At 38.4% G+C, this 72089-nt stretch overlaps 1 protein-coding gene across 1 annotated transcript; it reads left to right on the top strand.

The window, feature by feature from the left end:
* Nucleotides 1-867: 867 nt before the first annotated feature.
* MMP13 (matrix metallopeptidase 13) lies at nucleotides 868-11063 on the top strand. The gene is made up of 10 exons (XM_059929363.1): nucleotides 868-987; nucleotides 1076-1317; nucleotides 1999-2147; nucleotides 2314-2439; nucleotides 4396-4557; nucleotides 5995-6112; nucleotides 7113-7246; nucleotides 8211-8370; nucleotides 10193-10296; nucleotides 10963-11063. Exons 1-10 carry the CDS (start codon nucleotides 868-870, stop codon nucleotides 11061-11063), a joined length of 1416 nt encoding a protein of 471 aa, XP_059785346.1.
* Nucleotides 11064-72089: the final 61026 nt, after the last annotated feature.

The following is a 72089-nucleotide window of genomic DNA, read 5'->3' on the forward strand; positions in this document are numbered from 1 at the left end:
CTGGATTCAAATGCTGGTAGTAGCATTTATTAACCATATCACCTTAAACAAATATTTAACTTCTCTGTGTCTCAGATTAGTCATACGTAAAGTGAAAAACAAGCCTTCCTACAATACCTACTTCATAAGACTATTGTAAGGATTAAATGAGGTAATACCTTTTAAGTCTAGCATGCAATAATCCCTCAATATGTGTTAGCCATTATACTGTATTCCAATATACTGTATTCTAATACATTCTTCTACCTCTGCCTGGACCTGTAGGGAATTCATGCAGGGCTCCATGTTTGTTGAGAGGTCACACCAGTGCTTTTAAATTCGAGCTGCTGCACTCAATCCTGTGATGAGTCTCCAAGCTTGGTTCTGGTCCATTTCTGTGGCCTTCAGGTATATATAATATTTCCCTCTTAGGTTCTCTGGAGAAAATGAAGTTTAAAACTCACCAGGTTATAAACATTCTGGAAACAAGACTAGATTTCTTCTTACAGAAGTAAGTGTACCATCTTGATATTCTTATCTGAAAACGTAGAAGTAGCTACTTTCCTACAAAGGGGAAAACATTTTTGCCAAGTGAAGTGAAAATTTTACTCTTCCCACAATAGCCATAAATATGCTGAGGCCGTTATTTTGCCAGATGGTTTTTGAGACCCTGCTGAAATAAGAGAAGCCCTCATTTTATATTTCCCTCAAATTCTACCACAAACCACACTTCTTGGGAGGAAAAAAAGTCCCCATGTAAACATGTTTACCTTTAACTGACTAGAAAGTTGAAACTTGTCCACAAATGATGACTCACCATCATAGGCCTATAAAAGTAAAGGTACTTGCCTGTGGAAAAGCAGCAGCCTCCAGGCACAACCATTCAAGATGCACCCAGGTGTCCTGGCTGCCTTCCTCTTCTTGACTTGGACTCATTGTTGGTCCCTGCCTCTTCCCAATGATGGAGATTCTGACGATTTGTCCGAGGAAGACTTCCAGTTTGCAGAGGTAGAGTATTTTGCCATTCCCAATGGTGTGATACATTTCATAAATGTCCTTTTCTTTTAAAAGAGGATCATTTTGGTCTCTTTCCTAGAACTACCTGAAATCATACTACTATCCTCTGAATCCTGCTGGAATCCTGAAGAAGAAGGCAACAAGCTCTGTGGTTGACAGGCTTAGAGAAATGCAGTCTTTTTTCAACTTAGAGGTGACTGGCAGACTTGATGATAACATCTTAGACATCATGAAAAAACCAAGATGTGGGGTCCCTGATGTGGGTGAATACAATGTTTTTCCTCGAAATCTCAAATGGCCCAAAATGAACTTAACCTACAGGTAAATCATAGACTATCTTTCTTTAATATTTGTTATATTTTGTAATATCAGATGTCTAATTTTCAGCACAAGCTACAGGTGACAGAACACGTGTGGTCCCATTGTTTTACGTAGGCCTTAGATATTAAACTGGAAGTTAAGTAGGTCCAGGAATAACTTTAATACTGTTGATGAGAATATCTCATAGCATCTATTATTGTTACATAAACCCAGCATTATTTCTCACTGCAAATCTCAATTTATTTCTTTCAGATATGAAATCAAAATAGAGGTAAAAGTAGTTTCAAGAAAATTTGCAGATGCAGTAATCAGGCATATTTATTATAACAGTGCTAAAAATGGAGAGTTTCATTCTCTATGAACTTTACAGAACTATTTCATTTGTTTAGGCTATAGTGATACAGAACTTTTAGCATGCAGTATAAGCTTTATTAAACATCTAAATACTTTAAGATGTCAAATGGTCAAATATTTGGAGATACTCAAATATCTGATTGAATTCTTCATTTTATAGTCTTTCTATGGCATCATAATTAATAAGTTCTTGGAAACAATGGACCTTTAGTAGAACTTTTAGAGAAACCATTGCATTTTGAGTAGAAAAGCAGTATTCCAAGAAAATATATTCTAAAATAGCTTTCACCTTCCAAAATTTTGATTGAAACTTTCTCTGTTGAATAGAATTGTGAATTATACCCCTGACTTGACTCATTCTGAAGTTGAAAAGGCATTCAAAAAAGCCTTCAAAGTTTGGTCTGATGTGACACCTCTGAATTTTACCAGAATTCACAGTGGCACTGCGGATATCATGATCTCTTTTGGAACTAAAGGTAATGATGCAGAATTTTTATATTCTGCTCCTTATTTGGCTCCATTCTTTTATTCTTTCTTTCAGTTATTCATTAATTTTTACAGAATTCAACAAAAATTCACCAAGCACCTGTGCTAGGCGCTACTTCATATAATTAGAGTCTTAACTCTTGTTTTTGTGTATAGAGCATGGTGACTTCTACCCATTTGATGGACCCTCTGGTCTATTGGCTCACGCTTTTCCTCCTGGACCAAATTATGGAGGAGATGCCCATTTTGATGATGATGAAACCTGGACAAGTAGTTCCAAAGGTAGTATTTCTTATAAAGATATAATTCATGATTATCAGATTAGATTAGATTATTAACCCATTAATAAGAAGTTTAAGCATACTGTAAATTATATTTGGTATTTGATTCTATTTTCCAAAAAAGTTTAACAAGTATGATAATCTTCCACTTATTAGTCTCTACAAGTGACATTTCTATAAGCCAATATGAAACATTAAAAATGAGCAAAATCTACTAAGTCTAGTGGCTCAAGGGATACTAGCTAACTTTGAAACAGGATCAGAATGCTTTCTGTCAACCAAAGTATTATTATTGTGGATTACCTTTGACATGTTGAAGAAGTACAGTTTATTACAAATATAAATCTAAAAACTATTAAGGCTAAATATGTAGATCATAAATGAGTTGGATGTGAGTTGGAATTTTTTTTCCTTGTAGAAATATTAATGGCACAAGTGCAGTCAAATTTCTGTTCTCTGTTATATGTTACTTGCTTTAGACTTGTCTATATCACTGATTTTACAAATACCACTCTAACAAATCAATATAGTGTCTTACTTGAGAAAGCATGAGACAAAACAGATTAAATTGTATTTACAAGAGCAAAATGAAACTGACTGTTGAGTGAATTCAGTCAGTAGTTGAATCGTCAAGGCTCAAAAGAATTGGGAATGTTAATTTAGGCAGAAAAGCTAGATTACCCCAACTAGGACTTAATTTTGGAGCTATATGGACTCTTAGTTGTGAAAATTAGAGGGTAGCCTTCAAAAACAGCTACTTTTTATTATTCATTTAAATAAAAAGAATTATTTTTCCAAGAAGTAAAACTGGGCATTGAATAGTCAATGTCTCAATGCTTACATCTCCAATCTGTCTTTGGAAGGAAAGGTGAGAATTTATATATTTAAGGTCTGAATATTTCACAGGTAAGAATGATTTTAGGAGGAAAGAACAACACATAGTATTGTTAAGACATAGTCACAGTAAGCTTCAGTTTTTGGTTCCTGCATAAATTCTGGGTTTGAAATATTTAAGTGAAATGAATGAAAACATCCACAAGTCAGGATTAATTTTTCAGCTGAAGGCCAAGAATGGTACCCACTGCTAGTTATTTCAATGAAGAATTACTTGTCATTCAGATTATCATGAACTTTGATCACTCTTATGGTCTGCACAATTCACTAAATTTGTTATACATTTTCTTCATGCATAGGCTATGATAGCAAAGTGCATTCAAGGTCAAATTGAAACCACTGGCTCCAGCTTTCATGTGTTCTTTTTCTTTTAATATTTTATTATTTTTTTCCAATTTAAATTACCAGTATTAGGAGGCTCAAAAATTGGTGGAAAGAGTGACTAGAGGAAATAATGTAAATACATTGACATAGTAGTCTTCGAGAATAGAGGAAAGTTGGTCAATCACGTCCATAATTTCTGTTTCTTTAAATTCTAGAGTCTAGAGATATTCTGGAAAGGATCATTTGGTTGGAATTTGCTCCCAAGTAGATTCCTGGAGATCCTGTTCAATGCATCCTCTATGCTTGGTCATTATACCTTTGGATGATGCCTCCTATTTAGATGATGTTCTAGGCAGTACCGTAGATATGTATCACCCTATATTTTTTCCCATGAGTTTCCAGTTAAAGTCATCACTGTCTACTTTCCTCATCTGACATGAGAAAACAAAGAGCAAATCAGGATTACTAGTGTCTTCACAATAAATCTTTTTTGATTACTAATCAATGTGTTGGTACTCTGTGTAGGCAGCTATAATCAAAGAGAGCACCAAATTATTTATAATGATTAAATCAATGTTTTAAATCTTCCTTTAAGCCACTGAATATTAACTTTAAAATGTGAGTTAAATAGCCAAGAAAGAGAAATGGTGACATACCAGATAGATGAGGAAAATAATATTTATTCTGTGAATTGGTCATTGGAGGACATTTTTTTCTCAGTTTCTTTGTTTTCTTATAGGCTACAACTTGTTTCTTGTTGCTGCCCATGAGTTTGGCCATTCCTTAGGTCTTGACCACTCCAAAGACCCAGGGGCACTCATGTTTCCCATATATACCTACACTGGCAAAAGCCACTTTATGCTTCCTGATGATGATGCACAAGGGATCCAGTCTCTCTATGGTAACTATTAATTTACCAGTTTAACAGCAGAAGAGATATATACATTTATTTTCTAAATTATTAGTGAATTTACCATTACCAATATTGCTGTCCTGGTTTTGTTATTAAAACCTGGGGAAACACGCTCATTTTTTCTTTCCGAATCAAACTACCTGCTCAAGTAGAAAATATTCCATTCTCCAAAGTTTTTGCAGAATGTAACTCCTCATGTTTGTATTTTATACATTGCAAGGTACATTTGATACCCTCACAATACCTCTGACATCAGAAAGGGAAATATTTTATTCACCATTTAACCAATGAAGAAACTAAGCCTGTAGAGTTTAAATAGTGTATCGATAGCAGCACAGCTGGGTGAAACACAGCTGGATAGCAACACAGCTTTTGGGGTAGCTTTCACCCAGCTTATACAGGGAGAAAGTGAGATTTTAACCAGCTTTTACAAAATCTGGGTATTCTTTCAACTACTCCTGTTTGCCACAGTAGAAACCATTCAAGTGGCCTGTGTTAGTTTTTAACCAACATCTACAGTGGCCATTTGTAAGAATCTGTTCCTTTTTTTTTCTTCCAAATTTTCAATAATATTTACAAAATAATTATACTTCAACCCAAACAAGCAAAAGCACCTACCATAAATGGAAGTAAAACCACAGTACACAGTCATCAGTGTAAACACTTCTAGAACACAGAGCTCAGAAAACTAGTTCAGGCCACCCCAACCTATTATTTTCCCTTCTGGATTTAAATCTACTACAGCAGCTAGTGTAGCCACAGGCAAGAATTTTGCAACTTTTACTATTTCTCCAATATCTTGACTGAGGAACTTAATGATAGAACTAATAGGACCTATTTAGGGAAAAATAAGTTTAGAATTATTTTATGTACTGCACCTCTTCTGCACTCATGTGAGCTGGTGGAACATTTCCCAACATGTGGCCAGTCATACCAGAGTGGCTGAAGACCTAGCTTTTCACTGAGATGCAGTTGTGGTGTGGTCAACTGATAAAGCGACATGAGCTGATGCTGACAGCTGATAAAATAGGCAAGAGAAAGAGCCCAAATGAGGGCTCCCACAGAGATAACATGCCACCAGAAATGACATTGAGAGGAACGTGTCTCTCAATAGAAGTCCGTCAATAGGTTGTGCAAAGCATGGGGAAAATTTCCTCAAAGTCTTTTCTTCCCTCCTACCCCATTTCTATCACCAACCTCAAGAAAGCTAAATTTGTAGCTGAGATGATTCTCAAGGGTCTTGAAAGATGAAAACAGAAGGAGAAGTCCCGTAGGCAAGAACTTGGTAACCATGGAGGAAGAAAGTAGGATTACAGGTTCTTTGGAGCATTATGTAAGGGTGGCAGGACTTACTGACCTTTCTGCTCTCCATTGGCAGAATCAGGTCATCCTCAGTAACTTCTTTCACTCATTTCATGACTGCAGGTCCAGGAGATGAAGACCCCAACCCTAAACATCCCAAAACGCCAGACAAATGTGATCCTTCCTTATCCCTTGATGCCATTACCAGTCTCCGAGGAGAAACAATGATCTTTAAAGACAGGTACTCTTCATATTATTTTATAAAACCTGCATGTAACAAACATTTGTGAAGCCATGTCTTCAAATTGCCAAAACATGTGGTCAAACTTCCAAAGAAAGGTGAAGTTAGTGAAAATAATAGAACTTTGGGTAGTTTATTTACATATATGAGAGGAAATAAATAACTGATGGATAAATGTTTTACTTTTCAATGGATAATCTTGGCATTGTATAGCTTCCTTTTACATCTTTGGTTGTAGTTTTTCTTATAAAGACATATTTACAAAGTAAATATAAAAATACAATTTATTTATTTAAAAACGCAGTTATTGAAATCAATTACCATATTAGTAAGCTGTTACTCATAATTCCACATGAATTCCTTTTGATATGGAAAAACTTTGGTTCTGATAACATATATTGGAACTTAAGAGAGGAAGCACTGTACAACCTAAATCTATAGGTGATGAAAAATGAAATACTAATTTTTAATTTTGATATTGTTTTAATATCCTTACTTGTTCATTTGTTCATCTATTCAATGAATTAATTGTTCCCTCATCTGTGATCCTATAGCATTCCTATCTCCTCTACTATAGCTTTAATTTCATTGTGCTCCAGTATTTTCTCATATATCAGTTTCCCCAGGCCATGAGATCTTGGGAGCATAGTTTGTGTCACTCATGTTTTCTTTACAGAGCCCAGCACAGTGCCTGGCACATTTGCTTGCCACTTGCAAAATATGCAAAATTGAACAAAGCATGGTCCCAGCCCACAAATGACTTGGAGCCTTCACAAAGGCTCTGTGAGATTTTAGACTTCAATACTATAGGATAGAGTTAAGATAGCAACAGCTTGTTTAACTGGCACTTAAGGGAAGTGGAAATCTTTCCCCTTCACGGATGCTAGGGAATGGTTGTGTCTAACTTACCTGTATTGATGTGGAGACAGGTGGCTAGCAGGATAGACATATTGTACTTGAAAAAATGATGGCAAACTCTGCATTTTTACTTTTGTGTTAGATTCTTCTGGCGTCTGCATCCTCAGCAGGTTGACGCAGAGCTGTTTTTAACAAAATCCTTTTGGCCAGAACTTCCCAACCGTATTGATGCTGCATATGAGCACCCTTCCCATGACCTTATCTTCATCTTTAGAGGTAATCTTTCCACCAGTGAGACCTCCCACATGTCCAGAGCAGACAGTGATGAACTTGATGCTACCAGAGACTTAATAAAATGATTGTTGCCAAAAATACACCTAAATTAAGAATCGAGTATAACAAAATGGGAACCAGAAAGCACCTGAAACCTTTCTACCAAGTGTCCCCAAATTTGACAAGTAAAAAGTCTACGTTATTACTTATCATATCCACTCTTTATTTCATACCAATCATGTCAGTTTTTTTCTCTTATTTCCTCTTAAAAATTATTTACTAAGCAAATGTTATAACAATGTACATTTTGAAAAATTGAAAAAAATTATCCGTAATTCCCCTTCTGAAAAGTCAACTTATTTTATTTTCTCACTTTATTTTCTAGTCTTTCACCATATGAAATATGTATTTTAAATATTTATATTCATAATGTATATACATTTTAATATTCTACTTGTTCCCTTGACATAGGTTCTCAAATTGCTATTCCAGTTTCATGATCATAATTTATAATGGCTACATAGCATTTTACTGACATTGTTTCTATTGTTTGACTATTATAATTAATGCTATAATGAAGTCACTTTTTAGAGAAGAAAATAATTTTCTACTGGTATAAAATTTGAGTTTTCAAGTTAATTTCCTATTCCTACTGTGCTGCTTATTCATACAGAAATCTTAACGTATTTTTCACCCAGTTCCAAACTTAATATTCAGAGGTAACAAATTGTCAAACTAATCATGATATTTAGTTGGCTATACTTACAGTTAGGAAACTGGCATCTTAAATCCTTTTTTTTTTGTTTGAAGAATGTGCATATTTCTGTGTTTCATAAACATGGTGACCACAAACACTGACTAATTTATTTCTAAATGTGCAAAATGAGTCTTTCTTTGTTAAATATCTACTTATGTGAGTTTTAATAGATTCCCTTGAATAATAAAACAATTCTTTTACTTATTCTAGGCAGAAAATTTTGGGCTCTTAATGGTTATGATATTCTGGAAGGTTATCCCAGAAAAATATCCGAACTGGGATTTCCAAAAGAGGTTAAAAAGATAAGTGCGGCCGTTCACTTTGAGAATACAGGGGAGACGCTCTTCTTCTCCGGAAACCAAGTCTGGAGGTATGGCAGCCATATTTACTGACCCATCATCTTGTGTCATAGAGGCAAAGTGAGTCTCGAAAATCTCTTGCTACTTAAAATTATCTCATGCAGTATTTTAAACGTCATACCAGTCATTCATTTCTCTTCCATGCCAGCTCCAGCAGGTAGCTCCTAACACAGGTATTTAAAAGTCTCAAGCTCTCTTGAAAATATATAATTCTTGCCCTTTCTGGGCCACTCTTCTCTTTCTTAGGCATTTGTTGTACTTCAACCATGGCACAACTCTCTCTCTTATTTTGACATCTTAATTCCTTGTAATCTTTCTCCTGGATTCTCTTTCTTGTCGTCCTCTCCTAATTTACATGGAGCTTCATCTTCTGTGGCCAGAGAGGACACAAGAATAGGTACAGGAAAAGACTGAGCGAGAGAAGGCTACAATTTCTAGTCTGTTGATTCATTGGAGAGGTTGGCCAGGAAGCTGCTAGGCTTGTAGTTTGTGAAGCCAGCTCCTTTTGAAGAACAAGTAGAACAGGAATATTGAAAACACGTGTAGAGCTCAAGGCAGCATTGACATTGGCAATATTTATGAGCCCAAATCCACGTCTATATTCAGGGATGATTATCTCATAGGTACACAATAGTTGAAATTTTTAAAATGGTAACTTTACTCCCTCTATACACACACACACATATATACACTCACTATATATATATATATATATATATATATATATATACTCATGCATGCATGTGTACACACACACACACTCTTACATATCATTACCCTTTGGTTTCTTTATTTCTGATAATGACACTTACAACTTTAAATATTACTGCCAGGTTCTACCTGCACTAGTGTTCCAGTCCGTTTACCCTATATGAGGTCTATGGCTCCGTCAAGATGGATTGCTTACCATATCTCAAATGCACTGTGCTTTTATCTCCCCATAACCTTCCCTTATGAAATTTTCTTTGCTAAAAGTCTTTCCCTACATCTCTTCTCTTTGGAAATTCTATCCACTGTTTAAAGTTAACTTGAAAGTCTTTCTTGATCACCCCATTCAAAGTTATCTCCCTTCTCATGTAACTCCCATGACATCTCATGTTTACTCTCTCATGATGTTTAGCCGCTATTGCCTAGTGTTGCAGTTTTGTGTGTATACGTCTTAGCTTTCTTGATAGTGCAGTGGTTCTTACTTTTTATCTATTGAAACGTACCTCAAAAATATAAAAAACTTTCATCAGTAACAGTAGGAATATTACATCACAGGAGGCTGTTCTCTTAGGTTAATTTCTGAGTGTGTTTGGTTGGCTAGGGTGTGAGTATGTGCAGAGGAAGAGGAGTATGGAATATAAAGTTATGAGAGGGGAAAGCTGTGCTCCTCTTCCTAGTTTTATTTCCACTGTATGCCTCTATAACTTTTTAGTGCAGAAATTGAACCTTAAATAGTTTGGCATCCGTTACTGCACTTAGCAAGTTGTCTTACACACAGTGGGAGCTCAACAGATAATTGTTCAATGCATAAACATATATTTATTTCACTCTAAGAACAATTTCCTAATAATATACTTTTATAACAGCTATGCAAATTTTGAAATGGAAATGAGCTTATAACTGTCTTTACAAAGATGGTCTTTAGGCAAGTCAAAATACCTCACCAGGTATCCACTATGTACTCAGTATTATAATTCCTAATTTTAAAAAGCTACTGGTTGTTTCAAATGGACTTAAAAATTTGAAACTTCTGTCAATTTTGAAAGCTTCCATTATATCCATTGTATTATTTCTAAAGTAATTTACCTACGACCTACTCAAGAGTTTCTTTTTCTTATTAAATAGCTATGATGAAACTAACCGTATGATGCATAAAGACTACCCCAGACTAATAGAAGAGAACTTCCCAGGAATTGGTGATAAAGTAGATGCTGTCTTCGAGAAAAATGGTAACTAGTTCCATTGCACTGACCTTAATGGAGGGCTTCTGTAGCCCCTTGAAATAATTTCCTTATAAAGGAATTTTACACAGAATTTAGATGTGCTGATAAATGTCTGGCAGTTAAGGGATTACTCATTCTTGTGTGACTACTTACACAGACAGCAAACAAAAATTAATATGCTTATAATAAATGAGAATTTTACTTAATGACTGCTAATTCTATGAATAAAAGATGCCAAATCTTAAACACTACCTTAAATTTAAAGATATTAAGATGCAAAAAGTATAGTTCAAATCAGGGGTGGAGTGGGGAGTAATTTATATATGAAGACCAATAATCATAACTATATAATGATTTTTTGCTTGAATTATGGAAAGGGATGTTATCTCTAACTTACAAAAAATAACCAATATCAATAATTCAAGCATCAAAACTGGAACTCCTGCCAATACAGCAATTAATTCGAGGTGACAGTTTAAGAGAGCTGGAGACATTCATACCTTTCCCCCTCTTTAAATTATAAACAATATATTAAAGCATTAGTAGTATTTATAAAGATAAACACTGGAATGTTAAAAAAAAGTGAATCTAACAGATTGGGCTTTTAAAGGTAGCTAGAGTAAAACATTATTTTCAAACTCTGAAATTTTCTTTTTGGTCTTTTTCTTATAGGTTATATCTATTTTTTCAATGGGCCCATACAGTTTGAATACAGCATCTGTAGTAACCGTATTGTTCGTGTCATGCCAACAAATTCCCTATTGTGGTGTTAAATGTTTTAAAAATATTGTTATTTAAATCCTGGAGACCTTTTGGGATAATGCTTCCAGATGTTTTTGGGGGGGGGTCATGGGGGAGGGAGAGATATCAGGGGAAAGACTAGTTCTGTGAACAAGCTTCAGTAAGTTATCTTTGAATATTTAGTATCTATACAGCTATGCATGGGGGTGGAACCACAATGAATTTTAAAGTCATGAAATTCATTATCTCTAAGGATCACCTAATTCTTGTGTGCTATACAGAAGCAGTAGTTGACAATATTCAACATCAAAAATGGGATATATGGTCTGTCAAAGAGAGTTAACTTAATATATTTATAAGGAAACTTTGCAAAGACATAAAAGTAAATCACATTTATATAATTAATGAATCATCTTTACCAAATAGTATAAAGTCGTATGAAAATGCAATTTTAGGGGAGCGTATGACAGCCATACACAAACAACAATAAACCAAAGGGAAATGTCTGTAATAAATATACTGTAGACAACTTTCCAAAGAAATAACTTGGGCTTTTCACTAAAAATATTTGGATGTATGTGCCCCTCTTCATTCAGAAATATCAGAGTCACTAAAGATATGAGACAAAGACTAATGGTGAGGACAGCAGATGTGGCCTTTGTATTGTGTTTAATTTTCACTATTGACAAGGACTACTCTCAAAGAAGACAAATATTTCTTTTCATATTTATAGAAGACAAAGAGAGATGATCTCTCTTTGTATTAAAATATTTCAGGTCTTTCAAAAATATCAAAGTATATTAAAATTGTTAACAAAATGATCTAAGGCCACAGAATCACTTTTTCATAAATCATCTGATTATTTAAGGCTAAAAGTAGTGTTTTAACCCTATTTTATCTCAACAATTGTTTTAATTGTCCAGTTTACCTTGGGTATATAAGCTATTTTTGAAAGAAATAGACTAAAATATATCATAAATTGGAAGTATATATGTTAAAACAGAGATATCCTAAATAAAGGAAACATTCTACTGGATTATGGTCCTCTTGCAAAATGAAACTATGCCTTTTTTCTCCTTTTTATTTTTTTTTTTCTTTAATCCCCGGGAACTTTTTACAGTGCCTGGCACTTGGTACTTATTGAATATATGAATGGTCATCAAGGGAAGAACCATTGTGTTGAGAGATCATGTTCATAAAAACTCAAGCAAAGAAAAGAAAGTGTATTATATATGCAAAAAGTATTAGGAAATGTTTATATTGTTTATAATAAAAAGTTATTTTCAACAGACATTGTCATACAGTATATTTTTGTCTTTTGGTATAATTTTAAGCTTTTCCTCACACAAAGAATGTCCATTTAAATTATTCCTTTTTCTTGCTAATCTTTTTGTTTGGTTGTTTTTTATAAGAACACTAAATTCAAATTTAGTATTAATTGTACCCTGCTTTGTTAACTCAAGTTCTGGTCGAGTTTGGTCAGCCTCGTGCTGATGAGCCCCCTTTTCTGGGCCAGCTTCCTTAGATCGAGCCCACAGGCGCCTCAGAATCTTCTCTGCTGAGAGTATTACTTGGTAATGAAGTGGAGAAAGCAGTATATCTAGGTTAGGAAGACTGAGTCCTAATGCCGACTCTGCCATGAACTCGGGCATGTTACTTCAGGCAGCTCATTTAATTTGTTTGGGCTTTACTTTGCTGATGTTTAAAATGAAAGGATTAGCAGCTTTGGGGAAATATGAGGAAGCAGGGAACTCTAATGGGGAAGACAAACACTACCTAGGAAACTCAGGGCCACTGAGCTTAAACATTAGGTCTTTTGTGTTTTCTTAAACAGTGTTCATCCCCAAACATTTAATAAGTATCCGTTCTATGTCAGGCACCTAAGACATTGAGATAAACTAGAAAAACTTGATTTCTACCCTTGAAGAGCTTCTATCCTACTATGAAAACAAAGCGATTAAAATTGAGTAAATAAAGTGCTTTTCCAGGGGAGAAATGACCACCTGTTATGGGTGCAGAGAAGACTGCTCTTTCCTTCCTCCCAGTGCACCCCCAAAGTCAGACTATGCGCTTTTCATCTTCCTTGACAATTTAATAGGATTCCTGATTTCTAAGTTTTGCTATTGGTGTAGAACATCATCCATCCATCCATCCATCCATCCATCCAATAAATATATAAAGTATAGTAAGTATTAATTTCTGTCCTGTGTCAGAAACTTAAGTAGATTCTGGGAGTACAGTGAAAAGCAAAACCTCATTACTTTCTTGGAGCTCACAGTGTAGTTGGGGAGACAGACATTAATCAGATAAGTAAAAATTACAACTGTGATAAATGCTACAAGGTAAGGAAACTTGCTCTGAGATCCTCTCATAAGAGGGATTTTACCTACTGTATATATTGGGGGGAGGGACACAGGAGGGTCTTTCAAGAAGGACAACACAAAGGAAGAGATAGATACCCAAACTGACATAAAAAATCAGTACAAACAATGCAGTGAAGGGAATTAGGGAAAGGGTTCCAGGCCCATGCCTTCAGACTAGAATGGGTCTGTTGGAGCCCAGTAGAGAGTTACAGAGAGGTTTTTTTTGGCTGCACCACACTGCTTGCAGGATCTCATTTCCCCGACCAGGGATTGAACGAGACCTCAGCAGTGAAAGCTCAGAATCCTAACCACTAGGCTACCAGGGAACTCCCTTACAGATAATTTTATGATGATGTTGACAGAGTATGGTTAGGTAAACCGTACCAGGAAACCCCCCTAAATCCAACCATGTTCCTCCTATCCTTCACAATACCAAATATAAATCAGAGAATCTCTCTATGATCAAGAAAAAAAAAAAAGTATTGATTTTTAAAGACTGTTAGCACAAAATAACTGTCTATGCTAAAAATAAACATAGGTCATTGTAGGGGTTGGCATGTGAATATCGACTTCTTGGTAATTGAGTCAGTTGATGGAAATATTAACTTTTTTGAGCATATGGGTGTCTACATTATTCTGAAACAAGGTGGGGACCTGTTTCCCTCAGAGCACTGGGGAGGCCCTTCCCCAGTGAAGGCCTTGGTCCTACCTGGCGCCCAGTGAGTCAGTGCATGGTACTGGTGTGGTAAAAGGCCACTCACCATCCCCACCCCTCGTCTTAAGTGGATGACTTAACTCTCAGGGAAACCCCAGGTGGATGGTGTCTAATTCCTCTCTGCATAAGAATGGTTGCTTTAGAACAATACTTCTCAACGTGTGTTCTGTAGGCCAGAAGCATCAGTGCCACCTGGGAACTTGCTAGAAGTGCACATTCTGTGCTCCCCCAGAGCCACGGAATGAGATCTGTGTTTTAACAAGGCTTCCAGTCCCTCAGGTCCCAGAGTCCCTCAGAAAATCTCTAAGGAAGTGCTCCTTGCAACCCTTTTTCTGAGAGAGATGACATTGGTGTTCCCAGGGGCCAAAGCTTCTTAAGATCTTGGGGAACACTGTATTCTACACCCCTTCCAGAAGTTTCATAGTATATACTAGCATATTAAAGGCTACAAATAATCCTGTGTCAAAGAAACTGTTTAACCAATTGAACAAGGTTTTCCAAACATATCTGAACATGGAACATCATTTACTTTCTTTTACTCTCTTTTTAAAAGAGATGTTTAACTTGATTTCAGAAAAATTTTCATTTGCTTTATTATTTGCTTGCATGGTCTCTCTCATGGATGGCTAGATAGATAAACCAATAGATAGAGATATATAGTCAGGATTTTTCCCAACTCCCATCTCTGCTCCAGCTTCAATTTCAAATGCCCAATCTGATTGGTGTTACTTGGATCAGTGTCCTTCCACTGTGGCCAGAGCACCAAATTCAAATTACACCAAATGTCTATTTGGAGTTTACCAATGGGGGCAGGGGTACTATTTAAAAAGAACTCAATATGAGTTGAGTGGTTGGGCTTAATAGGCTATGCTATAAAATATGTTACAGTTAAAATACAAACAGCCTGTTCACACAGATATTCACGTATGATGTGAAGAGACCAAGTTAGGGTGCATTTGCCCAACACACTGCACTCAAGTCTAATTGTAGCTAGTAATAGCCTCTTCATCAAATAATAAGGGTGAAAAGTTTGAAAACCCCCTCGAAGTGAACCAGTAGTTTAAATGTTTTGAAATAGGAGCAATTGACAAGATCCTATGCTGGTGAAACAAATTTTGCCCTGGAAATTATCCTGGGAGAACTTTCACGTTAAATTAAAAATAGAGTCCTCAATCCCTGCATCCTCATATCAGAATAAAAATGCCAAGACATATATAGCAGACCTCACAAAAAGATAGCCACCATACCTCTCTACTAAATTTAAGTCCCAGTTACAGGAAATACCTTGGTATTTAAGGATTCATCATAAGGTTGAGATTCAAAATAGTTCCACTAGGTGGCATCAGCCATACTGTTTTGAAAATGATGAATCGATTTAATTACGACACAAAACTAATACTTCGTTCTTTAATGTAAGGATGAGGAATCTGGCCAAATCGCTGATGGTTTAATTCCTGACTTTATGCCGTTGACTTTCAAATAAGGTTTAACAGCTAAGGAATTCAAGAATAGCTTGCTCTACTTTCCTTATGTGTCCCTGTCACTCATCTCAACTCTAAAGTTTTCCTTCACGGGAGGTGAGAGTCAGGAAGGTGTGTCACACCAAGCCACCAAGACCTGCTGCAGACCCCTTGGAGCTGGGGTTTGTGCTTCACCACAGGCCTCTGGGTGACAGGCTCCAACATGAACCACAAAATACACAATGTACACAGAGAATGGAATCACACTAAAAAGAAACCAAACTAGCTGGCAGCAAGAGGGAAGAAAATCCCAAATTACCAGTCCAATTACCTGGAGACAATGTTAAGCTTAGAGGAAGAGAATGTTTAAGCTTTCCAAATGTTCTTTCTCACATGGTTTAGTTTTTCTAAATTTTTTGGACTTTTATACCTGCCTGATATTCCAGAGTTCGTGAAATGCTGATTTAGGATTTCCTGGCTTTGCTCTACCTCACTGCTCACAAGGCACTCAAATGGGACTACAACTATTCTATTAATGACCTCTGGAGGATCAAAGATATGGTAGGTTTACACCAACAGCATGGCCATTTTGGTAAGAGTTTATCATGGTATCTTATTGGACATAAATGGTGAAAATTATGCCCTAAAATTAGATGCTGTGAGAAAGAAAATTTCTCTTCCGTATATTTAAAATTTGTTATAACCCAGTCCAGAAGTCCGTCATTCAATAATGTCCCCACACAACAACTGAGCAAGGAAAGATTATAAGTACTTGATATCTGGTGAGTCTGTGAGACTCTTAAATCTTGGTTGAAATGGTAATGGACTCACATTATTCAAAATTGGCTTGTTATATTTTACAATTCTTTACAAGTGAAGATATTACTCTTTTTCATTTTCATGGCTTTTTGCTGGATTAAAGGACATCATCCAAGCATCCTTAGCTATGGCCCCATCTGCTATGCCAAAAAGATTTAAAATTAGTAACTAAAAGTGTGTTTTGGGTTATTTGTGTTTTAATGTTTACATATACCAGTAGGCTTCCTTTTCTTGACAACCCTCCGTTTCCTTTAACAGACTGAGCACTAAAAGCTAGCACAGTACAAGTCGCAAGCAAAACAGTTCACAGAACCCTTCCAATTCTATCTGAAAAGGACTATTGTTTTCTGTGGTTAAAGGTGTGGCCTTTCTGTGTTTTATCCTCTAGCCAGTCTGTGCCTCAGCTTAATGAGTGCCAAGTGGCTTGTGACTTTGCTTCCAAAGCAACACAAGGAAAAAGGAAATCTGTGAGTTCTAAGTACCTCTGAGCACATGGGGCACAGTGTGTATGCTTATGCTGGCTCTGTTTCTGGAAAACTCTGGTTTGGATCATTTTGAGCTGAACAGAGGGCTGAGAAACAGCAGCTATGCCTCCAGCCAAGCCCACCTTTCTGAATTCACTTATCAGGATTTATCCCATAATAAGTAAGATACCTCCTAAGTAGTTGTATTCCCAATTTCATAGGGAATGTCCAAACTGATTAATGGTTTGAATAACAGAGGTAAAATAAAGGCCAAGGAACCAGGGTAATGAGGGAGTGAAATAATGGGCAATATTTTGCAGTAGTGGTAATAGAAGCAGAATACTTGTACAACAAAGTTACCCAGGGATTATGTGGAATTAACTGGAATATGAACGAAGAACTCAGAGCTATTTTACTAGAATTGCCTTATAACCTCTGTATATGTAATATGCTTCTGCTTGATATTTACATTTAAGTTCAAAACATTTCCTGAAATATTTCAATGTGGCAAATTTGGGGGCTGGGGGCACGAGGCAATATTGTATATCCTGTGTTTACTTAAGATGAAAATAACTAGAGGAACCAATTAGATCATCTGATTCATTTTTTATTTTTACGAATGAGAACTGAGACCAAGAGAAAGGAAATGATCTCTTCAAGACCATACCGTAGTGTTGGAGGCTGGACCATAAAAATCCTCTAGATCTCGGGTGGCCTCGGCCTGCAGCGCCTTGAGGCAGAGTTTCGGTTCCCATCTAGTGATTGAGGTCAGGTTGTGGCGGTGAGAGCACTGAATCCTAGCCACTAGACCAGTGGTCAGTGACAAGGCCCTGGCCCTACAACTTTACAGAAATAGAATTCCCACAAAGAAAGTAGTGAGACAAGTAAAGTATTTATTAGGGAAAAAAAGAAGTACAGTATGTGTGGATAGACACACGGGCGGGCTCAGGGAAAGAGTCATGCCCTCTTGGCAGTTTGAATCACTTATATGGGGCATTTCTTCCGTGTTTCCTTTGACCAATCATTTTGATTTGCCTGGGTCAGAGTCCATATTTAGTGTATCTCAGGATCTTCCCATGTGTGCACGTGCATCTCTTAGCCGAGATGGATGCTACTGAAGAGGCCTATGGGTAGACTTAGCCACTTAGCATCACTCCCTTTTTGACCTCCAAGGAACCTTTCTGCTCATGTGTAGTCGGGGAGGTCTCCTGACTTCGAGAATGAGGGATATGTGGTCTCTTATCTTCTATCTGTGCAGGGCCCAGCCTCCTCTCTTAATTGTCCTGTTATTCCCATCTCAGAGTATCGGTCCACAGGGAACGAACTCAAACCGTTTAGCTTGAGGGCCCATCTATCACCTGCCTCAATCCCACTTTTCTCCTTCTAGCTTATTAATTCCTCTACTTCCACAGTCCACTATGTGTTTAGATGTCCATTATTTATCAAGGGTCATGAAATACATTTAATTCTACCATAAGGGTACCACTAATCTGACGGTACAAGGGGAGCTGAGTCCATGTGTCTACATTATCTTGGATAACAGTCAGGCCCCCCCAGGTTCTTAGCCTTTGCTGGCCATCTTATCCCCACAGCTCAGGTCTCTGATTGACCTTAGTCAGGAGAGATTAAAAGGGCTCTGGCTCAGTTGTTTGAGATTCAGTAAGAAATTTTCTTTGCCAGGACAACTTTGGTTTTGCATCCAGCTTTGACAACTCAATTTCTGTGATTTTCTCAAGACTGAGTCCCTACCTTTGTTACAAACTGTCTCCTCCTTTAGTCCCTATGCCAGAATCCCTGTTTCTTAATACTCTGTGCCCAGAGGATACTGCCTTCTTTTTACCAGATCTTACCGGTCCAAGTTCTGGTCCTTGCCTCAGCCCAGAGGCTGGGCCCCACTGCTATTTTTTTATTTAATTAATGAATTTTGGGGGGGCTGAATTGGGTCTTCGTAGCTGTGCACAGGCTTTCTCTATTTGTGGTGAGAGGGGACTACTCTTTGTTGCGGTGCTCAGGCTTCTTATTTTGAGGGCTTCTCTTGTTGAGGAGCACAGTCTCTAGGCACGCAGGCTCAGTAGTTGTGGCTCGCGGGCTCTACAGCGCAGGCTCAGTAGTTGTGGTGCATGGGCTTAGTTGCTCCATGGCATGTGGGATCTTCCTGGACCAGGGCTCGAGCCTGGGTCCCCTGCATTGTCAGGCAGATTCTTAACCACTGCGCCACCAGGGAAGACCCCCTCCCCCACTGCTTATGCATGAAGGGCTGGTCTCTTCCTTCAGTGAAGGCAGAAATATTGACAAATACATACAACTATCTCAATTTTCTTCAGTCCATCTCAAACATCTTAAATTTTTCTTCCCCCTCTCACTCTTAGCCATCCAATTGGCTTCTTCAGGAAAAAAAAAAAAAAGTACAACTACAAAGATCGCTCCTTCACAGCACCTGAGCACCCACCCCATAGCCCCTCTGGATATCATCAGTACAAAAGCTAGTCACAGCTGTCTGTCAGGAAGAAAGTAATTTTCCTCTACCCTTCTAGGTTCTTCTGGCTGGTGTAAGAATTAAATTCATGTGAGACAGATTAAAAGAAAATCAAACAAAAGTTTAATAACATGTACAGATGGGAGAGACCCAGGAGAACTTAGTAACCTGCCAAAATGGCTGAAACCCTCACCTTAAACACCATTTTCAGCTGAAGACAAAAGAGGATGTTGGGGGCAGTGGTCTGGGACTTCAAAGCAATTCACATGGAGATGGAAAAGCAAATGTTTGGTAAGCAAATGTTTGCTGGCCCATGCAGAGACAGTGGGGCACAGAGAAGAATTTTAACAAGCGACTTGACTTTGTGGGGTGCTTCCCTGTGTACACCTAGTTCATACTATAGTTACCCATGGTGGCAGCTCCCTTCCTGGAACAGGTGCTCTACCTTCTTTCAGGCAGTTAGGGGAAGGTCAAAGTTTCTTCCTGAGTCTTTCGGGCCTTGACTGTTGAAACAATCCATATGCATATGAAATAATCCATATGCCAAAGAGACATTTTGAGGTGGGAATTTTGCTGTAATCTGAAGGAATTCATGTAGAGCCCTTAGCAGAATCCTAGGCCTGTAGCAAGTGCTCAAGAAATAACAGCTGCTAATTCAACAATTCTGAAGATGGAGGTAGGGGTGGGTCGTGGGAGGGTAGAGGTATGGAATGACGGGTCTAACTAAATCAGAGACAGGAAGCACATCCTCAAAATCAGTAGCTGAAGTCATTCTTGTTTTTTTGTCTTTTTTAAAAAAAAAATACAGTATTATTTATCTTCCCTCTGTTAAACCCTGAGTCAACCACTTTCCCCAGACTGCCTGGAGGCTTATAGGAAAAAGAACATACAATACAGGGCAGATGAAACATGGGAGAAAGAACTATGGGAGAGGAGATGGCTCCTTCACATGGCACAGAGGATGAGAAAGGCCACCATCAGACAAAAGAGCCCCTTGCCTCTAAGAGGACGAAGTCCTTCTCTGTTGCTTCAGAGAAGGCTTCCTGGCATAACAAATAATGAGACTCCCATACACAGTCCCAATTCCACCCCCAGAGCCAACCACCCCTAACTTGGAAACCCAGCCCCAGTGAACGTGGCTTCTGTGTCAGTGTCCCTTGAAATGGTGTTGGTTTGGAAGCCGTGGCTAGGAAGGACTGAGATCAGGATACCTGAGCAGCCAACCTGCTGGGGCTCCCATCAGTCATTTCCGCACCACTGCAGACAGTGATGGGCGCAGTGGCTGACCAAGGAGGGGGGTGGAGATGGACTTAGTGCAGGCACACATTTTAAGGGGATGAGGGGCTGTGGCCGGAGAGCTGTTCTCAGTGCAGAGAAGACGGTGGAGGGGGGAGGCAATAGTGAAAATGAAGCCATTTTTTCAGGTTTACAGCTGTAATCCTTAAGTACTCCCTTGTTCACACAAACTAAATGTTACTTCTCTTCAGTTTAGTCAAATGACTAAGTGCTTGTATGTCTGCTATTTTTCTTGAGAATATGGAATTCTTTTTTTTAAGACTTTTTTTGTTGTTGTTGATCATTTTTAAAGCCTTTATTGAATTTGTTATAATATTGCTTCTGTTTTATGTTTTGGTTTTTTTGGCCGGGAGACATGTGGGATCTTAGCTCCCCAACCAGGGCTCGAACCTGCATCCCCTGCATTGGAAGGCGAAGTCGTAACCACTGGACTGCGAGGGAAGTCCTGAGAATATGGAATTCTGCTATTAAAATTCCTAGAAGGAGCTCTCTGGAATTGAAAATAAAAAAATATCAGTCATCCATTTCTTTACAGCTAATGAGTCCTGACTCCCTTTCTTTGGTTCTGGGCCAACAGAGGATTCTTCTTATGTGGGTGGTAGCATCAAAAGGCCCTTCTGTCCTTTGCAAGGATCATCTAGTCAACTATTGTACTATCTATACTAACAGTAGATATCAGCATGTGAATACAGTAGTTTAGAAAAAAAGAAAGAGTACCTAATAAAGGATTTATTATTATTTGTCCGTGAAATACATTTTAAGGTTTATTGGAGGAAATAGATTTTCTTTACTAAATGTCTTATTTAGGTTAGTTTTAAAATTTATCCATATTTCCTCAGTATGCGCAAAGCCTAGTGGAAAGACCCAGAGGCTTCTAAATTGCAAGGAAGATTAGCCAGTCATCAAGGATTTCTCCCAAGGAAAGGTAAGGTCTAGGTGGGATGACAGAGACACTGCACTCTGGGGTATAGCTCATCTGAGACTAAAGTCCTGCTGGATCCTCAGGATGAGCATGGACAGAAATTGTTGATATCCAGCCCTTTCTTAAACCTATTTCTTCTGATATGTTATACAACTTAACCATGTGACATGGCCCAGTCAGCTGAAGCACAAGATAGTCAATTTTTCCAGACATGTGCCTGACTTTATTTCTGCATCAGTAGCTGAATCAACTCTGAGCATTCATATTGAAGCTGAAAACGCCACATCCTCTGGGCCTAAACCTATTGTTTTAAAGCTATATGGAGTGGATGTACTCATTCCATAGACAGTACATCTACATGACCACACCCTTAGGTTACAGCATTACACGTGTGTCTCACGCTACCCGGATATGCTGACTTATCTCTGCCCATCTTCAACCCCAACTGACAGCTGATGTTATCAACTCCCAGTCCCTCCTCCTTGGGAAAAGAAAGAAAATGGATTAAGGTGTTCCCTTTGGTGTGTTCCCTTTCGTGGTATAATCATTGATGATTCTTTACTTAGTGAAGAAGAATTAAGACTTTGGGCCCGGGGGGCAAAACACACCCTATAGAAACATGGTTTTATACCAGCTGAATGCTTGTTACTGAACATGAAGTCATGATAATCAGAGTTGAGTCAAGCTTGAGAAGGCTTTTGCTATATGCCCTAGAGTAGAATTCTCGCAGCTGAAGCTCTCAAAGAGACTGGCAAGCTTACCATTGATAAGGTTGTCTTCCAAATTTCTTAGAATAAAATTTAACTGTTAGAGTTTTCATTCATCACTTCCTCATTCATTAAACAAAGTAGTTTTGAGTATATTGCAGCCTAATTTTGCTAACTGAGGTTGTTGGCGTATTTCTCAGGGAGGAAGTGAAGTTAGGTTTAGGTGTAAAACTGGGCCAGGGCACCTAGGCAACAAATTTCAGTAATAAGTGCCAGGACATGAAACTGAGTCCCCCTAAAACCAAGTTCACCTGTGAGTTTATGATTAATCTCTCTATCCAAAACTTTATTCACTTTCTTGTCTGACCCCTGTGACCATCAGGATTGAGGAGTATCAAAAGAAAAGGGGGATTGAAACCAAGCAGAACGCTGCAGGACCTTCCTGGTACAAAACCCCTCCATATTCCCCATTTGTTGTTTGTAGAAAAAGGTTTTAGTCTCCTAGGCCTTCCCTGAGTTACAAAGAGCAGACTCAAGCAGTTAATGATTAAAACAGTAGAGTCACAGGACTCCTAGATCTCCCTGAAGGGGTATAGGTAACAATCTGATGCATATCTTTGAAATGTTCTGCAGAAACTAGGAGCCCCGAGGAGGATGGTGACTACATGCTGAACACAAGCACAGAGACCCCAGATAGAAACAGAAGGTTGGAACCAGAAGGTTGATGATTGAGATTACCGAAATATCACACTGTTACCTCACAATCAACTAATCAGAAGAAGGTCCACAAGCCGATCAGGCATCCTATGACCCTCTCCTCTAACATTGTCTTTATTTTTATTTTATTTTATATTGGAGTATAGTTGGTTAACAATGTTGTGTTAGTTTCAGGTGCACAGCAAAGTGATTCAGTTATACATATACATGTATCTGTTCTTTTTCCAATTCTTTTCCCATTTAGGTTATTACAGAATATTGAGCAGAGTTCCCTGTGCTATACAGTAGGTCCTTTTTGGTTATCTATTTTAAATATAGCAATGTGTACATGTCAATCCCAATCTCCCAATCTATCCCTCCCCAAACTCCACCCTTCCTCCCTGGTAACCATAAATTCATTCTCTAAGTCTGTAAGTCTGTTTCTGTTTTGTAAATAAGTTCATTTGTATCTTTCTTTTTTTTTTAAAGATTCTGCATATAAGTGATATCATATGATATTTGTCTTTCTCTGTCTGACTTACTTCACTTAGTATGATAATCTCCAGGTCCATCCCTGTTGCTGCAAATGGCATTATTTCATTCTTTTTAATGGCTGAGTAATATTCCATTGTATAAATGTACCACATCTTCTTTACCCATTCATCTATCCTAAAAGCCATCCAGGGAGTTTGGGTCTTTTGAGCATGAGCTGCCCATTCTCCTTTCCTGGAATCCTGAAAATAACCCTTACTTTGCTGCAGATACCTGCAGTCAGAATTTGGTTCTCTGCACTGTGGGCACAGGAAACTTTGCTTGATAACAGACACATTTAATCAAACATGTGAATTGATTTGTAGGTTACAATTACAAAACGTCAGGTTGTATATAGTTTTACAAATAGGAATTAAGTAATTTCCATGGCAGAGTAGGTAAATACGCATGGTCCCTGACCACTGGGAACATAACTGGTGGACAAGGGGAGAGTAGATTGGGAAATAGTGAGTCTTAGAAATTGATAAGGTTTCCCTTCTCACCCTCAATGAAAGTGCAAAAAGTTCCAGTGATTTTCCCTATGTAGCTGCTCTCTGGTATAGTTTTACTGTAATACCCAATCACTGAATTAAGAAGAGTAAGACAAGTGCTCATTTCATTTTTGTGGCATTGAGCAATTTCTGTCTTCACCTGCAACAAAGGACAGGAACTTCAATGTGTCATGGGGTGGTGGTCCCCATGGGGGGTAGTACCCATAGGCCTGGCTATGTCAGGAGGTGACTGGATGACATCACTTTCAGACAAGGGCCAGCTGTACAACCTTGAATGAATCTGGCAGTCATTTTGCTTCAAAAATAGTCATGTTGACTACAAAGCTCCCTGGGTTCGTGGTCTTATTCTGACTCAGAAACATCATTGTGTATGAAATGCTACTCACTGGCCCAGAAGAGGGCTTGCCAAGTGGGAGCAGAGGGCAAGGAGAAAGAGAAGGGGAAATGGGAGGAAATGAGGGGCCTTTGGGAATAGAAAAAGTATGTCCTTTGCAGCTAGTTACCCTGCCATAATTGCCATACACAAAGGACACTTGGGAAATGCATCTGCCCAAAAGAGGGCACAAATTAAACAGTATAGAGGTGCAGTATGTTGTCTGGGGTGTGTCGATGTGTATGTACTTGGCAGGGGGGATGCTGCAAAACACCTTAGTCCTATTTACCTCCAGCTTGGGCCACTGGAAGAGTACAAATATCCCTCCAATCTTCTACAATCTCCAGGGCTAGGGTCTGTGCAAAGGGGAGTTCAGCTTCCATCACTGGGGATTACTGTTTAAATTATCTCACTCTGAATGAATTAGTTCAAATTTAAACCCAAGTAACAAATACTAATCAGTAGGAAGAATGGAGGCAGAGTAAATTCACACATTGCATTTAGAGGTGATTTGTTACACAGGAAAGCATTTTTCATATTTTTCATACTGAGAAATATTTTGTCCTTTAGTTTTCAGTAGTCTTTTAAAATCTATTTCTTTAAAGCCTGTTGACTTGAATCGGGATTCCTTAGGTGTTGTACCAATAAATTTAGAAGAGTTCTGTTATTACATGATGGCTAAGCCAGGACACGCTTGACAGAGAAAACACAGCCCTGAGACAAACTGGATCTTGTATTTCATTTGTAGGTTTTCAAATGACTAATTTGGGGAAAAAGAGAAACCGATTGTATTATAAATAAATGTTATTACAGGGAAGAGCTTTAAAACAAACAAATGGTTCATTAGTAACCCAGAACTTTCTCTGCTTGCAGCATTTCTTGTGGTAGTATATGTCATTTATTCACCACCCTAGAAGAAGTTTTGCCATCAAGCTCCAGTTCCAGTAACTGTAATATAATCCAGAAGATTCAGAGGAATATGACAATGAGGCATATATACCCAGTAGTCTAGTGTCACTCCAAGACGCTGCTCCTATTTTCAGCAGGCAAACATTCATTAAGTGTCCCCTAGTTCATTCTTAAGCCTAGTTGAAGGAGCGAGACAGGCAGGACCCCTCAGCCCATTAACAATTACGAAGTTGTGCTCTATCAGCTTTATATGACTGAACAGGAGGGCTTGGCAAAGTCCTACCCAACCTTCTAAATGCAGCTGAAATGCCACAGCTTGTTGAATTCAGCTAGAGCTCAGTTAGAATTGAAGCCTCCCTCTTCTGAACTTGCAAACACATTACTTTTATCTTTCTTACAGTATTTCTATTTCTTACTAACTTGTAAAAGTACTGAGGGTTGGGACCATTTCTAGTGGCTAGTGCTACAGCTTTTGTATAGAAAGTTCTGAATAAATGTTAGTCACATTAAATTGAAGGCTGACCCCCATATGGAACTGTGGGTTTTCACATCACACAGGTTCTATAACACAACAATTGTGCCAATGTTTCTAAATGAGCAAATGCTCTAACAGAAATTGTGTCCTGAGCAGTTTCATCTTTGACACATTTAACATTAAACTTCTGGTGTGACTGTGAATACACTTGATTTCAACAGACTGTCACACTGTCCTAGGATGTTTGTTTCCATATCTCTTTCACTAGGCAATACTGGAGTGTAGGGTCACATTTACTTATCCCTTTTCATTGACAATTCTTTATTATCTCTCTATCTCCAATACCAAGTGCTGCTATAGCATGTGTAAGTACACAGTACGTAATTTATAACTGCACTGAGTTTTACTGATACTTCTGATTGAAGTAATTCACTCCTCAAATCCTTGCTATTTGACTTCAACCAAAAGCACCATCATACTATGGAGACTGTGTTTCAGGTCACCTGGACAGCTGTTTTCCTAGTTGCCATGCCCAGAGTCTTTATATCTAGTGTCTTTGACTTTTTTGGGGGGGTGGAAGCATTTGACACTGTTGACACCCTCCCCAATTTTGAAGGTCATGGCACCCAGGGCTTCTGTGAGAATGTGCTTAACCGGTGCTTCTCTTAGCTCTATTCTGTGATTTTTCCCCGTTTCCATAAATGTTCCCTAAGTTTCTCTTGTCAGCTCTTTTTCCTTTCTCCTTGTATTCTTGCCTTTGGCTGCCTGATGCACTTCCAGAGTTTCCCTGAAAAGATGCAACCTTGTAAACATGTATCTCTACCCTGAACTTGATCCGAATTTCCAGTTTCTGCTAGACCTCTCTATTCAAACATCTTGCTGGTAAACCAAACTTCACAAAGCAAAGGCATGCATGACTGGCCCCAGTTTGCCTCTCTGACATCGTTCACCTCTTATCATTTATCTCATTTATTCACTGCCTTTCAGATACACTGATGCCTTTCTGTTCTTCAAACATATAGAGTTCATTTCTTCCTCAGGGTCTTTGCAATTGCTCTTCCTTTCTGGAGCCCACTTCCCCTGGTTCTTCACACAGCTGGCTCCATCTTACCCCCTACCAGTCCCAGCCTGGCTGCCCTCTCCCACAGCAGTCTGTTCTGTTTCCTCTGTGGGGCTCATCACTCTGAATGTATCACTTGTTTGTTTAGAATATAGGTTCTGTGAAAACAGACTGACTATCTCTGTCACATTGTAGACTTAGCACAGGGCCAGGCACACATTAAACATTCCATGAGTGAACTGTGCATTAGGAAATCTGGGGTTTTGTCTTAGATCTTTTATTGACCAGCTGTGTGCTCTTGGGCAGTTCATTTTCCTCCTTGGACAGCAGTTTTCTCCATCTATAAAAGAGCGAGCACTTTCCAACTATTTTCCATGCATCATCTAAGATGCTCACTTAGGTATGTGTCAAGAGTGGGGACGTAATAAGAGCAGGGCTGAGTGGGAAGGCTCTGGGACCCTCCTACCCACTCCTACCTCAACAAGAATATTTTTACTTTTATTTTGCTTGACATATTGGTCTTCCACTTATGATTTCATTTAAAGAAATATGTCCACATTAAAATTAAAAGTATAAACTTTTAAAATGTCTGATTCTGATCATAGCAAGGCAACTTCTGTCTTGAATGATGACTATGTCCTAAGCAGAATTCATCTCTCCTGTCCTCCCACAAACCACTTTGAATTTCCTATTACTATTTTTGGAATTGTCACACAAATTCAAAACTTCAGAGTTATTTTTGACAGTTCCTTCTTCCTCCCCTCCTCTATCCAATCTGGTGCCTAATTATTCTAAATGCCTTCCTCATCAATTTTTCATTTCCATTCTCCAAGGATGGAAAGGAGGTCCTGCCTAAGCCCTAGGTCAGGATCTGGTAACCTTTTACTTGGACCCTTACAGTAGCCTCCACACTGCTCTCCCTGCAACCTGTGCTGGCAATTCTTTCCCCACAAATTACTAACAGATTTTTCTAAATAATATTCTAGTAGTTAGTCTTTCTTCAAAATCTTCAGTGGCTTTTTATTGCCTATAAAATGAATCCAAAAGACTTACCTTGGAGCCTCTCCTGGACACAGCCCTATTTGAGTCTACCGTGTCCACAGTCCTCTTCTCACAGTTCCATACACAGGGGTTACTGTTCTCTGTGACATAGGATCCCACTCTCCTGGCCAACGCATCTGGCCAGACATCTACAGTCTGGGCAGTGGCCTCTAGGTCAACCTGGCAAAAAAACCTTGTCTAATAGGTGTTCTAAACTGGACGGCAGTTGACTGACCAATCGATACTTACTCCTGGGAAATTTAAATGCAAGATTTGAGAGAATCTGCAGATATTAGATTGGAAAAGAGTGAAGAGAAACATAGAGAAGAGGCACTGGGCAGAAGCCAAGAGGCAGGAAAAGTTGTGAATGGGAAGAGACCATCATGCAGAGAGCAAAGTTCCTTGACAGCAAGCGTAGAAGTGGAAATGGAGATAGAAAGTGACTGATCCACCTGATGGATGCCTGTTGGATATACTACCTCCTCCATGAAGTCTCACCTTGTCATGCTAGGCAAAGTCATCTGCCTTCTGAACCCAGCACTTAGCCCCTTTATTTTGGCCTTATTGCACTTTGTATCTCTCTCAGGGCTCTTTGAGTGTGAGAAATATAGAACTCAACTCTGGCTAAGGATTCTGGGTAGTTCACAGAATTGAAAGAAAAGCTAAACTCCTAGATATCAGAAAGGACAGATTCCAGCCCAGTCCTGATATCTCAAGAGGAGGAATCCAGACTTTCTCTGGGCAGTTCCATTGAAATGATTCTACTTCACTGCTTCCATTTTATGTCAGTCCACTCAAGAGTCAGTTTTCAGGAAGAGAGAGTTGTGTTCTCTCAGCTCAAGACCGCTGGCCACCCTTGGTAGGGGCGAGTGGCAATGGGCCTGAACTGGACTGACAGTTCCACAGCACAATCATCCCGTGGGATAGAGAAGAGAGAATCAAAGTAAAGGAGGATGCTTTTTACTAAAAGAAAGAAGAGAGAATATTGTGCAGGCAAACAAACAAAACAAAACCAAAACAGATGTGCAGTACACACCCTCCTCTATTTTACAATTATTTGCAGAGTTGTCTTTGTCACCTACTTAAATGGGGCAAGTAATACATTTTCCTCTTCCAGGCAGGGTCCATTCATTAATTTTATTTGATCCTTTAATAATCAGAAATTATTATCAATGTCTAACATTTATTGAGCAAACACAGTGATATCGTGTTGAGTGTCTTATATGCATTATCTCATCTGATTTTCTCAGCAGATGTATACAGTAATTGTCTTATTAAACTCACTTTACAGACAAGAAAACCATGACTTGAAGAGGTTAAGAACTTTCCTAAAAACACAGCCTGTAAGAAATAGAAAAGGCTTTGAAACTCGGTTTGTGTGACCCCAAAACTCAGGCTTTTAACTACTCTGATATATTGACTGCACATTATATGAGATGATTGATGCATATTTTAACTAATTAATTAATTAATTGATGGCTGCGTTGGGTCTTTGTTGTTGTGCTTGGGCTTTCTCTAGTTGTGGTGAGCGGAGGCTACTCTTCCTTGCAGTGCGCGGGCTTCTCATTGTGGTGGCTTCTCTTGTTGCAGAGCACCAACTCTAGTATGCGGGCTTCAGTAGTTGTGGCTCACAGGCTCTAGAGCACAGGCTCAATAGTTGTTGTACACTCAGTAGTTATTTGCTCCGTGGCATGTGGGATCTTCCCAAACCAGGGCTCGAACCCGTAAACCCTGCTTTGGTAGGTGGATTCTTAACCCCTGTGACACCAGGGAAGTCCTGATGCATATTTTTAATAAAAGTATTTTTCCATGCTTGTACAAAATATCTTTTAATAATTTATGCAGCCCAGGACACAGCACCTCAATCTAAGACTTAAAAAAAAGCTGGAAAAGACTTAGAGAAAAGCTATTGAGAGGCAGCATGGTAATGAAGAAATGGCTGATGAATGAAAGTCTCAAAAATCTTATGACTGTCATGTGAAAAACTCCAAAGTACCTGGTTAGGCAAGCCCAGTGTCCATGGACTAAGCGACAGCCAAGGTAGGGAAAAATAAATGAGACTTTCTATGAGGACTTCTTGTAGATTGAAAGATTCTAAGTAAAGAGAAGACTTGGTTATTTTTACTCTAACCTATAGAAAATATTGAAATGTAAGAAGTAAAACCAACAAGTTTTAAATAAATTTATAGTTTACACAAAGGCTAAGGTGTTCCCTGGCTGCCCCTAGTTTTGTAGGCTGAGGTTGGTGGAGTTCTCTAGCACTCCCCTGGATACTGCTGACTGGGCTGGAGAGAATTTTAACTTGCCTCACTTTGGTAATCCTCATGTTTTTAGAATGTGACTTCTCTGCAGAGAAGTGAAACTACAGGTACACCTTGTTTTATTTTGCTTCGCAGATATTATGTTTTTCACAAATTGAAGATTTGTGGCAGCCCTGCATTAAGCAAGTCTTTCAGCATCATTTGTCCAACAGCATTTGCTCACTTCATGTCTCTGTGCCACATTTGGGTAATTCTTGCAATATTTCAGACTTTTTCATTATTTTCATATTTGTTATTGTGATCTGTGATCAGTGATCTTTTATGTCACTGCTATGACTCGCTGAAGGCCCAGATGATGGTTAGCATTTTTTAGCAATAAAATATTTTAAAATTAAGTATGTACATTGTTTTCTCAGACATAATGCTATTGCACACTTAAGAGACTACAGTATAGTGTAAGCATAACTTTTATATGCACTGGGAGACTAAAAAATTTGTGTGGCTCACTTTATTGCAGTGGTCTGGAACCGCACCCACAATTATTTCTGAGGTATATGTCCATACCAGGCGTTTCAAGCTAGCTACTGCTGGACACATCCATTGTAGGGACAAATTTGTTTCAAAGAGATCTCAAGTGAGTCATTCGTGTTCCTAGAATGCAGGCCTGGGGACAGGAAGAAGACATCATTGGCAAAACTGGTCTGAAATGAATGGAATCCAAATACTTTTGGAAATCCAAGTGACCAAGTCCTGTGCACTGGCCATCAAAACAAAGAGTCATGGTCTTACACTGGAGACAAAAGTCATCTAGTAGTCAGTGGCTTTTGTTCCTGGAGGAGGGAGAGAGATCTGGTCAATTCCTCCTTATTTAGCAATGTGTCACTCCCTCGCATAAAACCCAGCAATGGTTCCAGTTAGCTCTCAGGAAATAATTCCAGCTGCTCAGTGTGGCTTACAGACATCACCTCGTCTGACCCCATGCCCCCACCTGACCCTCTAGCCTTGTTTCTCATTTCTGTGACCCTCCATTCCCTTATGTCCCCTCCCACCTTTCCACTGCCCTCCCTGATTCAACCATCATTCTTTCAGTTCCTTGAAGACACCAAACCCTTTTTCCTTTCTGGCCTTAGAATATGTGTTTACTTCCTCTTCAACTTTCAGATCTAATTTTAAATGTCTGGGAAGCCATCTGGGAAGCCTCCCCTGACCCTAGGTCTGGGTTAAGGACATGAGCCTCTTTTTTGCATTATAATTGTGTGGTTTTTTTTTTCTGTATTCTCCCCTAAGACTCTAAGCCCAGTTATGGCAGGAAATGAAAGGCTTATTCATATATATATATATATATATACACACACACACATACATATATATACACTTATATATGCATATATATATATATATACACACGTGTATACACACACATACATATTATACACACACAAACTGAGAGGAAAGAGGTAATGAGGTAATGTGACTTATCTCACACCTCACGATCTAGTTCCCTGCAGTTATGTTCATTCAAATACTGAGCACAAGAAAACACTGGGTTACACGATAGTGGGAGTTCCTGGTGAGGATACCTTTGCCTGCAGACATGAGGAAGATAGGCAGAAGCTCCACAGGCACACAGCCAGTGCCACCCTTTAAGCAGGGCAAGAAGGGCCCCCAAACTGGGCCCCATACTTTAGAGTGTCTTGCATATTAAAAACTCTAAATAAAGCCTCTTTTTTCCCTGTTTTATATCTTAAGAAGGTTTTCTTGAAATTTTGCTACCACCCTGAGTGAACGATATTACGGGAGGAGGATGCACAAGTTGCATTGGCTGTTCAAGTCAGTACAGGCAAGACTGAGGGTGTGGCAGTGTATATATGTGAGTGATGGGAGGGTCAGGTGAGAAGGATGTCTCCCCCAAATCACGTGAAGTGGGTGTCTTTGCAGGTGAAGCTCCCCAGACATCTTTTCTCCTTTGCTCCTCTGGGGAGGTGCCTAGAACTACCTGGAAATCTTGAATCAGAAAAGTGAAGCATTGGGGAGGGCGCTTGATGAGGAAGTTCTGGCAAGAGCCCAGCTTCTGTCCTGCCCCAGAAGATGTGCACTATCAGGTTCACAGGCTGCTGAGGGATGGGGGCTGGATGGGGGGTGGAGGTGGAGAGAGTGTTGGGAGAGGTGCGAGTCCACAGCTTCTTTGGCCTCTAGTCTAAATATTTAGACATGTAGTAAGTAGATCTCTACTTGGATCCTTCCTCCTTGGTCCCCCACCAATATTTGGAGTAGACCTGTGCACAGTCTTGCTTCATTAGCTATGAAGGCTCTTGTGTGCTTCTCCTTGGAAGGGGGCATGATTACTCCTTACTTTAACTTTCTATTCAAGGAGTCACTCAACTTTTAATGTGTGCTTATATTGATTCTTCTTCTGTCTGACCCAACTGGTTGACCAGTCACTACTTGGTATGGAGACTCTGTTGAGCAGACCTTTTATGTCCATGTCTCAGAGACCATCTGCCAACACATAAGTGTCTTGGGTGAGGCATCCCTCTCTGAGCTAATCATCTGTTGGCCACAGACAGGTCACATTTTACACAGAAGTGTGGTGATTTGAGGATGAGGAAACCACTTGGCATTGGCTCTGAAGAAGCTGTGAGCAGAGTAGGCACTCAGAGCTCCATGCCCTGTACATGCTCTTTCCCATATCCCACACTGCTACCCAGATCACTGAATGCTACTTATTTTAAATTTAATTTTATTTTTTATACAGCAGGTTCTTATTAATTACCTGTTTTATACATATTAGTGTATATATGTCAATCCTAATCTCCCAATTCATCCCACCACCACCAATCCTGCTGTTTTCCCCCCTTGGTGTCCATACATTTGTTCTCTACATCTGTCTCTATTTCTGCTTTGCAAACCGGTTCATCTGTACCATTTTCCTAGACCGAATGTTACTTTTGTATTAATTTTTAAGTCAGTTATGCAGTTATTCTCATTCCCACCTAAACTACGCCAACTACAAAAATGTGTGAGAATCTAAATTAAATCATCCTGACTCTTCTGCAAAAGACAAAGAGAAAATAAGAACTCTTCAAACTTCAGTGCATGACTTAGAGTTTTTCAAGTTATTTAGAAAGATGTGGTCAGTTCTTTCACTGTAAATTTACCCTGGTTTCAGAAATGTGTTGTATGTCTGGGAATGGTTTCATTTCCTCTACAAAGGTCACTAATAGTCGTCATAAAATTAAGACTGGGAAAAAAAGAAGCTGCGTCTATATTTAGAAAACGGATCAATTCCTTTCCATTACACAACAGTTTGGGCAATTTTAGTGACTATTTTTGCATAATTTATACACAAGTTTAGTTATAGAATTTATATAATCTACTCATTAAGCTGGCCCAAACACTATGTAGTCCAGTATTTTGGTCACATATACTTAACCATCCCTCATAATGTTATGTGGCTCCTACCACTCTTGAGTGTTGTGCTCTCCTTAAAAGTAAACCAGTAAGTTGACCTCAGTCTCCCTTCATGCCTGACATTGGCTCTTTACTGGCCTTCCCTCTCCATAAGTGCAGCAGGCGTGGATAAAGGGCGCCCTCAGGACCCTTTCGAGTTGTGGGTCCTGGCACCCACACCCAACCCTAGAAAATGTGAACGTGGATGTCACTGGCTTCTCCACAGATGAACTGTCTCAAAGTCTTTGTCCCATCCTGGGAAAAGAGGAGGAAATAGATGAGAAAAGGTGAAATTTAAGTCTACTACCCCAAAGAATGCAAGTTCTCAGAATCAAGGAGAGCTTCAAGCATGGATTCTCAACTCTGATTATTCATTGGAGCTAATCACCATGTTTAAAAGACTCACACTCTACCATCAACCTGAGAATTCTAATGCCAAAGTCATGGGTAGGGATTGGCATATGTACAGGTTTCTAACAGTAATTTTGATGCTTAAGCAGGATTCAAAACCAGTGCTTTGAATGAGAGGTTTTACAATTTGCTTTTATTTCCCCCTCCACAAATGAGCAAGAGATTCATTTCACTGAATGACAGACTGCACACATTGGTGCTATTCCAGTTTTGGGAGGAGAAAAGTTGGGTTCCAATAATAATCTCCTCAATCCTCCATAGGCCTTAAAAGAAGAGTGTACAGAATCATCTAAGCAAAATCACACAGCAAGAAAGTCTGTCTGACTTTGGATATTTACTTCCCTTTTAACGTGTTTGTGATTCAATATGGCTTCCGTTTCTCAGGTGTTGAGTTTGATTTGGGGGAACATCATTATCAGGTATCCTTGGTACACTATTACATGAGGGATTACAACCAAATTCTTGAAAAAGTCAAAAAAATTGAAATATTACTCAACAACTAAAAAAACAAACCACTTTAAAAAAAAAAAGTATTTATTTATTTATTTTTATTTTTTGGCTGTGTTGGGCCTTCGTTTCTGTGCGAGGACTTTCTCTAGTTGCGGCAAACGGGGGCCACTCTTCATCGTGGTGCACGGGCCTCTCACTTATCGTGGCCTCACTTGTTGCAGAGCACAGGTTCCAGACGCGCAGGCTCAGTAGTTGTGGCTCACGGGCCCAGTTGCTCCGTGGCATGTGGGATCCTCCCAGACCAGGGCTCGAACCCGTGTCCCCTGCATTGGCAGGCAGATTCTCAACCTCTGCGCCACCAGGGAAGCCCACAAACCACTTTTGATACATGTAACAAAATGGATAAATCTTAAAAAGTGAGAGAAGGCAAAAGGTACTGCATGATTCATTTCTACAATATTTTAGAAAAAAACAAAAACACAGGGATACAAATCAGCTCCATGGTTACCAGGGACTGAGTGTGGGAGAGGGGGGTTTTATGCAAAAGAGGAAAAGAATTTTCTTGAGGTAATAGAAATAGTTTATGTCTTTTTTTCTAATACATTATGTTTATTAGAGGACAATATGACCCAGACTTTTTATCTATCTATCTATCATCTATCTATCATCTATCTATCTATCTATCTATCTATCTATCTATCTATCTATCTATCATCTATCTATCTATCTATCATCTATCTATTTACATCTTTATTAGAGTATAATTGCCTTACATTGTTGTGTTAGTTGCTGCTGTATAACAAAGTGAATCAGCTATACGTATACATATATCCCCATAACCCCTCCCTCTTGCGTCTCCCTCCCACTCTCCATATCCCACCCTTCTAAGTGGTCACAAAACACCAAGCTGATCTCCCTGTGCTATGTGGCTGCTTCCCACTAGCTTTCTATTTTACATTTCGTTATATATATATATGTCAATGCCACTCTCCAACTCTGTTTCAGCTCAGCTTACCGTTCCCCCTCCCCGTGTCCTCAAGTCCATTCTCTACGTATGCATCTTTATTCCTGTCCTGCCCCTAGGTACTTCAAAACCATTTTTTTTTCTTTTAGATTCCATATATATGTGTTAGCATATGGTATTTATTTTTCTCTTTCTGACTTACTTCACTCTGTATGACAGACTCTAAGTCCATCCACTCACGACAAATAATTCAATTTCTTTTATTTTTATGGCTGACTAATATTCCATTGTATATATGTGCCACATCTTCTTTATCCATTCATCTATAGATGGACACTTAGGTTGCTTCCATGTCCTGGCTACTGTAAATTGTGCTGCAATGAGCATTGTGGTACATGACTCCTTTTGAATTATGGTTTTCTCAGGGTATATGTCCAGTAATGGGACTGCTGGGTCATATGGTAGTTCTATTGTTAGTTATTAAGGAAACTCCATACTGTTCTCCATAGTGGCTGTATCAATTTACAGTCCCATCAACAGTGCAAGAGGGTACTCTTTCCACCACACCCTCTCCAGCATTTATTGTTTGTAGATTTTTTGATGATGGCCATTGTGACTGGTGTGAGGTGATACCTTATTGTAGTTTTGCTTTGCATTTCTCTAATTATTAGTGATGTTGAGCAGCCTTTCATGTGTTTGTTGGCAATCTGTATATCTTCTGTGGAGAAATGTCTATTTAGGTCTTCTGACCATTTTTGGATTGGGTTGTTTGTTTTTTTGATGTTGAGCTGCATGAGCTGCTTATATATTTTGGAGATTAATCCTTTGTCAGTTGTTTCGTATGCAAATATTTTCTCCCATTCTGAGGGTTGTCTTTTCGTCTTGTTTATGGTTTCCTTTGCTGTGCAAAAGCTTTTAAGTTTCATTAGGTCCCCTTTGTTTATTTTTGTTTTTATTTCCATTTCTCTAGGAGCTGGGTCAAAAAGGATCTTGCTGTGATTTATGTCATAGAGTGTTCTGCCTATGTTATACTCTAAGAGTTTATAGTCTCTGGCCTTACACTTAGGTCTCTAATCCATTTTGAGTTTATTTTTGTGTATGGTGTTAGGGAGTGTTCTAATTTCATTTGTTCACATGTAGCTATCCAGTTTTCCCAGAAGCACTTGTTGAAGAATGGTCTTTTCTCCACTGTATACTCTGGCTCCTTTATAAAAGAAAAGATGACTGTATGTTTGTGGGTTTATCTCTGAGCTTTCTATCCTGTTCCATTGATCTATATTTCTGTTTTTGTGCCAGTACCATACTGTCTTGATTACTGTAGTTTTGTAGTATAGTCTGAAGTCCGGGAACCTGATTCTTCCAGCTCGGTTTATCTTTCTCAAGATTGCTTCAGCTATTCGGGGTCTTTTGTGTTTTCACACAAATTGTGAAATTTTTTGTTCTAGTTCTTTGAAACATGCCATTGGTAGCTTGATAGGGATTGCATTGAAGGTGTACATTGCTTTGGGTAGAATAGTCATTTTCACAATGTTGATTCTTCTAATCCAAGAACATGGTATATCTCTCCATCTCTTTGTATCATCTTTAATTACTTTCATCAGTGTCTTATAGTTTTCTGCATACAGTTCTTTTGTCTCCTTAAGTAGGTTTATTCCTAGATATTTTATTCTTTTTGTTGCAATGGTAAATGGGAGAGTTTCCTTAATTTCTCTTTCAGATTTTTCATCCTTAGTGTATAGAAATGTAAAAGATTTCTGTGCATTAATTTTGTATCCTACTGCTTTACCAAATTCATTGATTATTTCTAGTAGTTTTCTGGTAGCATCTTTAGGATTCTCTATGTATAGTATCTTGTCATCTGCAAACAGTGACAGCTTTATTTCTTCTTTTCTGATTTGGATTCCTTTTATTTCTTTTTCATCCCTGATTGCTGTGGCTAAGACTTCCAAAACTATGTTGAATAATAGAGGTGAGAGAGAACAACCTTGTCTTGTTCCTGACCTTAGAGGAAATGGTTTCAGTTTTTCACCATTGAAAATGATGTTGGCTGTGGGTTTGTCACATATGGCCTTTATTATTTTTAAGTAAGTTCCCTCTATACCTACTTTCTAGAGGGTTTTTAAAATAAATGGGTGTTGAATTTTGTCAAAAGCTTTTTCTGCATCTATTGAGATGATCATATGGTTTTTATTCTTCAATTTGTTAACATGGTTTATCACATTGATTGATTTGTGTGTATTGAAGAATCCTTGCATTCCTGGGATAAACCCCACTTGGTCATGGTGTGTGATCCTTTTCATGTGCTGCTGGATTCTGGTTGCTAGTATTTTGTTGAGGATTTTTCATCTATGTTCATCAGTGATATTGGCCTGTAGTTTTCTTTCTTTGTGACATCTTTGTCTGGTTTTGGTATCGGGGTGATGGTGGCCTTGTAGAATGAGCTAGGGAGTGTTCCTCCCTCTGCTATATTTTGGAAGAGTTTGAGAAGGATAGGTATTAGCTCTTCTCTAAATGTTTGATAGAATTCGCTTGTGAAACCATCTGGTTCTGTGCTTTTGTTTGTTGGAAGATTTTGAATCACAGTCTCAATTTCAGTGCTTGTTATTTGTCTGTTTATATTTTCTATTTCTTCCTGGTTCATTCTCAGAAGGTTGTGCTTTTCTAAGAATTTGTCCATTTCTTCCAGGTTGTCCATTTTATTGGCATAGAGTTGCTTGTAGTAATCTGTCATGGTCCTCTGTATTTTTTCAGTGCCAGTTGTTACTTCTCCTTTTTCATGTCTAATTCTATTGATTGGAATCTTCTCCCTTTTTTTCTTGATGACCCTGGCTAATGGTTTATCAATTTTGTTTATCTTCTCAAAGAACCAACTTTTAGCTTTATTGATCTTTGCTATTGTTTCCTTCATTTCTTTTTCATTTATTTCTGATCTGATCTTTATGATTTCTATCCTTCTGCTAACTTTGGGGTTTTTTTGTTCTTCTTTCTCTAATTGCTTTAGGTGTAAGGTTAGGTTGTTTATTTGAGATATTTCTTGTTTCTTGAGGTAGGATTTTATTGCTATAAACTTCCCTCTTAGAACTGCTTTTGCTGCATCTCATAGGTTTTGGGTCATCGTGGTTTCATTGTCATTTGTTTCTAGGTTTTTTTCAATTTCCTCTTTGATTTCTTCAGTGATCTCTTGGTTATTTACTAGCATATTGTTTAGCTTCCATGTGTTTGTATTTTTCACAATTTTTTTCCTGTAATTGATTTCTAATGTCATAATGTTGTGGTTAGAAAAGATGGTTGATATGATTTCAGTTTTCTTAAATTTACCGAGGCTTAATCTGTGACCCAAGATGTGATCTATCCTGGAGAATGTTCTGGGTGCACTTGAGAAGAAAGTATATTCTGCTGCTTTTGGGTAGAATATCCTATATATATCAATTAAATCTATCTGGTCTATTGTGTCATTTAAACCTTGTGTTTCCTTGTTTCTTTTCTGTCTGATGATCTGTCCATTGGTGTAAGTGGGGTGTTAAAATCCCTAATATAGTTGTGTTACTGTCTATTTCCCCTTTTATGGCTGTTAGCATTTGCCTTATGTATTGAGGTGCTCTGATGTTGGGTGTATAAATATTTACAATTGTCATACCTTCTTCTTGGATTGACCCCTTGATCATTATGTAGTGTCCTTCTTTGTGTCTTGTAATAGTCTTTATTTTAAAGTCTATTTTGTCTGATATGAGAATTGCTACTCCAGCTTTCTTTTGATTTCCATTTGCATGGAATTTGTCTTGCCATTCCCTCACTTTCAGTCTGTATGTGTCCCTAGGTCTGAAGTGGGACTCTTGTGGACAGCATACATATGGGTCTTGTTTTTGTGTCCATTCAGCCAGTCTATTGGAGCATTTAATCCATTTACATTTAAGGTAACTATCAATATGTCTGTTCCTATTACCATTTTCTTAATTGCTTTGGATTTGTTATTGTAGATCTTTTCCTTCTCTTGTGTTTTCTGCCTAGAGAAGTTCGTTTAGCATTTGTTGTAAAGCTGGTTTGGTTGTGCTGAATTCTCTTAGCTTTTGCTTGTCTGTAAGGTTTTAATTTCTCCATTGAATCTAAATGAGATCCTTGCTGTGTAGAGTAATCTTGGTTATAGGTTCTTCCCTTTCATCACTTTAAATATGTCCTGCCACTCCCTTTTGGCTTGTGGAGTTTCTGCTGAAAGATCAGTTTTAAACCTTATGGGGATTCCCTTGTATATTATTTGTTGCTTTTCCCTTGTTGCTTTTAATATTTTTTCTTTGTATTTAATTTCTGATAGTTTGATTAAATGTGTTTTGGCATGTTTCCCCTTGGATTTATCCTGTATGGGACTCTCTGTGCTTCCTGGACTTGATTAATTATTTCCTTTCCCATATTAGGGAAGTTTTCAGCTATAATCTCTTCAAATATTTTCTCAGTCCCTTTCTTTCTCTCTTCTTCTTCTGGGACTCCTATAATTCGAATGTTGGTGTGTTTAATGTTGTCCCAGAGGTCTCTAAGACTGTCCTCAATTCTTTTCATTCTTTTTTCTTTATTCTGTTTTGCAGTAGTTATTTCCCCTATTTTATCTTCCAGGTCACTTATCCGTTCTTCTGCCTCAGTTATTCCGCTATTGATTCTTTCTAGAGAATTTTTGAGTTCATTTATTGTGTTGTTCATCAGTGTTTCTTTGCTCTTTAGTTCTTCTAGGTCCTTGTTAATCGTGTCTTGTATTTTGTCTATTCTATTTCCAAGATTTTGGATCATCTTTACTATCATTACTCTGAATTCTTTTTCATGTAGACTGCCTATTTCCTCTTCATTTGTTTGGTCTGGTGGGTTTTTACCTTGCTCCTTCATCTGCTGTGTGTTTCTCTGTCTTCTCATTTTGCTTAACTCACTGTGTTTGGGGTCTCCTTTTCACATGCTGCAGGTTCATAGTTCCTGATGTATTTGGTGTCTGCCCCCAGTGGGTGAGGTTGGTTCAGTGGGTTGTGTAGGCTTCCTGGTGGAGGAGGCTGGTGCCTGTGTTCTGGTGGATGAGGCTGGATATTGTCTTTCTGATGGACAGGGCCACGTCCAGTGGTGTGTTTTGGGGTGTCTGTGACCTTATTATGATTTTAGGCAGCCTCTCTGCTAATGGGTGGGGTTGTGTTCCTGTCTTGCTAGTTGTTTGGCATAGGGTGTCCAGCACTGTAGCTTGCTGGTTTTTGAGTGGGGCTGGGTCTTAGCGTTGAGATGGAGATCTCTATGAGAGGTTTTGGTTTAGCTCTTTGATATTACTTGTAGCCGGGAGGTCTCTGGTGGACCAATGTCCTGAACTTGGCTCTCCCACCTCAGAGGCTCAGGCCTGACACCCAGCCAGAGCACCAAGACCCTGTGAGGCACACGGCTCAGAAGAAAAGAGAGAGAAAAGGAAAGAAAAAAAGAAAATAAAATAAAGTTATTAAAATAAAAATTTAAAAAATTATTAAAAATAAAAAATTAAAAAGTATTTTAAAAAACAGAAAAAAAATAAATAAAGAAAGAAGAGAGCAACCAATCCAAAAAACAAATCCACCAATAATAACAAACTCTAAAAACTATACTAAAAAACATAAAGAAAAAAGGGACAGAGAGAACCCTAGGACAAATGGTAAAAGCAAAGCTATACAGACAAAATCACACAAAGAAGCATACATATACACACTCACAAAAAGAGAAAAAGGAAAAAAATATGTATATCTATCTATATAAAAAAAAAAAGAAAAAGCAAGAGAGCAGCCTAATCAATAAACAATTCTACCAATGATAATAAACTCTAAATACTAAAGTAAGATAAACATAAAATCAGAAACAAATTAAATGCAGAAAGCACACCCCAAGTCTACAGTTGCTCCCGAAGTCCACCGCCTAAATTTTGGGGTGATTTGTTGTCTATTCAGGTATTCCACAGATGCAGGGTACATCAAGTTGATTGTGGAGATTTAATCTGCTGCTCCTGAGGCTGCTGGGAGAAATTTCCCTTTCTCTTCTTTGTTCTCACAGTTCCTGGGGTTTAGTTTTGGATTTGGCCCTGTCTCTGCATGTAGGTCACCTGACAGCATCTGTTTTTTGCTGAGACAGGACAGTGTTAAAGTAGCAGCTGATTAGGTGACTCTGGCTCACTGAGGCCGGGGGGAGGGAGGGGTTCAGAATGCAGGGTGAGCCTGCGGTGGCAGAGGCCAGTGTGACATTGCAACAGCCTGAGGCTCACCGTGTGTTCTCCTGGGGAAGTTGTCCCTTGGTCATGGGACCCTGGCAGTGGTGGGCTGCACAGGCTCCCGGGAGGGGATGTGTGGAGAGTGGCTTGCACACAGGCTTCTTGGTGGCTGCAGCCACTGCCTTAGTGTTTCATGCGCATCTCTGGTGTCCGCACTGATAGCCACATCTTGCGCCCATCCCTAGAGCTCGTTTAGGCGATGTTCTTAATCCCCTTTCCTCACCCACCCTGAAACAATGGTCTCTTGCCTCTTAGGCAGTTCCAGACTTTTTCCCAGACTACCTCCCGGCTAGCTGTGGCACCCTAACCCTCTTCCACCTGTCGTCACACAGCCAACCCCAGTCCTCTCCCTGGGATCTGACCTCCAGATCCAAGGCCTCAGCTCCCAGCCCCCACCCACCCCTGCGGGTGAGCAAACAAACCTCTCAGACTGGTGAGTGCTTGTCGACAGCCATCTTCTGTGCGGGAATCTCTCTGCTTTGCCCTCTGCACCCCTGTTGCTGTGTTGTCCTTCATGGCTCTGAAGCTTCCCCCCACCACCCGCCGTCTCCTTCAGTGAGGGGCTTCCTAGTGTGTGGAAACTTTTCCTCCTTCACAGCTCCCTCCCAGAGGTGCAGGTCCTGTCCCTATTCTTTTGTCTCTGTTTTTTTCTTTTTTCTTTTGCCCTACCCAGGAACGTGGTGAGTTTCTTGCCTTTTGGGAAGTCTGAGGTCTTCTGCCAGCGTTCAGTAGGTGTTCTGTAGGAGTTGTTCCACATGTAGATGTATTTCTGATGTATTTGTGGGGAGGAGGGTGATCATGTCTTACTCCTCCACCATCTTGAAGGTCCCTCTCCTTTCCACCACTTTAAATATGTCCTGCCACTCCCTTCTGGCTTGCAGAGTTTCTGCTGAAAGATCAGCTGTTAACCTTATGGGGATTCCCTTGTATGTTATTTGTTGCTTTTCCCTTGATGCTTTTAATATTTTTTATTTGTATTTAATTTTTGATATTTTGATTAATATGTGTCTTGGCGTGTTTCTCCTTGGATTTATCCTGTATGGGACTCTCTGTGCTTCCTGGAGTTGATTGACTATTTCCCTTCCCATATTAGGGAAGTTTTCAGCTATAATCTCTTCAAGTATTTTCTCAGTCCCTCTCTTTTTCTCTTCTTCTGGGAACCCTATAATTCAAATGTTGGTGTGTTTAATGTTGTCCCATAGGTCCCTGAGACTGTCCTCAATTCTTTTCATTCTTTTTTCTTTATTCTGCTCTGCAGTAGTTATTTCCACTATTTTATCTTTCAGGTCACTTTTCCATTCTTCTGCCTCAGTTATTCTGCTATTGATTCCTTCTAGAGAAATTTTAATTTCATTTATTGTGTTGTTCATCATTGTTTGTTTGCTCTTAATTCTTCTAGGACTTGTTAAATGTTTCTTGTATTTTCTCCATTCTATTTCCAAGATTTTGGATCATCTTTACTATCATTACTCTGAATTCTTTTTCAGGTGGACTGCCTATTTCCTCTTCATTTGTTTGGTCTGGTGGGTTTTTACCTTGCTCTTTCATCTTATGCATATTTCTCTGTGTTCTCATTTTGCTTAACTTACTGTGTTTGGGGTCTCCTGTTTGCAGGCTGTAGGTTCATAGTTCCCGTTGTTTTTGGTGTCTTCCCCCAGTGGGTAAGGTTGGTTCAGTGGATTGTGTAGGCTTCCTGGTGGAGGAGACTGGTGCCTGTGTTCTGGTGGATGAGTCTGAATCTTGTCTTTCTGTTGGGCAGGACCATGTCCTGTGGTGTGTTTTGGGGTGTCTGTGAACTTAGTATGATTTTAGGCAGCCTCTCTGCTAATGGGTGGGGTTGTGTTCCTGTCTTGCTCGTTGTTTGGCATGGGGTGTCCAGTCCTGGAACTTGCTTGACCCAGACTTTTGAAGTGATGCTTGGTTGTTACATGTAGCTTCAAAACTGGTATTTGGATTGTATCATACCAGGAGGAAATACTCTGGATAGAATGGATAGATTCTGTCCCACAGGGAAAGAAAAAATATTGTTGTGGCAGTTAATATTTTTAAAGACAAAAATGTCCTATAGTGGGAAGAACATACACACACACAAGTAATAACCTAGTTAAAAAGTGGAACACAGGGAACTCTACTCAATATTCTGTAATAACCTATATGGGAAAAGAATCTGAAAAAGAATGGATATATGTATATGTATAACTGAATCACTTTGCTGTGTCCCTGAAACTAACACAACATTGTAAATCAACTATACTTCAATAAATATTTTTTTAAAATGGGAAATGAACTTGAATAGACATTTCTCCAAAGAAGACATACAAATAGCCAACAGATATTTGAAAAGAAGCTTACTAATAATCAATGAGTAATCAACATTATTAGTTGCTAGTGAAATGCAAATCAAAACTACAGTGAGACATCACATCACACCCATTAAGATGACAATTTTTATTGTAGAAAAAACATATAACATGCAATGAATTCTTTTAACAATTTTTTTAGTGTACTGTACTGTATTGTTAACTATATCTACATTGCTGTATAGCAGATTTTTAGAAATTTTTCATCCTGTGTAACTGAAACACCATACCCATTAAATAGAAACTCTTTATTTCCCCCTCACCCAAACCCCTGGAAACCACCATTGTATGTTCTCCTTCCGACTTCGATTTTTTTTTTTTTTTGGCTGTGTTGGGTCTTTGTTGTGGACTTTTCTCTAGTTGCGGTGAGCAGGGGCTACTCTTCATTGTGGTGCACGGACTTCTCATTGCAGTGGCTTCTCTTGTTGTGGAGCACAGGCTCTAGGCGCACAGGCTTCTGTAGTTGCGGCACGTGGGCTCAGTAGTTGTGGCACGCAGGCTCTAGAGCGCAGGCTCTGTAGTTTTGGTGAATGGGCTTAGTTGCTCCAAAGCATGTGGGATCTTCCCAGACGAAGGATTGAACCCGTGTCCCCTGTATTGGCAGGCGGATTCTTCACCACTGCACCACCAGGGAAGTCCCTTTGATTATTTTTGATACCTCATTTAAATGGTATCATCCAATATTTGTCCTTCTGCAATTGGCTTATTCACATAGCTTAATATCCTCAAGGTTCCTTCCTGTTGTAGTGTATGACAAGATTTTCTTCTTTTTAAGGCTAAATAAGATTCCATTTTATTTATATAGCATATTTTCTTTATCCATTCATTCTTTGATGAACATTTAGTATGTTTCTATCTCTTGGGTATTATGAATAATGCTGTAATGATCACAGGAGTGCAAATATCTCTTCAAGATCCTGTTTTCAATTCTTCTGGATAAATACCCTGAATTGGTATTGCTGGATCACATGATAGTTCTATTTTTATTTTTTTGAGGAACTTCCATACTGTTTTCTATAGTGGATGCATTATTCCTACCAACAGTGTACAGGATTTCTAATTTCTTCAAATCCTCACCACCTGTTACTTTCTGGGTTTTGTTTGTGTTTTTTGTTTTGTTTTTAATTGGGGAGTTTAATCATTTGCATTTAAAAGTAACTGTTGATAGAGAAGGACTTACCATTTGCCATTTTGCTAATTGTTGATCTGTCTTGTAGCTCTTTTTCCTTCTTTTCCTCGCTTGCTGCTTTCCTTTATGTTTCACTGATCTTTTTAGTGACATGCTTTGATTCTATTCTCATTTTCTTTTGTGTGCCTGCCATTGGTACATTCTTTGTGGTTGCCATGGGGTTTATATAAAACATTTTATAGTTATAGTAATCTGTTTTAAGGTGTTAACGACTTAACTTCAATGGCATACAAAAACTACATTTTTACATCACCCCCACTTTATGTTATTGATATCACAAATTACATCTTTCTGTATTGTGACTCCATTAATGTATTTTTATAGGTATAGTTATTTTTGATAGCTATAGTTATTTTTGATAGCTATAGTTATTTTATCTTATAGTATAGTTATAGTTATTTTATAGTATAGTTATAGTTTACTTCCTTCTCCAGATTTGGGAAGTTTTCAGCCATTTATTTTTCTTCAAATAAACTTTCTGCTCCTTTCTCTCTCTTTTCCTGGAATTCCCATAATGTTTATATTGGTCCTCATTATGATCTCTCGTAAGTGCCTTAGAATTTCCTTACACTTTTTCATTTATTTTTCTTTTTCTCTGACTGGATAACTTCAAATGACTTGTATTCAAGTTCACTGATTCTTCAGCTTGATCAAGTTTGCTGTTGAACAAGTCTAGTGGCATTTTCAATTCAGTTACTGTATTCTTCAGCTCCAGAATTTTTTGATTTCTTTTTTATATTTCTATGTCTGTTGATATTCTCATTTTGTTCATAAATTGTTTTCCTGAGTTGAGTATCTTTATGACAGTTATTTTGAATTCTTTGTCAATTAATTCATATACCTCTGTTTCTTTAGGGTCAGTTTCTAGAGGTCTACTGTGTTCCTTTGATTGGTCACATTTTCTTGTTTCTTCATGTGCCTTGTAAATTTGTATTAGGATCCACACATTAAAAAAAAACCAGCCACTTCTCCTGGTATTTATGGACTGTTTTGTATAAGGAAAAGCCTTCACCAATCTGACCAGCTAGAGAGTCTGGGAACCTCTCAAACCTTCCCTGTAGATGTGTCTTCTTTGAATTTGCACATGTAAATTCGAATTAGATGGATTTGCTGCCTTCTTTTTTTCAGGAGCTAGTTATCTCTTGCTTCCTGGGGTCTGTCTGCAGTAGTGCAGGTTCTCTGGAGCTACCTCAAGCCACCAGCGTCTCTTTTGTTTTCAGTGGTCCCCAGGCTTCTGGAGTATGTCAGGTTCTGTAAGCACTGAGTCAGATGAAACAGAATCTAGTCCCTTGGGCAGTTCCCTGAAAAATCAGAATGTTAGATTCATGCTTCACTTCTCTTCCTTCCCCCCAAAAGAGAGACTGTCAAGTTGTATCAACCTCTGTCTGCTGTACTGTAGGTCTTCTGGAGAAATAGCATGCAGCTAAGGTCTCATTTGTTCTCAGAGGTCCCTATCCATCTGTGTTGCTTGGTCCCATCAGTGCTCCAAGACAGGTGAGATGGAAACCAGTACCTTAGGCAGGCCCCTGAAAACCTAGAGGATTGGACACATGTTCCAACACTTTCCCTTCCCAGGGAGAAGCCAGGAGTTGGGGCTTCCCTCCCACTTGGTTCTACACTGAGCCAGTGGGAGAGCATATGGTGACTGAGTGCTCCAAACCATTGCTTTTGTTTTCAGCAGCCCCCAACTTAATGCCTTTTCCTGTCAGCACTTAGATTCAGGCAAGACAGAAACCAATTCCTTGGGCAGCTCTCTGAAAAGTCTGAACATTGGATTTAGTGTCTAGTCTTTTCCTTTTCTCCCGAAGGAGAAGCATGGAGCTAGGAATTTTCTCCCTATTCACTCAACTGAGCCAGGAGGAAGCACTATGGTAAGTGAGTGCCACGAATTTTGCTACTGACTTTGGTAAGGCTAGTTTTGCACTCACCTGAGATGCAGGAGCCTCTTAACTGGTTTCTGGATTTCTCAAAACCAGAATTGGTTCATGTATTATTGTTGCGTCAGTGTCCTCATAGGGAGAGGGAGAGTCTGGAGTTTCCTATTCTGCCATCTTGCTGACATCACTCCTCAAATGGTTTAGATCTTGATTGGGGGGGGGGTAGTTTGCATACATTTGCCAAAACTCACCAAAATATACATTTTACTGCATGCAAATTATACCTCAATATAATTATGTATGTAAATTATCCCTCAGAAAAACTGTCTTTAAAATAAATTAATTTAAAAATTAATGCAACAAATTAAAAGAAAAAAACTCTATGGCCTAAACTGCTTCTAGATACTCTACTTCAATACTCAACAATTTATATACCATTAAATTCCATTTAGAACATAGATTTATATGGGTAAATTTTTCTGATATATGGTCTGTGCTTACTTTTACTGTTTGATTTTTTTCTTAGTTTCTATTCTCAAGACTGATTACTTTACTGATAATTTGTGTCAATTCTAATCAACTTTCAAGAGACTTGAAATGCCAATTCGACTGTTTCTTTGAAGCCTTATACTACCCTCCCCAAATCTAATTACATTACTCATTTTCATTTTTAGTGGTTGATTGAACCTATCAGTGCCTAAAATAAACTATGCTTTCAATAAATTTTGTGTTCTTTAATCACATGTTTATGGCCATTGTTTTTCATGTTCTCAAAGCTCTATCCTTGGCCGAGTGCAAAAGAACCACATTAGAGTAGAACGTTGGTGGAGAGATCTCATCTCATCTATTTATATCTTACTGCATTTGCTTCTCTCTCCACAATTCTCATCCTAATAGTCTTGTGGAACAGTTTCCTCTTATTTCTCTACTTCCAATATCTTGGATGTTGCTCCTGGCTCTAGCCTCTGGCTCTGTTCTCTTGACTTTGTTATCTTGGTTCTCCTTACAACCACCATTACTATCTAGTCATGGGACCTCTCCCTCTGTCACCTCTCACCCATGATCCACTGTTATAAAAGGCAAGCTCCAATTGATATCCTGTGAACCCAGGCAGTGAGTGTGTTATTAAATCTCTAGGTTTATTATATTTGCTTCAAGCTGTTGTTGTTGCTGTTTTATTTTTATTAACAATAATTTATTATATATATTTATGTATAATATATTATTAAATATGTATTTAATGTATACTGTAATGATTTGTTATATTTACTATTTCTGTAATAATTTCATTTATTCCTATAACAAAATTTAATGTATTTCTTATAGAAAAAATATTACAGATATCGTTGAAACTCCACCTTCCACATAAGTCTAAGAGGTTTTTTTTGAAGTAAAAGTTGACTCATTTCTCCAGAGTAATACACACTTGACTGAAAATTACTTGGTAAAATTTAAGTAACTCCTAAAGAGTATGGATTTGAAATCAACCTAGGAGTCCTCCTTGTCTTGCTTCCTTTGAAGCATGCCTAGCAGAAAGCTTACTCTTTGCCTTCTCACTCACTCAATTCTGGAAAGCCTAATGCAACTCAAATTTTGCATAAATAAAGCTTCAGAATTCATTCCTTCTGTTATCCAACAAGACCTGGAGACTGATACTTTTACCTTATAAAAGCTGGCAGAGGATTTAGGGCTATTGAACCATATACTTTTGTGACCAGACTGATTTTCTTCTTCTTCTTCTTCATTCTTCCTCCTTTTGAGAAAACAGATTTTTTGTTTGTTTGTCTTATAGTATAATATTATATCAGTTCTACCTTGAGGCAAAATCAAAATTAGCAGGAGAAAGTTTTCTTTATCTTGTAAATTCTTCATCTGAAGAGATCCTAAAGCTAGAAAGATCTGACATGTTATTTCCAGAACAGTCAGAGAACTAAGCAGGAATTGATGGGGTAAGTAGGAGGGAGAGAGAAGGAGAAAAGTACCCAGGAGATGGAAGGGATTTGATGCCTTCTCTTCTGGAGGAAATTCCATTTAGACAGAAAGGGACTGGATAGGAAAGTGGAAGAAATATTCTGCATCAATGGTTTTCAAACTTTAATCTGCATCAGAAAAACCTGGAGAATTTATTAAAACCCAGATTGTTGGCCCCAATCTCAGAATTTCTGAAGTCTGATCTAGGGCCACTGGAGAATTAATATTTTAACAGACAGGTGAGGCCGGTGTTGCTGGTCTGGGAACCACATTTTGAGAACCACTGTTTTTCATCAACCTCAGTACTCTGGGTCTCTGCATAGATGACTTTTGTGTAGTGTCCTAAATCTCTATGACTCCCAGATATTATTGTCATAATTAAGGGGTTACACATTGCAGTAGAATCCCCAAAAATATTTTAACCTGTGCTCAAAAAACAAAACTCTTGGCATCTAATTTAAGCCATCTGAGCCTCAGCTCCCCTTTAGACTCACCTTTCCTTGGATCATTTTCCAGACATTTTTAGATGTTTAAAACTACAGTGAAACACCAGTATAACAGGCTGCTAGAATAGCTAAGATTTAAATGACTTGACAGTTCTGAGGGTTGGCAATGATTTGAAATAGGTTGGAATCTCATACCTCGCTACTAGGTACCGAGGTACCACCTCGGTAAATTGGTACCACCAGTTTGGAAAACTGGTCATATAAGTAACTGAGTATATAAAAGAGGGGTAAGATGAGGCATCTGCCCTAAAGAGTTCTTAGGAGAAGATGGCTATATAACCAACTAATTGTGGTGTCATACGATGAGTGCTCTAGTCTCCATTAGGTACATGCTATGAGAAGGAACATTACAAAGGATTGGAAGATTCTAAGTCAGTCCAATCTCAACTCTGAGACTGAGCAGTGGAGCACAAGGGGAGGAAGGCAGAGCTTTGGAAGCAAAACTGAAGGCATGAAACCAGAGAAGGCATGAACCCAAAGTAGCTGTGCCTATGGAACCATGAGGGGTAGTATGAGTGAGTAAGAACTCAGACTGGATCCAGACTTCTTGGGTTCAGATTCTCACTGTGCCACTTACTAGCTGTGTGACCTTGAGTACATCCCTCAACCTCTTGGTACATGTTTCCTCCTCTATAGAATATAGTTGTGAAGAGTACATGTGTTAACATCTGTAAAGCACACAGTATCTGGCACATAAGAAAGCATTATTACTACTGTAAATAATGTCTTAGGTTAAATGTCTACGGGAGTTACAGACCATGCTTCCTATACAAATTCAACTTTATACAAATTTATAAAATAAGCAACTGGTATAATTTTAAAAGGTGACAGAAATTCTGTGTAAAATATGGAAACACAAAGGCAGCAAGTTTGCAGCAAGACCAGGATGCTATCAATAAGAAAGCTATTTTATTTTCAACCTTCAGCTGTCTCTGTTACAGTTTGATGCTCCATCAGTCAGCTCATGGGATTTCAGTCTTACCTGTGCTTTCCCCTTCTTTATGGACATCTAAAATGTCTGGAAAATGATCCAAGGAAAGGTGAGTCTAAAGGGGAGCTGAGGCTCAGATGGCTTAAATTAGATGCCAAGAGTTTTGTTTTTTGAGCACAGGTTAAAATATATTAGGGGAATTATAATGATTTTTAGTGTTCAGAATGGTAAAGGATACCATAATATATAAAAGACACTACATATATACATATAGGTATACATGTATAAAATTGACCCAGACATTCCACTCCTGAGTTCAGAGAAATAAAATGAGTAATATGATCATCCATACCCATGTATAAGAATTTTCATACCAACTTTATTCCCAATATTCCAAAACTGGAAATAATGAAATATCCAGGAGAATGGACAAAAAATGGTGACATATTCATAATATGAGATACCACACAACATAAAGAATACATTTCAGCTACATGCAACAACATGGTGAATTTCTCAGATAAAATTTGAGTGAAAGAAGTCAAACACAAGATAGTACATGTTATGATTCTATTTATATAAAGTTCAAAATATGGCAAAACTAATATATATCAATAGAAATCATAATAGTAGTTACCTTTGGAAGTTATTACCTTTGGAGGGAGGAAGAACAAGGAAGCCTGGGAAGCTGGAAATAGTCTATTGATTTGGGTGGCAGTTACACAGGTATATACATATACAAAAGTTAACTGAGATGTGTGCTTAAGATTTGTATACTTTTCTATACATGTTATAGTCCAGTTAAAAACAAAGTTTCAAAAAATTTAAAAAGCATATATTTATGACCTGTCTCCTCCAACTTGCCCCATAAGGGTAAGGATTTTTGTCTGTTTTATTTACTGTTACATCCTCAGTGTCTAGAATGTACCTATGACATGGTAGGTGCTTAATATTGAATGAACATTGTATTAATGAATGTGTGCTTGCTCAGTTTTCATATTGAAACAGTACCCTCTGGTAGTACTGCCAGTACAAGCCATATTTTGATGTTTTATCTATTTTCCTTCAAACATCTTGCTGGTTAATTAAATCACATTTAAAAAGGATTAGCCAGTAGAAACAGCCCACTTAAAGATGTATATGAGCAGGAAACCCACACTGGCATTATTCTAAGAGGCAGCTGAGCAGCTCTGTAGCAGTTCCTGGGGCTTCTGGACACCACAGCTTATTTCCAGGGAACATGTCTAGACAGCTGTGAGTAGCTGAATCATATACAGTCACAGGAACCTGGAGAAACTTTGACCTGTAATCAAAACAGGGATTTCAACAAGAGTTTAAAAATTAACCTATAAAAAAAGAATGAAAGCTAAGAGGAAGAGCCAAGTGTAAAAGGAAATTTGATATATGACAAAGGTGGCATTTTAATTCTCTTAGGGACTTGATGGTTAATTTACAAAATATTATTGGGATAACTGCCTATGAGAAGAAAAATGTTAGCTTCCCATTCACATTTATAGAATTAAATTCTGGATTGATTAAAGATCCGAATGTAAGAAAGAAAATATTTTAAATGCTTAAAAAAATTTAAGAGAATATACCTATAACATTAAGTGTATGGGAGATATGCTTAAACAAATCTAAAAACCAAAAAAAAAAGAAAAAAAAAGAAAAAAGATGGACAGATATTATTACATTAAAAACTTACCAAAAAAATGTTTTGAATTGTAAAAGACACCATAAACAAAGTCAAAATTACAACTGGGAAAAAATATTTGCAGTGAATATAATGGAATAATAGAGTCAATGTTCTTTAAAAATATAAAAGAGCTTTTATAGATTGATAAGATAAAAAGAAACTAACTCAATAGAAAAATTGAGATACTAAAAACTAAAGATATGATCAAGGTAGTCAAAGAAAAGCATATATGTAAAGAAGTTGACTCTCTCTATTAGTCATGAAAATGCAAATCAAAACAATAATAAGATGCCATTATTTTATCAATGAGACTGGCAAAAATGAATTCACTTTTTCATTTGTTTCGTTCTTTAGGTTAGTTGGTTTTGTTTTGTTTTTTTTAATTCCTATTAAATACCTTTTGAAGGGTAAATTGAAACAATATTTCCTTTGGAAATTAGAGGACTGCTGGTTGAGAGCCTAAAATAAACAGTGTAGGTTAGAAAGCTGACAAAAAGGAAGGGCAGCTGCTTAAAAGTATGAATGCAATGACTCACACTTCCTCTGACACCTATCTCATAGGTGGAACCCAGGTATCTTTGGCTGCTGCTTTTCTATGCCCTGCCTCCAAAATAGACCCAGCAACTCATGCACATTTTTGCCTTTCATCATTTGCTAGGGACAAAATCTTAAAGAAATACTCTTTTTTACCTCTTGTTAAGAAAAATTAGACAAAACTTGTAACTAAGGAAAAGAGAAGACAGCATGTCCTTTCAATGTCCTATTAGAGCATTTTTTTAACTGGTCCACTCAAGGACTATTTAGTCATGTAGCTGAATGTATTTTTACTTGACTTGTTATTCACGATTGATTAAAAGTCTGGAGTTAGTGAAGTTACAAGTTAATTTATAATTTTCTTGCCTATCAGCAATATCAACAATTTCTGTCCAATAGTAGAGATAACCCCAATTGTTATGGTTTTATTGTCTTGTAGGATATTAACCAGTTTTGCACCTAAACTAAACTTATTCTAACATTTTTTTAAAATGCCTGTACAAACTTCATTTTTCAAATATCTTTGGACTAGATTTACCATCCTGCTGATTCTCATTAATTAATTGAATAAATCTTTATATAAGTCATGTTTTTAATTTTTTGAAAACTAGTATATTTTGATACTGTCCTTTTAAAATTTTACCCAATTTTCAAAGCCCCGCTCTATGCTCATTTTTTTTCAAAGAAAACTTGCTTAACTACCCAAGAAGATCTCTACCTGTTCTTAGCTACTATAGCAGTTGCTGACCTGAAACAAATAGACTACCAGATATTTCTCCAGCAAAGATGAATTCATTTGGGATCAGCAGAGAATTGCAATTTGGTGTCTGTGACCATGGTGAGCCATGTGCAAATCCTCACACAGCAAGGGAAGGAGAACACTTTTAAAGAGGGGAAAAGTAAGTTGAGAGGGCTTTAGTAAACAGAGTCCATGGCTTTTCATTGGCTGAGTCCTTGCCAGGAAAGAAGAGGAGTTTTCCTTCTTCCTGTTGGGCTCTGCTATCATTGTAAGGCATGAGAGCTCCCCTTTCTGGTCTCCCAACTCTATTTAATTGAGGCTTCTGTTTATTAATTTTTTATATTTACCCCTTTTGATCAAGATCTTTCTATGAAAGCATTGGTGATCAAGAGTCGGGTTTTCCAATTACAGCAACTTTTTGTCCCTCAGTGTCACGAAGGACATTTCTTGGGTTTAGTGTCTCACACTGGAGGTAAAGTACACAGACTGGAAACTTTTAAGTTCACATTCAAGTAGCAAGGATGGTTAGGAGGAAGAACTCTCAGGCACTTTTTGTCTAAAGTCTATGTGTTATCAAGGTCATAGACCTTGGAGATCTGATCATCAAAGGTTTGGTGACAAACTTCCAACAGACCTTGTCTGGATAGCTTGGGAAAGCTGTCACATCAGATGTCATCTGCTTCAATTCAGAGAAATATTTACTTTTCAGGTCAACCAGTGATATGCAGGTCTGGTCAGGGTTTGGCACTTTCTTTAGGTGTATCACGTGAATCTAAGAGGGTTAGTTAATAGTACTTGGCAGAGGCCTTTCCAGTGAAGTTGAAGAGAATTCTTCTGGAGGTGTCTTTTTCCAATAGATGAAATCTCCAAGTTGAATGGTGTGGGGCTTAAGGTCTTTGTCTCTCAAGGGCAAACTGTGAAAGAAGTGCTCCACCAAAACATGGTTATTTTTAATAGAAACAATTAAGCCTTTGCAATATTAGAGTATCTTTCCTTTTATCAGTTGCAGGTCAAAAGAAGTAGGAGCCAAATGCATTGGGTGTCCTAAGACTATCTCAAAGCGTAAGAGTTTATGAGTTCCAAAAGAAGTGGATCTGAGATTTAGAAGCACCAATGGCAGTGCTCTTGGCCAAGGTATTTGGAGGGCCTCTACAAATTTTGCCAATTTTTAAAATAATGCCATTAGTGTGTTTGACTAAACCAGAGTACTGAGGGTGGTAAGCCCAGTGAAAATGTTGTAAAATCGACCAAATATCACAGACTTGTCAAAGCACCTGGCCAGTAAAATAGGTTCCTTGGTCACTGTGAAGTTGGAGAGGATTTTCCCAGATAGGGATAATCTTTTCCAAAAGGACTTTAGCCACAGAAGAGGCAATGGCCTGTCTGCAAGGGAAAGCTTCAGTTCACTGTGAAAGCATATAGACATGACTAAAACATAATTATATCTTCTAGGTAGAGGAAGATGTATGAAATCCATTTAGGCAGTTTAAAATGGGAATAGTGTGAACAGGCTTCTCTGGGTTGTTCTTTGGACAAGTGGGACAAGTGAGGTCGGCACTCTTTGTGGCCTTGTTAATGTTTCCCCACCAAAACTGATTCATGAAGTCTATCATTTTGTTAGTAGATCAATGGTTTAATGCATGTACAATGGTGAGGGTTGAAAATTTTAAAATCTTTAGGACTGGTTGTTACTTGCTCCAAGCCAAAGTGTTCTTATTTTATCAAACCAACAATTGCTGAATTTTCAATCTTGTTTTTTCTTTTCTGAGGCCAGTTGTTGGGCCTCTCTAGCAAATTTGTCTAAATTATCTTTTGGGGAAATATCCCTTTAGACCATGACAGAGGTTTGGCTGCTGTTGGTCCCTTTAAGGGCAGTATTCCTTGCAGAAATATCAGCAAAGTGATTTCTCCTAGCTTCCAGAGAGTCAAGTTTAGAATGCCTCAGAATCTTAATAATAGCTAAAGAAGCAGGTAAAATATTGCATTCAGTAATTCCTGAACATAAGGGCTATTTTAAATTTTATTTCCATTGGAAATATCGGAACCACATTACTTCCACAACTTTTCAAAATTATGAGCTGCTCCGAAAGCATATCTACTATCAGTGTAAACATTGGCAGTTTTGTCCTTGACTAAAGTACAAGCTCATGTTAAAGTGTATAATTCAGCCTGTTGGGTCAAAATAGCTATAGGTAAAGATGCTGCCTCAACAACATCAAAAGGAATTGCAATAGCATACTCAGCACAACGTTCGCCGTTGTCACCTTTTAAATAAGAAACATCAGTGAACCACGAGAAGTCAGTGTTACCCAATGGGATTTCCTGTAGAACATTACAAGGAATCAGGATGTGGTCTGTCATCATTAAGCAGTTGTAAGGGACTTCACTGGTGACAGAAGGGAGAAAAGTAGCTAGATTAAAGTTATAACAACACAAAAGAGTTATGTGAGAGGCAGTTAACAAAAAAATTTGTAAGAGGTGAGGCAGTGGACTGAGAAATGTTCAGTGTGATGAGAATTCAGGAGGGCTTGTACTGCATTAGGTACAAAAATGGTTAAAGGGGATCTCACAATAATTTTCTCAGTGACCTTAACTGAAAGGGCAGTGGCAGTAATGGCTCTAAGGCAAGAGGGGTATCACCTCACCAGAGGGTCCAGTTGCTGGCTATGGTGGTCCTTGTGTTTTAGGGTGAGTACCTCTAGGATATTCCCTCCATTTTCATATATAAAAAGGTAAAAAGGAATCTGATAATTGGGATGCACAAGGGCAGGTGGGTTTATCAAACTCTCCTTTAAGGCCTTGATGGCCATGTTATCCAGTTCTTCCCACAAAATTGGCTTGGGCTTGTTATTATTGAGTAAAAAATATAAAGATTTGGTCACAGGAGAGAAATTTGGAATCCAATTTTGACAATAACCAACTAGTCCAAGAAAACCTCACAGTTGGTACTTAGTTCTGGGTTTGGGGAAACTTAGGACACTATGAAGTCTATCTGAATCTATCTGTATATCTTGTTCTAATATCCAATGCCCTAAATATCAAACCTGGGTTTGGGCAAACTGCAATTTTTCTTTGGCAACCCCTTGTCCCTTTAAGGCTAAAAGCTTTAGCAAGTGGATGCTGTCTTCCTGTGAGGAGGCTTGAGAAAGAAAGCAAAGCAAAGCATCCACATACTGCAACAAAGTAGAATCTCTAGGGAACTTTAGGTTATCCAGATCAGTCTTCAGGATTTGATAGAAATAAGGACTCTCAGTAAAACCCTGAAACATTACTGTCCAGGTGAATTGTTTTTCTTCCCAAGTGAAGCCAAAAGGTTTGACTAGCTTCATCAACTGGGCTACTAAAGAATGCACTGCATAAATCAATTTCAGTAAAAAATTTACTTCTGGTGGGATTGGATGTTGATAATGTATGAGGGTTAGGAACAACAGGGTTTCAAGTTATAATGATGTTGTTTATTGCTCAGAGGTCCTGAACAAACCTCCACTCACAGCCTTTAGCCTTTCTCTCTGGTAAAATGGGAGTGTTATAGGGACTAGAACAAGGGATAATGAGGCCTTGAGGTTTGTAATCTTCCATTGTGGGCTTTATGCCTTGAAGGGCTTCTTTACTTATAGGAAATTGATTAATTTTGGAGAGAGGTTTTAAGGGGTTTATTTGAATCTCGATGGCAGGTGCTCTGTGAATTTTGCCAACATCAGTTGGAGACTTTGCCCATAAGGAAAGTGGTAGCTGATTCAATAGGGGTAAATGATCAGTGTTTCCAGAATCTGTTCTAGTATCATCAGAGATGGAACAAATAAAAGATGTCAAAGGGTCATTTAATTCACCTGGTGTGTTACTTTAATGACTGCTGTCAATTTCTAGAGTTATTTCCCCCTTTTGGGAGGAAGAAATTCTGGCACAATACTTCTCTAAGAAGTCTTGGCCTAATAAATGGATAGGGCCAGAGGAACTAAGGAGAAAAAGATAGGAATCTCTCAAAGGGCCAAAACAAAAAGAATAAGTTCAGAGACAGGAACCTCTTGATGATCACTAGAGAGCCCCATTATTTGAACTGTCTTAGTACTCCGAGGCACGTGCTATTTTATAGTAGTGGGGCTGAGTACCGAGAGTGTAGCCCCAATGTCAGGACTGGAAAAGATTCATCCCCAATCTGGAGAAATATTTCTCTAAGTCAATTAAGAGGAAGGTTTGGGAAGAGCCCCTGTAGTTCCTTGAAGTGTCATCATTGAGAATTGGGAGGATGTTGGAAAAAGTGGTTAGAGGGCTGGAGGTGCCTAATGCACTTAAATGCATTAGCAAGGATCCAGTGTCCTGAATCTTTGCAATAAAAGCAGAAACTAGGAGGCTTTGGTTTTATATAGGAGGCTGCATTTGTTGAAGTTTAGGAATTTTGGCTGTCTTCCTTTTAGGTGACTCATCTAGAGTATGGGAGAGCTGGTTTGCCAGATTTGTTAAATCTGGAGTAGACATAGTTTCCCATTCCATCTTGGTCCCTTTTACTAGAAGGGAAAGGTCCGGTTCAGCTCATTAATAAATATAGAGTTAAAAGCTACTCAGATGGAGTCAACATCTGGAGGAAGATCATAATTTTCTTCAAAAACATTCTGAAGTAGATTGTAATATTCATGAACAGGTTTGTTGGATTTTGTGTGGAAGCCTGATTTTTGTTCCAATCAATAGGTTTTGGAAAAGCCCTAGGAATTGCTCAATGAATTTGCCTAGCAATTGCCTGAGCCTAATCTTATATAGTAAGTTAGCAGGTTTGTCTTCCTGATGTAGTTCTATAGACCTTTTAAGATTTTCCCAAGTGGTTTTTATCCAATGCTGAGCCTGGTCTTCACTGACAAGCATATAAACCAAATGACATAAGTCAGAGAAACAAGGTTCATAAGTTTTAATGACTTTATTAAATTCCTCAGCAAATCCACTGTGAGGGTTTTCAGTTACTTTGGGAAAATCCTTTGACTATGACTCGTACTTCAGCTTTAGTCCAGGGAGTATAAGAAATTAAGGGGTTAGCCTCTGGATCCTCAGAAGGCTTAATTTTAAAGGGAAAGTTTCTGAGAAGTTCAGAGGAAGAGGCAGTGGGGAAAGTTTGTGAAAAAGGGGGAAGTTTGGTGAGATAATTAGTATGGGAGATTTGAAGGCATAGAGAAAGCATAGGCAGCATAGAAGGAAGGAGGGAGATGACACAGGAGGCAGAGTCTGGCCATGAGGAGCTGAGGGAGAGAGAAAACATGGCTCTGGAGGTGAAATCTGAGACAAAGAAGTCAAGGAAGAATGGGTTCAGTAACTGAGGCAGGGGTCAGAACACCATCAGTAAAGGGCCAGGTAGTCAATATGGTAGACTTTGTAGACTACAGAGTCTTTGTTGCAACTACTCAACTCTGCCACTGTGGCAAGAAATCAACCATATACAAAATAAAACTGAATGAATAGGGTTGTGTTCCAATAAAACTTTATTTATAAATACTGAAATTTGAATTTCATACCATTTTAATGTGTCAATTTTTTAAAAAAATGACCATTTTAAAATGGAAAGATCATTCTTAGCTTGCAGGCTCTACAAACACAGGCAGCAAGCTGGGTTTGAATTGGCCCACAGCTTGTCTGTCCCTGTCTTCTTACACTGTTTAATGACCATAGAATTATTTGATAAATTCTGTACAGTCTATATTGTTATTCATTTATTTTTTTGGTCAAGGTCGTATGTCCTTAGCTAGGTTGTAACTTTTCTGAGCAGAGATATGTCATACTTCTTTAGAAACCTCCTAAAGACGAAGTTCATTGTTTGGAGAAAAGCAAGCAATATAAATGCTGACTAGGAGAAACAGTTTTGCCCAGGATTAGCCTGGCCTGAGGAAACTGTGGGTGGTGGCGGATTTGGTCATTTTAGTGTGGGGAAGATTCAGGAAGAATCAGAGGGAACAGAAGCCTCAGGGAAATTCTTGAAAGAATTGAAACTGCATGCAGTGTTGCACTTGATTAAGATCAAGAGGAATTAGAAAACAGATACCCCTTTTTCATCAAAGTTGTGAAATCAAAGTGAAGCCAAGCAGAAAAAAATCAAATCCCTACCTATATTGGCTCTTGCAATTCTCTACTATATCTTTAAGGATCAAGATATTGACAAGGCAGTCTTTGTGACTTTCTACAGCTTGGTTCTCTGCCTAAAGTGCACGTTCCCACTTTTTAAAAAATTTTATTTATTTTTGGCTGCGTTGGGTTTTCGTTGTTGCGCTCAGGCTTTCTCTAGTTGCAGTGAGCGAGGGCTACTCTTCGTTGCAGTGTGTGGGCTTCTCGCTGCGGTGGCTTCTCTTGTTGCGGAGCACGGGCTCTAGGCATGTGGGCTTCAGTAGTTGCGGCTCATGGGCTCTAGAGCGCAGGCTCAGTAGTTGTGGCACACGGGCTTAGTTGCTCCAAGGCATGTGGGATCTTCCCGGACCAGGGATCAAACCCATGCCTCCTGCATTGGCAGGCGGATTCTTAACCACTGCGCCACCAGGGAAGAACCCTTCCCACTTTTTGACAGTCTTCCAACTGACTCATCATTGCCAAAAAGGCTTCCCCACTTTCTACTCCACTACCATCCCCAGCAAAAACACACAAATACACACACACATGCACACACACCGGTTTGTGCAGGCCTCCTCTAGGGCAGGAATAGTCACTCATCTTTGCATTTACTATACATCAGACAGTGGCTGGGACACCATAGGTACTCAGTAAGTTTTTTTTTTTTCTTGGAATGGGGCCTTTAAACTGAGCCTTCTTTCTTTCTTTCTTTCTTTTTTAACATCTTTATTGGAGTATATTGCTTTACATTGTTGTGTTAGTTGCTGCTGTATCACAAAGTGAATCAGCTATACGTATACATATATCCCCATATCCCCTCCCTTTTGCATCTCCCTCCCACCCTCCATATCCCACCCCTCTAGGTGGTCACAAAGCACCGAGCTGATCTCCCTGTGCTATGCAGCTGCTTCCCACTAGCTTTCTGTTTTACATTTGGTAATGTATATATGTCAATGCCATTCTCTCACTTCGTCTCAGCTTACCTTTCCCCCTCCCCATGCCCTCAAGTCCATTCTCTAGATCTGCGTCTTTATTCCTGTCCTGCCCCTAGGTTCTTCAGAACCTTTTTTTTTTTTTAGATGCCATATATACGTGTTAGCATACAGTATTTGTTTTTCTCTTTCTGACTTACTTCACTCTGTATGACAGACACTAGGTCCATCCACCTCACTACAAATCACTCAATTTCGTTTCTTTTTATGGCTGAGTATTATTCCATTGTATATATGTGCCACATCTTCTTTATGCATTCATCTGTCAATGGACACCTAGGTTGCTTCCATGTCCTGGCTATTGTAAATAGTGCTGCAATGAACATTGTGGTAAATGACTCTTTTTGAATTATGCTTTTCTCATGGTATATGCCCAGTAGTGGGATTGCTGGGTCATATGGTAGTTCTATTTTTAGTTTTTTAAGGAACATCCATGCTGTTCTCCATAGTGGCTGTATCAGTTTACATTCCCACCAACAGCGCAAGAGGGTTCTCTTTTCTCCACCCCCCTCCAATATTTATTGTTCGTAGATTTATTTATTTGTTTGTTTGTTGTTTTTCACTGTGTTGCGTCTTCATTGCTGTGTGCGGGCTTTCTCTAGTTGTGGTGAGTTGGGGTGACTCTTGGTTGGGGTGCGCGGGCTTCTCATTGCGGTGGCTTCTCTTGTTGTGGAGCACAGGCTCTAGGCGCGTGGGCTTCAGTATTTGTGGCACGCAGGCTCAGTAGTTTGGCTCGTGGGCTCTAGAGCGCAGGCTCAATAGTTGTGGCGTATGGGCTTAGTTGCTCTGTGACATGTGGGATCTTTCCACCAGGGCTCAAACCCATGTCCCCTGTGTTGGCAGGCAGATTCTTAACCACTGTACCATGAGGGAAGTCCCGTTTGTAGATTTTTTGATGATGCCCATTCTGACTAGTGTGAGGTGATACCTCATGGCAGTTTTGATTTACATTTCTCTAATGGTTAGTAATGTTGGGCATACTTTCATGTGTTTGTTGACAATCTGTATATCTTCTTTGGAGAAATGTCTATTTAGGTGTTCTGCCCATTTTTAGATTGGGTTGTTTGTTTTTTTAATATTGAGTTGCATGAGCTGTGTCAGTTGCTTTATTTGCAAATATTTTCTCCCATTCTGAGGGTTGCCTTTTCGTCTTGTTTATGGTTTCCTTTGCTATGCAAAAGCTTTTAAGTTTCATTAGGTCCCATTTGTTTATTTTTGTTTTTATTTCCATTTCTCTGGGGGGTGGGTCAAAATGGATCTTGCTGTGATTTATGTCATAGAGTGTTCTGCCTATGTTTTCCTCTAAGAGTTTTATAGCCTTACATTTAGGTCTTTAATCCATTTTGAGTTTATTTTTGTGTATGGTGTTAGGGAGTGTTCTAATTTCATTCTTTTACATGTAGCTGCCCAGTTTTCCCAGCAGCATTTATTGAAGAGGCTGTCTTTTCTCCATTGTATATTCTGGCCTCCTTTATAAAAGATAAGATGACCGTATGTATGTGGGTTTATCTCTGGGTTTTCTATACTGTTCCATTGATCTATATTTCTGTTTTTGTGCCAGTAGCATACTGTTTTGATTACTGTAGCTTTGTAGTATAGTCTGAAGTCAGGGAGCCTGATTCCTCCAGCTCCGTTTATCTTTCTCAAGATTGCTTCAGCTATTCGAAGTCTTTTGTGTTTCCATATAAATTGTGAAATTTTTTATTCTAGTTCTATGAAGAATGCCATTGGTAGTTTTATAGGAATTGCATTGAATCTGTAGATTGTTTTAGGTAATACAGTCACTTTAACAATGTTGATTGTTCCAATCCAAGAACATGATATATCCCTCCATCTCTTTGTATCATGTTTAATTACTTTCATCAGTGTCTTATCGTTTTCTGCATACAGGTTTTTGTCTGCTTAGGTAGGTTTTTTCCTAGGTATTTTATTCTTTTTGTTGCAATGGTAAATGAGAGTGTTTCCTTAATTTCTCTTTCAGATTTTTCATCATTAGTGTATAGGAATGCAAGAGATTTCTGTGCATTAATTTTGTATCCTGCTACTTTACCAAATTCATTGATTAGCTCTAGTAGTTTTCTGGTAGCATCTTTCGGATTCTCTATGTATAGTATCATGTCATCTGCAAACAGTGACAGCTTTACTTCTTCTTTTCCGATTTGGATTCCTTTTATTTATTTTTCTTCTCTGATTGCTGTGGCTAAACTTCCAAAACTATGTTGAATAATAGTGGTGAGAGTGGGCAACTTTGTCTTCTTCCTGATCTTAGTGGAAATGGTTTCAGTTTTTCACCATTGAGAACGATGTTGGCTGTGGGTTGGACATATATGGTCTTTATTATTTTGAGGTAAGTTCCCTCTATGCCTACTTTCTGGAGAGTTTTTATCATACATTGGTGTTGAATTTTGTCAAAAGCTTTTTCTGCATCTATTGAGATGATCATATGCTTTTTATCCTTCAATTTGTTAATACAGTGTATCATCTTGATTGATTTGTGTATATTGAAGAATCCTTGCATTCCTGGGATAAACCCCACTTGATCATGGTGTATGATCCTTTTAATGTGCTGCTGGATTCTGTTTGCTAGTATTTTGTTGAGGATTTTTGCATCTATGTAAATTGAACCTTCTTTAAATCAACCATTCATAGGTCTCAGAAACGCCTGGTTTTTATTTGTTTTTATCTTTGTTTCCAGGAAGCATGAAAGGAGGGAAGAAGAAATAATTTAAGTCAGATTTTAGTGCAGATCTTTGGTAAAGTCTCCCTTTAAACTCTAGTGCAGTGGTTCCCAAAGCACTGTTGCTGGGCCCACCCTAGAATTTCTGATTGAGGAGGTCTGGGGAAGGAGCCAAAATTTTACATGGCTAATGGATTCCCAGGAGAGGCTGCTGCTGTTGGTCTGGGACCACACTTTGAGAACCAGTACTCTAGAGGAATTGCTCAAGTACTGCCCTATACCTCTAAGAAGTTTTGCAAGCTTGTCTTCTAACTTGGTGGCTTCCATTCTTATTATCAACCATCACTCTCCAAGCCCAGACTCCTGATTTTTCATTCCAGCCTCACATTATCATTGCCATCTGGATAGGACAGAACAGAATCAAATCCCCCAAAAGTGATGTGAGATTGTTTCAAATTGGAGTACAAAATAAATAAATAAAGCAATAAATTAAATTTGTTTCTTTTTCTGCTGTTAATCTTGTGCCAATTTTATTATTAGTCCAGCCACAAGAACTCAAAATGGGTAGAAACTCAAAATTTCCCCTCCCAGACAAGTCCCATCTCTAGAGACGTCCTCTCTCCCCAACACACACATACATACACACACACACCCTCTTCCCCAGATATTCCTATTCTTTTGGGCTTTGTACATTCTCTGCCTGCTTCACCTTGCTCACTCCTTGCTTCCCCTCTCTACTCACCTGGTCTAAGAGAGTCAGATGACCTACAGTCTCCTCTGAGACTTCCTCTGGGAAGCCTTTTCTGACCCAGAGGAAAGGGTGGGTGCCCCTCCTGTGTGCTTACCTGACCCAGGCTCCCAGACTGCCTTGTCATTGCTTGATCCCTGTAAGGGCCCCAGGGACAGCTTACCCAGGACATATCCTTCTCAGTTGATTGTAATTATCCGTTTTGTTCTCTTTCTCTCTTATAATACTGTGAGCTCCTTGGGAACAAGAACTCTGTCCCTAGAGCCTAAAACCATGCCTGGCACACGGTAAATATTTGTGGAATTAATTTTTGAAAGAATTTTATCTTTACAAAATAATATGGATTGGAATTTTGAATTTAAAATTTCTGCAATTTGGAAACTATGGAAACATAAAAAGAAGGAAGTAAAAATCATTCGTAATTCCTCTGTTCTGAGATAATTCCTTTTAGTTTATGAATGAATTTTTGCGAACAGGAATACTATGCAAAACATAATATGTAGAAAAAAATTCTGGCAACAATGTGTCTTACACAGAGAATGGATTAAAATACTAATTAGAAAAGAATTTAGATTCCAGGTATAAGATCATAAATGTATAGACTAGATGGGACTAGAAAAAGAGGAACTAAATGAATGTGATAAGAAGTGTATGAGATGACAGGACTTGGAAATTATTAAAAGTGGTGGTGAGTGGGGAATAGAGTAGAGGAAGAGAGTCAGATGACCTGCAGGTTAAATAAATGGAAGATTTCGAGATTGGATGAATGGAGGTATTCTTTTTTTTTTTCTTTTAATTTTTATTGGAGTATAGTTGATTTACAATGTTGTGTTAGTTTCAGGTGTAGAGCAAAGTGAATCAGTTATACATATACATATACAGATTCTTTTCTCATATTGCCATTACAGGGTATTGAGTAGAGTTCCCTGTGCTCTACAGTAGGTCCTTATTAGTTATCTATTTTATACACTCATTTGTTCCTTCATCACATATTTATTGGGTACCTAATTCTATGCCAGGCACTAGTCTAGTTACTGGGGTACATAAATGAACAAAACACCAAAAACCCTGGCCATCCTGTTGCTTCAGTTCTGGTGGTGGAAATTGTGGTACCATTGAGGCAGATTTAGACTGGGAGATCAATCATAAAAAATTAAATAATTGTTTGAAGAGGTTTCAAAAGACACATATATTCCTTTAATTCCCTGAATGTATTTACGTAATGACAAGAATAAAGCATATTCAAGGCTGTCACACAGCAGTGTTAAAAAGCAAACCACAGGTCCCAAAAGGCGTCACTTGTGTTAAACCTAGATGTAATACCTAATCTAATTATAGTTTCAACCTCTCCCAGAAATGTAATCTTAATCAAACAGTCTGGAATTTTCTGGTCAACACCAGTGAGGTGTTGTCATGTAGGCCCTCTCCATCCTCCAGAGGAAGAAGAGTCAACCTGAATGATAAAACTCTTGCTGTTCCATTCCCTCCAAAAGGATGTCATGACCTAAAAATAATCCTTTTTTCTTTTGCTAATAGCTCCCTTGTCCCACCCTTCTTCCCCTGAAAACCTTCCATTTTGCACAACCCCTGTAAATGCTCTTCTAGTTGCTAGATGAGATGCCCCTCAATTCATGAATTACTGAATAAAGCCAATTAGATCTTCAAATTTACTCTGTTGAATTTTGTTTTAACAGTAGTGAGCAGGGGTCTTATGGGACAGCAAAGAAAGAAGATAATTGCTTCAGAGAGAGGTGTAAAAACCCCTGATTATGCAGTGGCTGGTGTTTGGTTGGTGTTTTCTTCATGAAAATTGGGAATTAGTTTCTCTCTCTGAAGAGACATTCCCTAATAAAAATTACACTAATTGTTAATAGCTAGAAAAACCCCAGAAAATTTAAGAAACTCCTGAAGAAAAAACACTAAATAAATAATATGACCCATTTATGGTTACATGAGTGTGTTCATTTTGTGAAAATACTTTAATATCAACATTTATAATTTGCATACTTTTCTGTATTTATATAATATATATATATCAATTAAAACTTTATTTAAAAGCAAAATTGCTCCAGATACAGTTTCTTCTAAAAAACAACAATAAAACAAAACAAAACAAGAAAACAATGCTCTGTTTCTGTCTGACAGAGAGAACAATGGCTGTTTCAGGATATGATATTAGGGTAGGCTGTGGGGAGCTCTCCCAAGGCCTCAAACCCTGGCATTAGTGAATGTGGACATACCACATTCAAATTCCATTATTTCCTTAACTAGCTGGTCGACTACAGGAAAATTATTAAAACTCTCTGAGCTTCTTGTTCCTCATCTAAAAAGTAGGAATAATACCAACATCTTAGAGTCATTATGGAGTTGAAGGAAATAATGTGTATAAAGTGTCTGGCCTAGTGCTTGCCATACAGAATGCTCTCATACAGAAATGCTCCTCGGGGCTTCCCTGGTGACATAGTGGTTAAGAATCTGCCTGCCAATACAGGGGACGTGGGTTCGAGCCCTGGTCTGGGAAGATACCACATGCCGTGGAGCAACTAAGCCTGTGTGCCACAACTACTGAGCCACGTGCTGCAACTACTGAGCACACATGCCGCATCTACTGAAGCCCTCACCCTCTAGAGCCCGTGCTCTGCAACAAGAGAAAACACCACATTGAGAAGCCCGTGCACCGCAATGAACAGTAGCCCCGGCTCGCCGCAACTAGAGAAAGCCCGCGCACAGCAACGAAGACCCAATGCAGCCAAAAAAAAAAAAAAAGCTCCTCATTTTCTCCAGTGACTTTCCTCTTTTACACCATCACAAGATTTCCTAGGTCTGAGATACCAATAAAGTCAAAGGGAGATGCTACTGGGTCAGACATGCCAAAGGCTGAAGAGCAGAAGAGGCTCTAGGAGGAGCCAAAGCCATCCAGGCCCTGGTACTCTTAGGTAACAAGGAAAATGTGAAAGGATCCCTGTCATGATTGAAAGCCAGCCAAACACTTGCTGAGGTGCCGATGATAATAAGGAACTTGCAGCTGAAATCACAGTATTTGCTCACTGCAAAGATTTTCCTCACAGAAAAATAGAGGGGTAAGCCAACAGCAATATGAAATATCAAAACGGTGGATTTTCCAATGGGATGATTATGACAGGGAATTTGGGTTTATTTTTTGGTACCAGTCTTAGTAATATTTGGTTGACTCATTAAAATCCAATCCATGTCTATTTTCATGTGTGCCATCTTCTGTCGCAGAATTTTGGGGAATTGAGACATTCTGCTGTCAGCAGCACATGGCATTAACTTGCTTTTCTTAAAATGGTTTTCCCTGAGTTTTTCATTCTCCCTAGTTTGGTGCCTAAGGAAACCTGATCCAGGTTTGTCTAACAGTAGAATTTGCATGGTCATTAGCTCTAAAGCTTCCCCTGGCTCCTCTCTCCTTGCCTCAGGGGCCCAACTTGACCTTAATCATCTCTGCGCTTTGGTGCCTTCTTCACTTCACATAGAGCACTGGCTTGAGACTGCACTTTGATGTGTTTATTTGGTGACCTTAGGGAGCCCATCTCTTTGCGATGAGGAGGCTGTGGTTTCAATGAATACCATGCCACCTTAGACTCATGCAGGTTGTATTTTCTTCTTTATATATTTCTTAAATGTAAAGTAATAGTCCCATCATATCACTTAAACAAGAAGAATTTGTTATTTAAAACTACATATGCCCACAAAAAAAAAAACAAAAAAACTACATATGAAAAAAAAAAAAAACTACATATGATTTTTAACAGACTGTGGTTACCAAAAGGGAGAGGGAGTGAGGGAGGGACAGATTAGGAGTATGGGATTAAGAGATACTATACATAAAATAGATAAGCAACAAGGATTTACTGTATAGCACAGGGAATTATATTCACTATCTTGTAATAACCTATAATGAAATATAATCTGAAAAAATAACTGAATCACTTTGCTGTATACCTGAAACTAATATAATATTTTAAATCAAATATACATCAAAAAAAAAAAAAAAACTACATATGGTTAAACATAAAAGATACTCCAAATGTGATACCATCTGTGTCATTGAGTGGTAAGTTTCCAGCCGTGGCTCAGTAGAACATGGGACCTTGTCTATCCCTCATGTCCTATGGCCTTGGGCTAACCTCTAAACTTTAAGGGAGAGATGAGAAAGGGGAAACTGACATAGGAGAGGAGACACATGGAGTCCATTTCCCTAACCGCAGCATCTCCTACCCATTTCTTTATTGTTACAACAGAAACAGGGTCTGGCACTCAGAAACGCTTCTCGTCTCCCACCCATCAGTCTGAGCATGTGATAAAATTGTTCTTAAAAGATCTGGGGTCTAAGTAATTATATACTATACCTATTATTCCTATAAGAATGGAACCAAAACAACATTAACAATGGCAAATGGCAAGTTTATGAGAATAAAGTGATAAGTGAATGATAAGCACTTAAAATTAGGTTGCATGAAAGACAGTACCTCCACATTAGCCCCCAAACTTACCCAAGTCAGTATGTAAAAGAACATTTGTCCAGTGGCCATATGGTACCTTGTACTTCTATAGAGAAGGTTGGGAACATTGCCTTCTCAGCTGCCTGCCTTTACTGTGTTACAAGTCTGTAGGGCAGCAAGATTTGCCACCCCAAGATGTGCCTCTTTGGCATGTGGATTACTGTGAGCTGAAAACAATCAAGGCCCAAAAGGCTCAGGTAGAACCTTTGACGTTCCCCCTAACTGCTTAAAAGAATTTAGATAGAAGGCCTGTTCCAAGAAGGGAGCTATCACCATAGGTAACTGTAGTATAATATGCGCTAAGTGAGGTAAACAGGAAGGAACCTAGCAAAGCCTGTTAAAATTCCTCTCTACGTGGCCCAGCAAACATTTGTTTACCAAACAATTGCTTTTCCTTCATGTCAATTGCCTTCCTCTCCTTTGAAGTCCCAAACCACTACCCTAAAATTCTGTTTTGTCTTTAGCTGAAGATTTATTTAAGTATTAAGTGTTAAGATTATTAAGTATTTAAAGTGAGGGCTTTGCTTTTGCAAAGCAAAGGAAAGTACAATCAAGATGAAAAGACAAGCCTCAGAATGGGAGAAAATATTTGCAAACAAATCAACGGACAAAGGATTAATCTCCAAAATATATAAACAACTCATGCAGCTCAATATTAAAAAAAACAAACAATCCAATCAAAAAATGAGCAGAAGACCTAAATAGACATTTCTCCAAGGAAGACATACAGATGGCCAAGAAGCACAAAAGCTGCTCAACATCACTAATTATTAGAGAAATACAAATCAAAACTACAATGAGGTATCACCTCACACCAGGTAGAATGGGCATCATCAGAAAATCTACAAACATCAAATACTGGAGAGGGTGTGGAGAAAAGGGAACCCTCTTACACTGTTGGTGGGAATATAAATTGATACAGCCACTATGGAGAAAAGTATGGAGGTTCCTTAAAAAACTAAAAATAGAATTACCATATGACCCAGCAATCCCACTACTGGGCATATACCCAGAGAAAACCATAAGTCAAAAAGACACATGCACTCCAATGTTCATTGCAGCACTATTTACAATAGCCAGGTCATGGAAGCAACCTAAATGCCCATCGACAGATGAATGGATAAAGAAGATGTGGTACATATATATATATATGTGGAATATTACTCAGCTATAAAAAGGAACGAAATTGGGTCATTTATAGAGACGTGGATGGATCTAGAGACTGTCATACAGAGTGAAGTAAGTCAGAAAGAGAAAAACAAATATCGTATATTAACGCATATATGTGGAACCTAGAAAAATGGTACAGATGAACCAGTTTGCAGGGCAGAAATAGAGACACGGATGTAGAGAACAAACATATGGACACCAACGGGGGAAAGTGGTGGGGGGGTGGGGGTGGAATGAATTGAGAGATGGGGATTGACATGTATACACTAATATGTATAAAATAGATAACTAATAAGAACCTGCTGTATAAAAAATAAATAAAATAAAATTCAAATATAAAAAATAAATAAAGTGAGGGTTTTGGCCATTTTGTGAGTTACTCAGTTCTTCTGGGTTTCTCCCATGTATACATGTTATTAAACTTTGTTTGATTTTCTCCTGTTAATCAGTCTCATGTCAGTTTAATTCTTAGATCAGCCAGAAGAACCTAGATGGGTGGAAGGAACATTTTTCCTCCCCAACAAGTCCATAATCTGTTACAGGTCATCATCCGGAGGAAGAGGTCTGGAGATTTGGGGGGATGATTGCTACCATGAGAGAATCTCCTTTGTGACTTTGTTGTATGGAATTTTTCTCAAATTCAAGAATTCTTCCTCTGGGGTCAAGACCCCTAAAATTATAAGCATTTTTTAAAAAGTGTAAGTATGTTTTTCTGGGGAGGTTTTATCATTTTCATGAGATTTTTTCAAAGACCCATAATCTCTAAAAGGTTCTGAACCACTGCTCCATTCAAGTTACTAGACAATGATACAGAGAAGAACAAACAGAAAATTAACAAATCTGCAAAGATAAGAGAAGAAAAGTGTTAATGTAGAGTAGATTTAAGATTCCCTTTCCACTGTTGTGGAATAAAAAACTGAAGACAGAGTATATACCCATCAGTAAGGAAATCCCTGAAAATTGTGGTATATCTAAATTATGCAATACAATAAAGGGATTTTTATAGAACAAGTTAGATCTATTTTGGATGATTTGGATGGTTTTCTATGATGTGATTATTAAGTGAGAAAAGCAAGATTCAGAGAAATGCATATAGTATAATTCCATTTTATAAAACAAATCATGACAAACCTCCTCCCTTGTATATGTGTATGTGTGTGTGTGTGTGTGTGTGTGTACATACAATATAAACAAGGAGAAAAAATATAGAAAACTGTATATCAGATTATTAAAGAAGGGAAACCACAGAGCAGGATGGGATGAGTTATTCAGTGGAGAGAGAAAAAGTGAAGTGGATGCACACAAACAAATGAACAAACAAATAACAACAACAAAAAGACCCACTATTTTGAGAAAGGAAGGTGTACATAATAAAAATTGCATGTGTGGTATGAATTCACTTATCTGAAATTAACTGTATGTCCATATATACATAAAAAGGCGCATAAAAGAATGGTGCTGTAATGGTGGTTGAAATATTCATGGATATTTTATTCTATTCTTCATGTTTTACAAAGCTGATTCCTTACTAATTTTCCTATATCTTTTGTGGTTCAAATACTTTTATAACTGCCATGTATTATTTATATATTATACTTTTTGAAAATTTCGTTGTGATAAAAAGAAAAAATATTTGCTTATTTTTATTTCAGGTGGCAATTCTCATTCTCAGTGTATAATTCTAGTAGCAATTAAATTAATTATTCTCAGAAATTAGACATAGAAAGCACATAAATTGTCATCTCTAAACCACACATCTTAGTTTTGGCAGGTTCAACAAGGATATGATGCTTGGGTAGGTGTCAATGTGGTTGGCACCAGTGGAGAAGCTGAGAGGAAGGAAACCCAAGAAATCCACTTTAGTGGTGTAGGGGAGGTGCAACTCACCACAACTCATCTTAGGTTTTCAGCTGGAACCCTAACTAAAAGGCAGAATAACAAGAGAAAAACAGTTTACTAAATGCATATAGTCTGCATTATGAGGGAGGAATCTAAATGAAAAGTAACTCAAAAAGGTGGCTTAGAAATCCAGTTTGTATAGCATCTTCAACAAAGAAAAATAAATGTGTAGAGAAATGACAAGAAAAGGATAGCAGTTTTAAGCTTCCAAGGGTGGCAAACCGTGGGAAGGTAAATATATAGGAAGAAACTAATGGAGTAAGATTAATTTATGGATTCTACTGGTGCCTCCTCTGGACTAAAAGTCTATCTGCAGTTAAAAAAAAAATAGAATTTATATCTTGTCTTTGGGCAAAGAGGGAGTTTTTCTTTTTCTTTTTCTTTTTTTTGCATTTGCTGCTTCATAATTGTCTTCAGCTCAAAATAATTTTTATCTCAAAGAGACATATTTTAGGGTGACATATTCTGGTCTCCTTCAGTGGATTTAGGTTCTGGGAAAGATACTAGAATGCAAACAATCTGCTCAGGGTCACAAAAGCTGAAGCAGAAAATACAGAGCC

The sequence above is a fragment of the Balaenoptera ricei genome, chromosome 8, assembly GCF_028023285.1.
Source record: "Balaenoptera ricei isolate mBalRic1 chromosome 8, mBalRic1.hap2, whole genome shotgun sequence".
NCBI lineage: Eukaryota > Metazoa > Chordata > Mammalia > Artiodactyla > Balaenopteridae > Balaenoptera > Balaenoptera ricei.

Bases quoted from the DNA above. Each gene is read 5' to 3' on its own strand.
- MMP13 (XM_059929363.1), top strand. From the start codon at position 868: ATGCACCCAGGTGTCCTGGCTGCCTTCCTCTTCTTGACTTGGACTCAT. The intron at 988-1,075 runs GTAGAGTATTTT...TCTCTTTCCTAG, and splicing joins AAGACTTCCAGTTTGCAGAG to AACTACCTGAAATCATACTA. The intron at 2,148-2,313 runs GTAATGATGCAG...TTTTGTGTATAG, and splicing joins GATCTCTTTTGGAACTAAAG to AGCATGGTGACTTCTACCCA.